This window comes from Magallana gigas, chromosome 8 (genome assembly GCF_963853765.1).
Source record: "Magallana gigas chromosome 8, xbMagGiga1.1, whole genome shotgun sequence".
Classification (NCBI taxonomy): domain Eukaryota; kingdom Metazoa; phylum Mollusca; class Bivalvia; order Ostreida; family Ostreidae; genus Magallana; species Magallana gigas.
This window is the reverse complement of record NC_088860.1, coordinates 142,111-207,500: the sequence shown is the minus strand read 5'-3', so window position 1 is coordinate 207,500 and position 65,390 is coordinate 142,111. Positions and strand designations below refer to the sequence as shown.

Here is a 65,390-nt window from a genome sequence, read left to right as displayed (position 1 = left end):
CCCGCGTTTAATCTGTGTTAAACCCGGGCATACTCTTGGTTAAACCCAGCGTATACCCTGGGTTTTACCCGGGTGTACCCTGGATTAAACCATGGTAAAGGCCGAGTTATATTTAGGTTTACCCCGGAATATACCCTAGACTATACTCGGGTTTAACCCAAGGTTGATCTTTGAGAATAGAGTTTAATATATATTTTTGTTAAAAAATTAATTAATTGAGATATAATGCCGGGTAATTATTTCTTATCATCATCTAAGTTGAAAATTAGATATTATAAAAAAAAAAGCTTTTCTCATTACGAGTGTCTAAACACGTCATATTTTTTAAAAATTTTAGATGGATATGGAAGATACGGAACAAACTTTTTCTGAAACGGTGTTGGAGAATTTCAACCTAGCCAAGGCGTACAATTCTGTATCTGAAACACCACAACTCTTTTTAAGAAGGGATGATCGGATTTTTGGAAGATGTCTGACAGTCGATGAAGTAGAAAGAGAAGTATGGTTGAGATATTCCTTTGACATTGATGGATGCGTTGTGGAGTTTAAATCTTTGGCCGCAATAAGAATGCCCGTGAGACATATCACACTGTTTCCAAATGATAATGCAAGTCTACGGAACGTTAGAGGCTTTTTGAAAAAGCACGTCAGATTAACAGAATACAGTAAAAGCGAACTTATGACCTTCTCAAACAGCTTAGGGTTCCAGCTATTTTATGAAAGAGGGTGGGAATGTTGGATAGCTTTAATTCCTATGCACCAGATGCATTCAGTTGCATTATCCATTCAGCAAGTGAGACAACAAGCCCTCGCCACATTTCTTCAGCTGAGAGAGAATTTTAAAAATACACTAATGGCTCTTGCTTTGCGTGGAGAGGCTAGAAGAACTCTCGAAAAGAATGACATAAATGACGTTCGAAAAATGTTCATTTTACCTGACGATTGTTATGCAATACTCGATGCTTTGCAAGCATCTTTAAACCAACTGACCCAAACTGGACTTTTGAGACCAATCATATTTTGCTTCCGCTTTGGTGAAAAAATGACCTGTGGATTATCATTGTCAGATTTTAATACCCAATTTACATTGCGTACAACTATCCATGTTGCTGCAAACATACTGTCAGACTCTGAAGAAGTTGATCTTCTTTGGTCTACTGCGGGATTGCAACAAATCATCGGCCACAGAGGAACACTTTGTACATGCTTATCATTCAAAGACTGTGCCAACTATCAGAGCAATCTAGATGGAAGACCAATGGATATCAAAACTTGTTTGCGGACGATTTGTCGTTTTCCACACGAGGTGCAGTTTGTTCAACTTTACGCTGACATTCCACATCGTCAACCCAATTGTCGATATCATCCAGTGTCGGGTTGCATTGTTGGAGGTATGTGTTTCCCACGATCGACAGCAGAGGCATTCCTACGCGACGCTGATCATTATATATCTACATTGCAAAGCAACTGGACATTACTAAGGAGAAGTACATGTAGGATTGAATTTGTTGTTTCGCAGGATTCAGTTGCTGACCATATAAATGCTATGGATTTTATTAATTTAACCAATCTAGAAGTACTTTTAGAAACTGTACCTCTGTTGGTGCCTTTTCCTTTGCATATTCTAACATGCATTCGACATTTGGGTTTATGGATTTGCAAGGAACTTAAAGAATTATTGAACGAGTATAAAAAAACAGGAAATGTGCGTGCCACCTGGCAATCCTATCAGTTGGAACTAGCCTCCGAAAAACTTTTGTGGGGAAAGCCACTTTGTGGAAGGAGTACATCTTACTCTATCAATCTAGGACCAGGAGCTCTTGGTCCCAGTAGAAGTTCAACTGACCACTATGGATTTCTATCTTTAGAAGTGTACTCAACCTGTATGCAAAACGAATATAGCATTCCCCCACAAGAAATATGGACAACATCTGAGGTCATATCTAAGATGATAAAACGGTCAGTGGGATTGCACGATCACTTGGATGGCAGCTATGGAGTCATTGGTCGACATTTGGTTGTTGCCTTACTACATGACCTGCACGAAACTGGCAAGGCTGCCAGTTACGTTCTTTTTGAAGATTTCTTACGAGAGATAAAATCTTGCAAGACAACATTTAAGACAGTCGGTGCTGTAACAATTAGATCGCTGGTCAAACTGTTAACAACAAACAGAAGAACAAATTCCCAAATGGTTTTCCCCAGCTTGTACCTGCTCTTGGATAAAAGTAATATATCAGTGGCAGAAGTCATAAAAGCTGGTATTCTTGAACTTGACCTTAAACATTTTCCAGCTGTTACAACATATGACAGGCATGGGAATATGACACTGACTTGGTCATTTAATGATAAATTCTGGACGGTTGTATATGACAAACGTTCTACAGATATCACAGAAAACACACTTGTCACAATATCAGATTTAGTAAGAGGTGAATTGGAAAAACGGGGGCTAATATACCCAAGTAAGATTAAGAAAACCCCAAAGATTCTTCCTTGGTTAACAATGTGCCTTCGAAGGCTCCAGAAAGAAAATATGGATATGGAACAATTAGTAATAACAATGACGTATATCAGCTGTATTGCACTTTTGATGCAGGGCCAATATGTCGAATATGACAGGTTAGCTTTACTGACGATCGACCTACCGGTAGATAAAAACAAACTGATCGCCTTGGAGATTTTGTCAAAGTTGCAATTGGCCAGCTTTAGATTTCGCAATTTGCAGTTAAATCGCTTGCACTTCACCATCCCACATAAACTTGAAATGTTGACAGGTGCAGAAAAGAAAAGTACGAAGAAGGGAGAAACAAAGCAATCAGAAGAGGTTACTACCAATGACAATAAAGTCGAAGAACTCCCCCCAAAATACGTCGATCATGACAGTGCTGACGATGACCCTATTCTATTTGATAAAGACATCGGACATCGAAGAACTTCCACTTGCTTCCCGATTTCTACATCCTTGAAAGCTCCCTGGTCAGCCCAAGAGTTGGAATTCCTGCATGCTCAAAGGTTGGCAGAAGTTACCATTCGTGAAAAATACGAACGCTTTAAATTACAGTGTTTAAGATCAAATATTCCTTTCCGTACATTTCGGGCTTTTGAAACAAAACTACAAAGACTTTCAAATAAGTAAATATATGCTGCAAGAAGCATAATTTAATTGCATTTACATTTAACAGTTATGTGAGTTATAAGTCATGTTTGATTATAAGCAGGATATTGTTGATTTCGGAATTTCTACATCGGCAATCACTAAAGCAAATAAATTTTGTCTAAGTTTATTTTTGTCTGAGTATTTAATTTGGAAGTAAATGTGAAAAAAGTAATCTTTGACTTTTATTTCTTTATCAAACATTTAACAGGGAGTTTGTGAAATTTAGAACATTTTTTTTAACTTCTTAAATAGTTTCCGTCGAGTCTATTTTTTGATAATGTATTGTGTAGAGAATGGAAGTACTTAAGAATAAAAAAATGTTTAGATGGCTAAAAGTTTCTTGTGAATCAACCTAATGAACTAAGAACTTCAATTAAATACTGAGAAAGGTTTTTTTTTCTTCAAGGTCATGATTTCACAAAGTCTCCATTTATGTTGAATAAGAAAATTGAAAATGTTTTGAATTTTTTTTTATCATAGTGTATAATTATTAATGGTTTAAGTTCGCAGACAGATCTTTGTCCGCAAACATAGCGTACTAAATAAATCACGCACAAAAAAGTATGAATGAACTATTTCACTTCTTTTTGAACTGTTTTATAATTTAAAACGGCAAGATAATCTTTTACCATAACTTGCAATTACAGGACAAAGTAACACTAATATTTGGCAGTTGCAAATGCTTACTCGAACGTTGAGCTTATGGATTGATGATACACAAGCCGTGTTAACTAGTCTTTCCCATCACTCAGAGCGCCTGCTAACGTTAACACAGAAAGCACAGTCATTGTTTCCTTGTCACTCCTTCAGTGCAGACGGTGATTTTCTTAGGAGAGGTAAGCAATTCATTAAATGAAAGTAATCAGTATACCTAATGATAAAGAATGTTTAGAATGCAAAATTAATTTCTTGTTTGTCTAAAGGAAGTTCAAATAAAAAAATAATAATATTAAACCATTCTACAATTTTAGAATATGTACAGACTTCCATAGATAAGATTAAAATGACTCAATCAAACACAATTGGTTTTGTTCTTATAAAACAAAATATTTTGTCACATACGTTTATTTTAATTATTTTACGATGTTTCTGTGTATTACAGATTCCTCACTTGTCTTGAATTAAATAGCAGTATGGAGAATGACTGGCTATCCGAAGGTAATTTTTATAACATAGATATTGAAACATTGTTTAATATAGCAAGCATATTACAACTTTATATGCATGTTTATGAATCATATTTGATAGATGAAAACGATCCAAAGTATGAAGCCTTAAGAGAATTTGTCCTTGAGACTCTCGGGAAGTTCAGTCGTAAAATAAGAGAAGTTGGTATTAAGCTTGAAAACCTTGAAAAAAAATTGGACTCAGGAACAGAATGTGCCAAGTTCGAAGCTGATTTGGACCAGATTCATAAGAAAATTGATAAAGAGGTGAAGCCTGAATTTGAAAACGCACTTTCCTTCCAAATTAGTCAAGTGAACTCGAGAATAGACGAGTTAGAAATGGCTCTAGTAAATCCTAAAAAGAGAAAAATGATAGACAATGAAGAATTTGAAGAAGAGGAAACAGAAGCTAAGATCGCGACATCTGTGGAAGAATTAAATGAAAACATAAGAAAAGAAGTCGCGGAAGTGTTCAAGAGAATCGAAAGGAGCTACCGCAAAGAACAGGAAAAAGTTTCGAAGTTACAGCTAGCGTACATTCATTACTGGCTGGGATTGCAGGAAACCATTTCTCCAAGTAAGTATAATATACTCCATGTATAGCAACGGGGAAACGTTTATAGTTAAATTAAGATAAAAGAATGAATGCCAGTTTCATTTATTCGTAATGCTTATGCTTTGAGATAGAATGAGAACTCAAAAAGTGTTGTTTTGTTACAATAGCAAAAATGGTAGACATCCAAAATTTGATAAAAGATGGTGTGGAGGATCGCATATGGAGCGAGGGATGGAAGCCAGACGTTCGCGGGGATTTCACCAACTATTTACAGGACAAAGTAAAGAAAATAGTCAAGAAGAAAAGAGCAATCAACGAAAGAACAAAGCTCCAGCAAGAGCTAGACAACTTGGTTGGGAATGATTTGCAATAAAAGTTTGCTTATGGTTTGTGTAAAAAGAAAAGCATCTGTTCACTAAGTATTGCTTATCATTTATGTTATCCTTTATGTAAACCTTTTGTTAGTGCAAATTTGCTAAAGTAATGAAAGGTAAAAGAAGCAGGAAGCTATATATTATATTAACATTATGTTGATGTAAGGAAAGTAACTTCATAAAATATATGTTGATGTCATTTTTGATAAGAGTAAAAAATGAGTATGTTTTAACAACAAATATGAAAACTAATAAACGAATGATCTTTAAAATAATTTGTTGGTTAGTTTTTCAACAGTCCGTACAGCGCAACATCAGTTATACATAGTGGATAAAACTTTATCCCTTTAAAAATCCAAGTTTAGGAAAGTTTAATGTATATTTAATTTCAACAGCCTCTGTACAACATTATCCCCGAATATCAAGGTCTGGGATTAGATTTTAGATGATAAACCCGGGATGACCCTAAAAATCAGGGTTAGCTCGGGGTTAGCCCTTAAACTTCCGGGTTGGGGAAGGGTTGGTGGATATTTCATGTGACCTACCTCTGTACAACATTATCCCCGAATATCAAGGTCTGGGATTAGATTTTAGATGATAAACCCGGGATGACCCTAAAAATCAGGGTTAGCTCGGGGTTAGCCCTTAAACTTCCGGGTTGGGGAAGGGTTGGTGGATATTTCATGTGACCTACCTCTGTACAACATTATCCCCGAATATCAAGGTCTGGGATTAGATTTTAGATGATAAACCCGGGATGACCCTAAAAATCAGGGTTAGCTCGGGGTTAGCCCTTAAACTTCCGGGTTGGGGAAGGGTTGGTGGATATTTCATGTGACCTACCTCTGTACAACATTATCCCCGAATATCAAGGTCTGGGATTAGATTTTAGATGATAAACCCGGGATGACCCTAAAAATCAGGGTTAGCTCGGGGTTAGCCCTTAAACTTCCGGGTTGGGGAAGGGTTGGTGGATATTTCATGTGACCTACCTCTGTACAACATTATCCCCGAATATCAAGGTCTGGGATTAGATTTTAGATGATAAACCCGGGATGACCCTAAAAATCAGGGTTAGCTCGGGGTTAGCCCTTAAACTTCCGGGTTGGGGAAGGGTTGGTGGATATTTCATGTGACCTACCTCTGTACAACATTATCCCCGAATATCAAGGTCTGGGATTAGATTTTAGATGATAAACCCGGGATGACCCTAAAAATCAGGGTTAGCTCGGGGTTAGCCCTTAAACTTCCGGGTTGGGGAAGGGTTGGTGGATATTTCATGTGACCTACCTCTGTACAACATTATCCCCGAATATCAAGGTCTGGGATTAGATTTTAGATGATAAACCCGGGATGACCCTAAAAATCAGGGTTAGCTCGGGGTTAGCCCTTAAACTTCCGGGTTGGGGAAGGGTTGGTGGATATTTCATGTGACCTACCTCTGTACAACATTATCCCCGAATATCAAGGTCTGGGATTAGATTTTAGATGATAAACCCGGGATGACCCTAAAAATCAGGGTTAGCTCGGGGTTAGCCCTTAAACTTCCGGGTTGGGGAAGGGTTGGTGGATATTTCATGTGACCTACCTCTGTACAACATTATCCCCGAATATCAAGGTCTGGGATTAGATTTTAGATGATAAACCCGGGATGACCCTAAAAATCAGGGTTAGCTCGGGGTTAGCCCTTAAACTTCCGGGTTGGGGAAGGGTTGGTGGATATTTCATGTGACCTACCTCTGTACAACATTATCCCCGAATATCAAGGTCTGGGATTAGATTTTAGATGATAAACCCGGGATGACCCTAAAAATCAGGGTTAGCTCGGGGTTAGCCCTTAAACTTCCGGGTTGGGGAAGGGTTGGTGGATATTTCATGTGACCTACCTCTGTACAACATTATCCCCGAATATCAAGGTCTGGGATTAGATTTTAGATGATAAACCCGGGATGACCCTAAAAATCAGGGTTAGCTCGGGGTTAGCCCTTAAACTTCCGGGTTGGGGAAGGGTTGGTGGATATTTCATGTGACCTACCTCTGTACAACATTATCCCCGAATATCAAGGTCTGGGATTAGATTTTAGATGATAAACCCGGGATGACCCTAAAAATCAGGGTTAGCTCGGGGTTAGCCCTTAAACTTCCGGGTTGGGGAAGGGTTGGTGGATATTTCATGTGACCTACCTCTGTACAACATTATCCCCGAATATCAAGGTCTGGGATTAGATTTTAGATGATAAACCCGGGATGACCCTAAAAATCAGGGTTAGCTCGGGGTTAGCCCTTAAACTTCCGGGTTGGGGAAGGGTTGGTGGATATTTCATGTGACCTACCTCTGTACAACATTATCCCCGAATATCAAGGTCTGGGATTAGATTTTAGATGATAAACCCGGGATGACCCTAAAAATCAGGGTTAGCTCGGGGTTAGCCCTTAAACTTCCGGGTTGGGGAAGGGTTGGTGGATATTTCATGTGACCTACCTCTGTACAACATTATCCCCGAATATCAAGGTCTGGGATTAGATTTTAGATGATAAACCCGGGATGACCCTAAAAATCAGGGTTAGCTCGGGGTTAGCCCTTAAACTTCCGGGTTGGGGAAGGGTTGGTGGATATTTCATGTGACCTACCTCTGTACAACATTATCCCCGAATATCAAGGTCTGGGATTAGATTTTAGATGATAAACCCGGGATGACCCTAAAAATCAGGGTTAGCTCGGGGTTAGCCCTTAAACTTCCGGGTTGGGGAAGGGTTGGTGGATATTTCATGTGACCTACCTCTGTACAACATTATCCCCGAATATCAAGGTCTGGGATTAGATTTTAGATGATAAACCCGGGATGACCCTAAAAATCAGGGTTAGCTCGGGGTTAGCCCTTAAACTTCCGGGTTGGGGAAGGGTTGGTGGATATTTCATGTGACCTACCTCTGTACAACATTATCCCCGAATATCAAGGTCTGGGATTAGATTTTAGATGATAAACCCGGGATGACCCTAAAAATCAGGGTTAGCTCGGGGTTAGCCCTTAAACTTCCGGGTTGGGGAAGGGTTGGTGGATATTTCATGTGACCTACCTCTGTACAACATTATCCCCGAATATCAAGGTCTGGGATTAGATTTTAGATGATAAACCCGGGATGACCCTAAAAATCAGGGTTAGCTCGGGGTTAGCCCTTAAACTTCCGGGTTGGGGAAGGGTTGGTGGATATTTCATGTGACCTACCTCTGTACAACATTATCCCCGAATATCAAGGTCTGGGATTAGATTTTAGATGATAAACCCGGGATGACCCTAAAAATCAGGGTTAGCTCGGGGTTAGCCCTTAAACTTCCGGGTTGGGGAAGGGTTGGTGGATATTTCATGTGACCTACCTCTGTACAACATTATCCCCGAATATCAAGGTCTGGGATTAGATTTTAGATGATAAACCCGGGATGACCCTAAAAATCAGGGTTAGCTCGGGGTTAGCCCTTAAACTTCCGGGTTGGGGAAGGGTTGGTGGATATTTCATGTGACCTACCTCTGTACAACATTATCCCCGAATATCAAGGTCTGGGATTAGATTTTAGATGATAAACCCGGGATGACCCTAAAAATCAGGGTTAGCTCGGGGTTAGCCCTTAAACTTCCGGGTTGGGGAAGGGTTGGTGGATATTTCATGTGACCTACCTCTGTACAACATTATCCCCGAATATCAAGGTCTGGGATTAGATTTTAGATGATAAACCCGGGATGACCCTAAAAATCAGGGTTAGCTCGGGGTTAGCCCTTAAACTTCCGGGTTGGGGAAGGGTTGGTGGATATTTCATGTGACCTACCTCTGTACAACATTATCCCCGAATATCAAGGTCTGGGATTAGATTTTAGATGATAAACCCGGGATGACCCTAAAAATCAGGGTTAGCTCGGGGTTAGCCCTTAAACTTCCGGGTTGGGGAAGGGTTGGTGGATATTTCATGTGACCTACCTCTGTACAACATTATCCCCGAATATCAAGGTCTGGGATTAGATTTTAGATGATAAACCCGGGATGACCCTAAAAATCAGGGTTAGCTCGGGGTTAGCCCTTAAACTTCCGGGTTGGGGAAGGGTTGGTGGATATTTCATGTGACCTACCTCTGTACAACATTATCCCCGAATATCAAGGTCTGGGATTAGATTTTAGATGATAAACCCGGGATGACCCTAAAAATCAGGGTTAGCTCGGGGTTAGCCCTTAAACTTCCGGGTTGGGGAAGGGTTGGTGGATATTTCATGTGACCTACCTCTGTACAACATTATCCCCGAATATCAAGGTCTGGGATTAGATTTTAGATGATAAACCCGGGATGACCCTAAAAATCAGGGTTAGCTCGGGGTTAGCCCTTAAACTTCCGGGTTGGGGAAGGGTTGGTGGATATTTCATGTGACCTACCTCTGTACAACATTATCCCCGAATATCAAGGTCTGGGATTAGATTTTAGATGATAAACCCGGGATGACCCTAAAAATCAGGGTTAGCTCGGGGTTAGCCCTTAAACTTCCGGGTTGGGGAAGGGTTGGTGGATATTTCATGTGACCTACCTCTGTACAACATTATCCCCGAATATCAAGGTCTGGGATTAGATTTTAGATGATAAACCCGGGATGACCCTAAAAATCAGGGTTAGCTCGGGGTTAGCCCTTAAACTTCCGGGTTGGGGAAGGGTTGGTGGATATTTCATGTGACCTACCTCTGTACAACATTATCCCCGAATATCAAGGTCTGGGATTAGATTTTAGATGATAAACCCGGGATGACCCTAAAAATCAGGGTTAGCTCGGGGTTAGCCCTTAAACTTCCGGGTTGGGGAAGGGTTGGTGGATATTTCATGTGACCTACCTCTGTACAACATTATCCCCGAATATCAAGGTCTGGGATTAGATTTTAGATGATAAACCCGGGATGACCCTAAAAATCAGGGTTAGCTCGGGGTTAGCCCTTAAACTTCCGGGTTGGGGAAGGGTTGGTGGATATTTCATGTGACCTACCTCTGTACAACATTATCCCCGAATATCAAGGTCTGGGATTAGATTTTAGATGATAAACCCGGGATGACCCTAAAAATCAGGGTTAGCTCGGGGTTAGCCCTTAAACTTCCGGGTTGGGGAAGGGTTGGTGGATATTTCATGTGACCTACCTCTGTACAACATTATCCCCGAATATCAAGGTCTGGGATTAGATTTTAGATGATAAACCCGGGATGACCCTAAAAATCAGGGTTAGCTCGGGGTTAGCCCTTAAACTTCCGGGTTGGGGAAGGGTTGGTGGATATTTCATGTGACCTACCTCTGTACAACATTATCCCCGAATATCAAGGTCTGGGATTAGATTTTAGATGATAAACCCGGGATGACCCTAAAAATCAGGGTTAGCTCGGGGTTAGCCCTTAAACTTCCGGGTTGGGGAAGGGTTGGTGGATATTTCATGTGACCTACCTCTGTACAACATTATCCCCGAATATCAAGGTCTGGGATTAGATTTTAGATGATAAACCCGGGATGACCCTAAAAATCAGGGTTAGCTCGGGGTTAGCCCTTAAACTTCCGCGTTGGGGAAGGGTTGGTGGATATTTCATGTGACCTACCTCTGTACAACATTATCCCCGAATATCAAGGTCTGGGATTAGATTTTACCTGATAAACCCGGGATGACCCTAAAAATCAGGGTTAGCTCGGGGTTAGGGTTAGGGTTAGGGTTAGGGTTAGGGTTAGGGTTAGGGTTAGGGTTAGGGTTAGGGTTGGGTTAGGGTTAGGGTTAGGGTTAGGGGTTAGGGTTAGGGTTAGGGTTAGGGTTAGGGTTAGGGTTAGGGTTGGGGTTAGGGTTAGGGTTAGGGTTAGGGTTAGGGTATAGGCACTTTGACGAGATGCGTGTGCGGGAATGCGGGACTCCGCCTATTAATCCACGTGACTGTCAATCATTTCTTTCTCTAAATATCTGATGATTTGGTGTTTATCATTCTTTTGATTGTGTCTTTGTTGGATTATATGGGTTTTTCACTTGTTAAAGGTAACTGCATTTTTTAATATCATTATTTAATTGCTCATTATCCTGCATTCTAATGTTAAGTAGCAATAGATATGAAATTTTATAAACATAGTAGTTATTCCTGGTAGTAATTGATAGACTATTGAATTGATCTATAGTTTACAATTAAATTTCAATTGTAGCAAGATATTCATCAAATGTAGTGAATGATTGATATTAATGAAACTTTTTGATATACTTAATTAAGATAATTACGTTAAAAACTTTGGCTCATTAAACTTAAGGTCTAACATTGTTTTACTCTGTGTTGAACCCGTGTATACACTGGGATCAACTAGGGTATACCCTGAGTTTACCCTGGGTATACCCCGGGTATACCCTGGGTTTACCCCGGGTATACCCTGGGTTTACCCCGGGTATACCCTGGGTTTACCCCGGGTATACCCTTGGTGTACCCAGGGTATACCCTGGGTTAAACCCGGGTATTCCCTGGGTTTAACCCGGGTATACCCTGGGTTTATCCCGGGTTTAACCCGGGTATACCCTGGGTTTACCCCGGGTATACCCTGGGTTAAACCCGGGTATACGATGGGTTAAACCCGGGTATACCCTGGGTTAAACCTGGGTATACTCTAGGTTAAACCCGCGTTTAATCTGTGTTAAACCCGGGCATACTCTTGGTTAAACCCAGCGTATACCCTGGGTTTTACCCGGGTGTACCCTGGATTAAACCATGGTAAAGGCCGAGTTATATTTAGGTTTACCCCGGAATATACCCTAGACTATACTCGGGTTTAACCCAAGGTTGATCTTTGAGAATAGAGTTTAATATATATTTTTGTTAAAAAATTAATTAATTGAGATATAATGCCGGGTAATTATTTCTTATCATCATCTAAGTTGAAAATTAGATATTATAAAAAAAAAAGCTTTTCTCATTACGAGTGTCTAAACACGTCATATTTTTTAAAAATTTTAGATGGATATGGAAGATACGGAACAAACTTTTTCTGAAACGGTGTTGGAGAATTTCAACCTAGCCAAGGCGTACAATTCTGTATCTGAAACACCACAACTCTTTTTAAGAAGGGATGATCGGATTTTTGGAAGATGTCTGACAGTCGATGAAGTAGAAAGAGAAGTATGGTTGAGATATTCCTTTGACATTGATGGATGCGTTGTGGAGTTTAAATCTTTGGCCGCAATAAGAATGCCCGTGAGACATATCACACTGTTTCCAAATGATAATGCAAGTCTACGGAACGTTAGAGGCTTTTTGAAAAAGCACGTCAGATTAACAGAATACAGTAAAAGCGAACTTATGACCTTCTCAAACAGCTTAGGGTTCCAGCTATTTTATGAAAGAGGGTGGGAATGTTGGATAGCTTTAATTCCTATGCACCAGATGCATTCAGTTGCATTATCCATTCAGCAAGTGAGACAACAAGCCCTCGCCACATTTCTTCAGCTGAGAGAGAATTTTAAAAATACACTAATGGCTCTTGCTTTGCGTGGAGAGGCTAGAAGAACTCTCGAAAAGAATGACATAAATGACGTTCGAAAAATGTTCATTTTACCTGACGATTGTTATGCAATACTCGATGCTTTGCAAGCATCTTTAAACCAACTGACCCAAACTGGACTTTTGAGACCAATCATATTTTGCTTCCGCTTTGGTGAAAAAATGACCTGTGGATTATCATTGTCAGATTTTAATACCCAATTTACATTGCGTACAACTATCCATGTTGCTGCAAACATACTGTCAGACTCTGAAGAAGTTGATCTTCTTTGGTCTACTGCGGGATTGCAACAAATCATCGGCCACAGAGGAACACTTTGTACATGCTTATCATTCAAAGACTGTGCCAACTATCAGAGCAATCTAGATGGAAGACCAATGGATATCAAAACTTGTTTGCGGACGATTTGTCGTTTTCCACACGAGGTGCAGTTTGTTCAACTTTACGCTGACATTCCACATCGTCAACCCAATTGTCGATATCATCCAGTGTCGGGTTGCATTGTTGGAGGTATGTGTTTCCCACGATCGACAGCAGAGGCATTCCTACGCGACGCTGATCATTATATATCTACATTGCAAAGCAACTGGACATTACTAAGGAGAAGTACATGTAGGATTGAATTTGTTGTTTCGCAGGATTCAGTTGCTGACCATATAAATGCTATGGATTTTATTAATTTAACCAATCTAGAAGTACTTTTAGAAACTGTACCTCTGTTGGTGCCTTTTCCTTTGCATATTCTAACATGCATTCGACATTTGGGTTTATGGATTTGCAAGGAACTTAAAGAATTATTGAACGAGTATAAAAAAACAGGAAATGTGCGTGCCACCTGGCAATCCTATCAGTTGGAACTAGCCTCCGAAAAACTTTTGTGGGGAAAGCCACTTTGTGGAAGGAGTACATCTTACTCTATCAATCTAGGACCAGGAGCTCTTGGTCCCAGTAGAAGTTCAACTGACCACTATGGATTTCTATCTTTAGAAGTGTACTCAACCTGTATGCAAAACGAATATAGCATTCCCCCACAAGAAATATGGACAACATCTGAGGTCATATCTAAGATGATAAAACGGTCAGTGGGATTGCACGATCACTTGGATGGCAGCTATGGAGTCATTGGTCGACATTTGGTTGTTGCCTTACTACATGACCTGCACGAAACTGGCAAGGCTGCCAGTTACGTTCTTTTTGAAGATTTCTTACGAGAGATAAAATCTTGCAAGACAACATTTAATACAGTCGGTGCTGTAACAATTAGATCGCTGGTCAAACTGTTAACAACAAACAGAAGAACAAATTCCCAAATGGTTTTCCCCAGCTTGTACCTGCTCTTGGATAAAAGTAATATATCAGTGGCAGAAGTCATAAAAGCTGGTATTCTTGAACTTGACCTTAAACATTTTCCAGCTGTTACAACATATGACAGGCATGGGAATATGACACTGACTTGGTCATTTAATGATAAATTCTGGACGGTTGTATATGACAAACGTTCTACAGATATCACAGAAAACACACTTGTCACAATATCAGATTTAGTAAGAGGTGAATTGGAAAAACGGGGGCTAATATACCCAAGTAAGATTAAGAAAACCCCAAAGATTCTTCCTTGGTTAACAATGTGCCTTCGAAGGCTCCAGAAAGAAAATATGGATATGGAACAATTAGTAATAACAATGACGTATATCAGCTGTATTGCACTTTTGATGCAGGGCCAATATGTCGAATATGACAGGTTAGCTTTACTGACGATCGACCTACCGGTAGATAAAAACAAACTGATCGCCTTGGAGATTTTGTCAAAGTTGCAATTGGCCAGCTTTAGATTTCGCAATTTGCAGTTAAATCGCTTGCACTTCACCATCCCACATAAACTTGAAATGTTGACAGGTGCAGAAAAGAAAAGTACGAAGAAGGGAGAAACAAAGCAATCAGAAGAGGTTACTACCAATGACAATAAAGTCGAAGAACTCCCCCCAAAATACGTCGATCATGACAGTGCTGACGATGACCCTATTCTATTTGATAAAGACATCGGACATCGAAGAACTTCCACTTGCTTCCCGATTTCTACATCCTTGAAAGCTCCCTGGTCAGCCCAAGAGTTGGAATTCCTGCATGCTCAAAGGTTGGCAGAAGTTACCATTCGTGAAAAATACGAACGCTTTAAATTACAGTGTTTAAGATCAAATATTCCTTTCCGTACATTTCGGGCTTTTGAAACAAAACTACAAAGACTTTCAAATAAGTAAATATATGCTGCAAGAAGCATAATTTAATTGCATTTACATTTAACAGTTATGTGAGTTATAAGTCATGTTTGATTATAAGCAGGATATTGTTGATTTCGGAATTTCTACATCGGCAATCACTAAAGCAAATAAATTTTGTCTAAGTTTATTTTTGTCTGAGTATTTAATTTGGAAGTAAATGTGAAAAAAGTAATCTTTGACTTTTATTTCTTTATCAAACATTTAACAGGGAGTTTGTGAAATTTAGAACATTTTTTTTAACTTCTTAAATAGTTTCCGTCGAGTCTATTTTTTGATAATGTATTGTGTAGAGAATGGAAGTACTTAAGAATAAAAAATTGTTTAGATGGCTAAAAGTTTCTTGTGAATCAACCTAATGAACTAAGAACTTCAATTAAATACTGAGAAAGGTTTTTTTTTCTTCAAGGTCATGATTTCACAAAGTCTCCATTTATGTTGAATAAGAAAATTGAAAATGTTTTGAATTTTTTTTTATCATAGTGTATAATTATTAATGGTTTAAGTTCGCAGACAGATCTTTGTCCGCAAACATAGCGTACTAAATAAATCACGCACAAAAAAGTATGAATGAACTATTTCACTTCTTTTTGAACTGTTTTATAATTTAAAACGGCAAGATAATCTTTTACCATAACTTGCAATTACAGGACAAAGTAACACTAATATTTGGCAGTTGCAAATGCTTACTCGAACGTTGAGCTTATGGATTGATGATACACAAGCCGTGTTAACTAGTCTTTCCCATCACTCAGAGCGCCTGCTAACGTTAACACAGAAAGCACAGTCATTGTTTCCTTGTCACTCCTTCAGTGCAGACGGTGATTTTCTTAGGAGAGGTAAGCAATTCATTAAATGAAAGTAATCAGTATACCTAATGATAAAGAATGTTTAGAATGCAAAATTAATTTCTTGTTTGTCTAAAGGAAGTTCAAATAAAAAAATAATAATATTAAACCATTCTACAATTTTAGAATATGTACAGACTTCCATAGATAAGATTAAAATGACTCAATCAAACACAATTGGTTTTGTTCTTATAAAACAAAATATTTTGTCACATACGTTTATTTTAATTATTTTACGATGTTTCTGTGTATTACAGATTCCTCACTTGTCTTGAATTAAATAGCAGTATGGAGAATGACTGGCTATCCGAAGGTAATTTTTATAACATAGATATTGAAACATTGTTTAATATAGCAAGCATATTACAACTTTATATGCATGTTTATGAATCATATTTGATAGATGAAAACGATCCAAAGTATGAAGCCTTAAGAGAATTTGTCCTTGAGACTCTCGGGAAGTTCAGTCGTAAAATAAGAGAAGTTGGTATTAAGCTTGAAAACCTTGAAAAAAAATTGGACTCAGGAACAGAATGTGCCAAGTTCGAAGCTGATTTGGACCAGATTCATAAGAAAATTGATAAAGAGGTGAAGCCTGAATTTGAAAACGCACTTTCCTTCCAAATTAGTCAAGTGAACTCGAGAATAGACGAGTTAGAAATGGCTCTAGTAAATCCTAAAAAGAGAAAAATGATAGACAATGAAGAATTTGAAGAAGAGGAAACAGAAGCTAAGATCGCGACATCTGTGGAAGAATTAAATGAAAACATAAGAAAAGAAGTCGCGGAAGTGTTCAAGAGAATCGAAAGGAGCTACCGCAAAGAACAGGAAAAAGTTTCGAAGTTACAGCTAGCGTACATTCATTACTGGCTGGGATTGCAGGAAACCATTTCTCCAAGTAAGTATAATATACTCCATGTATAGCAACGGGGAAACGTTTATAGTTAAATTAAGATAAAAGAATGAATGCCAGTTTCATTTATTCGTAATGCTTATGCTTTGAGATAGAATGAGAACTCAAAAAGTGTTGTTTTGTTACAATAGCAAAAATGGTAGACATCCAAAATTTGATAAAAGATGGTGTGGAGGATCGCATATGGAGCGAGGGATGGAAGCCAGACGTTCGCGGGGATTTCACCAACTATTTACAGGACAAAGTAAAGAAAATAGTCAAGAAGAAAAGAGCAATCAACGAAAGAACAAAGCTCCAGCAAGAGCTAGACAACTTGGTTGGGAATGATTTGCAATAAAAGTTTGCTTATGGTTTGTGTAAAAAGAAAAGCATCTGTTCACTAAGTATTGCTTATCATTTATGTTATCCTTTATGTAAACCTTTTGTTAGTGCAAATTTGCTAAAGTAATGAAAGGTAAAAGAAGCAGGAAGCTATATATTATATTAACATTATGTTGATGTAAGGAAAGTAACTTCATAAAATATATGTTGATGTCATTTTTGATAAGAGTAAAAAATGAGTATGTTTTAACAACAAATATGAAAACTAATAAACGAATGATCTTTAAAATAATTTGTTGGTTAGTTTTTCAACAGTCCGTACAGCGCAACATCAGTTATACATAGTGGATAAAACTTTATCCCTTTAAAAATCCAAGTTTAGGAAAGTTTAATGTATATTTAATTTCAACAGCCTCTGTACAACATTATCCCCGAATATCAAGGTCTGGGATTAGATTTTAGATGATAAACCCGGGATGACCCTAAAAATCAGGGTTAGCTCGGGGTTAGCCCTTAAACTTCCGGGTTGGGGAAGGGTTGGTGGATATTTCATGTGACCTACCTCTGTACAACATTATCCCCGAATATCAAGGTCTGGGATTAGATTTTAGATGATAAACCCGGGATGACCCTAAAAATCAGGGTTAGCTCGGGGTTAGCCCTTAAACTTCCGGGTTGGGGAAGGGTTGGTGGATATTTCATGTGACCTACCTCTGTACAACATTATCCCCGAATATCAAGGTCTGGGATTAGATTTTAGATGATAAACCCGGGATGACCCTAAAAATCAGGGTTAGCTCGGGGTTAGCCCTTAAACTTCCGGGTTGGGGAAGGGTTGGTGGATATTTCATGTGACCTACCTCTGTACAACATTATCCCCGAATATCAAGGTCTGGGATTAGATTTTAGATGATAAACCCGGGATGACCCTAAAAATCAGGGTTAGCTCGGGGTTAGCCCTTAAACTTCCGGGTTGGGGAAGGGTTGGTGGATATTTCATGTGACCTACCTCTGTACAACATTATCCCCGAATATCAAGGTCTGGGATTAGATTTTAGATGATAAACCCGGGATGACCCTAAAAATCAGGGTTAGCTCGGGGTTAGCCCTTAAACTTCCGGGTTGGGGAAGGGTTGGTGGATATTTCATGTGACCTACCTCTGTACAACATTATCCCCGAATATCAAGGTCTGGGATTAGATTTTAGATGATAAACCCGGGATGACCCTAAAAATCAGGGTTAGCTCGGGGTTAGCCCTTAAACTTCCGGGTTGGGGAAGGGTTGGTGGATATTTCATGTGACCTACCTCTGTACAACATTATCCCCGAATATCAAGGTCTGGGATTAGATTTTAGATGATAAACCCGGGATGACCCTAAAAATCAGGGTTAGCTCGGGGTTAGCCCTTAAACTTCCGGGTTGGGGAAGGGTTGGTGGATATTTCATGTGACCTACCTCTGTACAACATTATCCCCGAATATCAAGGTCTGGGATTAGATTTTAGATGATAAACCCGGGATGACCCTAAAAATCAGGGTTAGCTCGGGGTTAGCCCTTAAACTTCCGGGTTGGGGAAGGGTTGGTGGATATTTCATGTGACCTACCTCTGTACAACATTATCCCCGAATATCAAGGTCTGGGATTAGATTTTAGATGATAAACCCGGGATGACCCTAAAAATCAGGGTTAGCTCGGGGTTAGCCCTTAAACTTCCGGGTTGGGGAAGGGTTGGTGGATATTTCATGTGACCTACCTCTGTACAACATTATCCCCGAATATCAAGGTCTGGGATTAGATTTTAGATGATAAACCCGGGATGACCCTAAAAATCAGGGTTAGCTCGGGGTTAGCCCTTAAACTTCCGCGTTGGGGAAGGGTTGGTGGATATTTCATGTGACCTACCTCTGTACAACATTATCCCCGAATATCAAGGTCTGGGATTAGATTTTACCTGATAAACCCGGGATGACCCTAAAAATCAGGGTTAGCTCGGGGTTAGGGTTAGGGTTAGGGTTAGGGTTAGGGTTAGGGTTAGGGTTAGGGTTAGGGTTAGGGTTAGGGTTGGGTTAGGGTATAGGCACTTTGACGAGATGCGTGTGCGGGAATGCGGGACTCCGCCTATTAATCCACGTGACTGTCAATCATTTCTTTCTCTAAATATCTGATGATTTGGTGTTTATCATTCTTTTGATTGTGTCTTTGTTGGATTATATGGGTTTTTCACTTGTTAAAGGTAACTGCATTTTTTAATATCATTATTTAATTGCTCATTATCCTGCATTCTAATGTTAAGTAGCAATAGATATGAAATTTTATAAACATAGTAGTTATTCCTGGTAGTAATTGATAGACTATTGAATTGATCTATAGTTTACAATTAAATTTCAATTGTAGCAAGATATTCATCAAATGTAGTGAATGATTGATATTAATGAAACTTTTTGATATACTTAATTAAGATAATTACGTTAAAAACTTTGGCTCATTAAACTTAAGGTCTAACATTGTTTTACTCTGTGTTGAACCCGTGTATACACTGGGATCAACTAGGGTATACCCTGAGTTTACCCTGGGTATACCCCGGGTATACCCTGGGTTTACCCCGGGTATACCCTGGGTTTACCCCGGGTATACCCTGGGTTTACCCCGGGTATACCCTTGGTGTACCCAGGGTATACCCTGGGTTAAACCCGGGTATTCCCTGGGTTTAACCCGGGTATACCCTGGGTTTATCCCGGGTTTAACCCGGGTATACCCTGGGTTTACCCCGGGTATACCCTGGGTTAAACCCGGGTATACGATGGGTTAAACCCGGGTATACCCTGGGTTAAACCTGGGTATACTCTAGGTTAAACCCGCGTTTAATCTGTGTTAAACCCGGGCATACTCTTGGTTAAACCCAGCGTATACCCTGGGTTTTACCCGGGTGTACCCTGGATTAAACCATGGTAAAGGCCGAGTTATATTTAGGTTTACCCCGGAATATACCCTAGACTATACTCGGGTTTAACCCAAGGTTGATCTTTGAGAATAGAGTTTAATATATATTTTTGTTAAAAAATTAATTAATTGAGATATAATGCCGGGTAATTATTTCTTATCATCATCTAAGTTGAAAATTAGATATTATAAAAAAAAAAGCTTTTCTCATTACGAGTGTCTAAACACGTCATATTTTTTAAAAATTTTAGATGGATATGGAAGATACGGAACAAACTTTTTCTGAAACGGTGTTGGAGAATTTCAACCTAGCCAAGGCGTACAATTCTGTATCTGAAACACCACAACTCTTTTTAAGAAGGGATGATCGGATTTTTGGAAGATGTCTGACAGTCGATGAAGTAGAAAGAGAAGTATGGTTGAGATATTCCTTTGACATTGATGGATGCGTTGTGGAGTTTAAATCTTTGGCCGCAATAAGAATGCCCGTGAGACATATCACACTGTTTCCAAATGATAATGCAAGTCTACGGAACGTTAGAGGCTTTTTGAAAAAGCACGTCAGATTAACAGAATACAGTAAAAGCGAACTTATGACCTTCTCAAACAGCTTAGGGTTCCAGCTATTTTATGAAAGAGGGTGGGAATGTTGGATAGCTTTAATTCCTATGCACCAGATGCATTCAGTTGCATTATCCATTCAGCAAGTGAGACAACAAGCCCTCGCCACATTTCTTCAGCTGAGAGAGAATTTTAAAAATACACTAATGGCTCTTGCTTTGCGTGGAGAGGCTAGAAGAACTCTCGAAAAGAATGACATAAATGACGTTCGAAAAATGTTCATTTTACCTGACGATTGTTATGCAATACTCGATGCTTTGCAAGCATCTTTAAACCAACTGACCCAAACTGGACTTTTGAGACCAATCATATTTTGCTTCCGCTTTGGTGAAAAAATGACCTGTGGATTATCATTGTCAGATTTTAATACCCAATTTACATTGCGTACAACTATCCATGTTGCTGCAAACATACTGTCAGACTCTGAAGAAGTTGATCTTCTTTGGTCTACTGCGGGATTGCAACAAATCATCGGCCACAGAGGAACACTTTGTACATGCTTATCATTCAAAGACTGTGCCAACTATCAGAGCAATCTAGATGGAAGACCAATGGATATCAAAACTTGTTTGCGGACGATTTGTCGTTTTCCACACGAGGTGCAGTTTGTTCAACTTTACGCTGACATTCCACATCGTCAACCCAATTGTCGATATCATCCAGTGTCGGGTTGCATTGTTGGAGGTATGTGTTTCCCACGATCGACAGCAGAGGCATTCCTACGCGACGCTGATCATTATATATCTACATTGCAAAGCAACTGGACATTACTAAGGAGAAGTACATGTAGGATTGAATTTGTTGTTTCGCAGGATTCAGTTGCTGACCATATAAATGCTATGGATTTTATTAATTTAACCAATCTAGAAGTACTTTTAGAAACTGTACCTCTGTTGGTGCCTTTTCCTTTGCATATTCTAACATGCATTCGACATTTGGGTTTATGGATTTGCAAGGAACTTAAAGAATTATTGAACGAGTATAAAAAAACAGGAAATGTGCGTGCCACCTGGCAATCCTATCAGTTGGAACTAGCCTCCGAAAAACTTTTGTGGGGAAAGCCACTTTGTGGAAGGAGTACATCTTACTCTATCAATCTAGGACCAGGAGCTCTTGGTCCCAGTAGAAGTTCAACTGACCACTATGGATTTCTATCTTTAGAAGTGTACTCAACCTGTATGCAAAACGAATATAGCATTCCCCCACAAGAAATATGGACAACATCTGAGGTCATATCTAAGATGATAAAACGGTCAGTGGGATTGCACGATCACTTGGATGGCAGCTATGGAGTCATTGGTCGACATTTGGTTGTTGCCTTACTACATGACCTGCACGAAACTGGCAAGGCTGCCAGTTACGTTCTTTTTGAAGATTTCTTACGAGAGATAAAATCTTGCAAGACAACATTTAAGACAGTCGGTGCTGTAACAATTAGATCGCTGGTCAAACTGTTAACAACAAACAGAAGAACAAATTCCCAAATGGTTTTCCCCAGCTTGTACCTGCTCTTGGATAAAAGTAATATATCAGTGGCAGAAGTCATAAAAGCTGGTATTCTTGAACTTGACCTTAAACATTTTCCAGCTGTTACAACATATGACAGGCATGGGAATATGACACTGACTTGGTCATTTAATGATAAATTCTGGACGGTTGTATATGACAAACGTTCTACAGATATCACAGAAAACACACTTGTCACAATATCAGATTTAGTAAGAGGTGAATTGGAAAAACGGGGGCTAATATACCCAAGTAAGATTAAGAAAACCCCAAAGATTCTTCCTTGGTTAACAATGTGCCTTCGAAGGCTCCAGAAAGAAAATATGGATATGGAACAATTAGTAATAACAATGACGTATATCAGCTGTATTGCACTTTTGATGCAGGGCCAATATGTCGAATATGACAGGTTAGCTTTACTGACGATCGACCTACCGGTAGATAAAAACAAACTGATCGCCTTGGAGATTTTGTCAAAGTTGCAATTGGCCAGCTTTAGATTTCGCAATTTGCAGTTAAATCGCTTGCACTTCACCATCCCACATAAACTTGAAATGTTGACAGGTGCAGAAAAGAAAAGTACGAAGAAGGGAGAAACAAAGCAATCAGAAGAGGTTACTACCAATGACAATAAAGTCGAAGAACTCCCCCCAAAATACGTCGATCATGACAGTGCTGACGATGACCCTATTCTATTTGATAAAGACATCGGACATCGAAGAACTTCCACTTGCTTCCCGATTTCTACATCCTTGAAAGCTCCCTGGTCAGCCCAAGAGTTGGAATTCCTGCATGCTCAAAGGTTGGCAGAAGTTACCATTCGTGAAAAATACGAACGCTTTAAATTACAGTGTTTAAGATCAAATATTCCTTTCCGTACATTTCGGGCTTTTGAAACAAAACTACAAAGACTTTCAAATAAGTAAATATATGCTGCAAGAAGCATAATTTAATTGCATTTACATTTAACAGTTATGTGAGTTATAAGTCATGTTTGATTATAAGCAGGATATTGTTGATTTCGGAATTTCTACATCGGCAATCACTAAAGCAAATAAATTTTGTCTAAGTTTATTTTTGTCTGAGTATTTAATTTGGAAGTAAATGTGAAAAAAGTAATCTTTGACTTTTATTTCTTTATCAAACATTTAACAGGGAGTTTGTGAAATTTAGAACATTTTTTTTAACTTCTTAAATAGTTTCCGTCGAGTCTATTTTTTGATAATGTATTGTGTAGAGAATGGAAGTACTTAAGAATAAAAAATTGTTTAGATGGCTAAAAGTTTCTTGTGAATCAACCTAATGAACTAAGAACTTCAATTAAATACTGAGAAAGGTTTTTTTTTCTTCAAGGTCATGATTTCACAAAGTCTCCATTTATGTTGAATAAGAAAATTGAAAATGTTTTGAATTTTTTTTTATCATAGTGTATAATTATTAATGGTTTAAGTTCGCAGACAGATCTTTGTCCGCAAACATAGCGTACTAAATAAATCACGCACAAAAAAGTATGAATGAACTATTTCACTTCTTTTTGAACTGTTTTATAATTTAAAACGGCAAGATAATCTTTTACCATAACTTGCAATTACAGGACAAAGTAACACTAATATTTGGCAGTTGCAAATGCTTACTCGAACGTTGAGCTTATGGATTGATGATACACAAGCCGTGTTAACTAGTCTTTCCCATCACTCAGAGCGCCTGCTAACGTTAACACAGAAAGCACAGTCATTGTTTCCTTGTCACTCCTTCAGTGCAGACGGTGATTTTCTTAGGAGAGGTAAGCAATTCATTAAATGAAAGTAATCAGTATACCTAATGATAAAGAATGTTTAGAATGCAAAATTAATTTCTTGTTTGTCTAAAGGAAGTTCAAATAAAAAAATAATAATATTAAACCATTCTACAATTTTAGAATATGTACAGACTTCCATAGATAAGATTAAAATGACTCAATCAAACACAATTGGTTTTGTTCTTATAAAACAAAATATTTTGTCACATACGTTTATTTTAATTATTTTACGATGTTTCTGTGTATTACAGATTCCTCACTTGTCTTGAATTAAATAGCAGTATGGAGAATGACTGGCTATCCGAAGGTAATTTTTATAACATAGATATTGAAACATTGTTTAATATAGCAAGCATATTACAACTTTATATGCATGTTTATGAATCATATTTGATAGATGAAAACGATCCAAAGTATGAAGCCTTAAGAGAATTTGTCCTTGAGACTCTCGGGAAGTTCAGTCGTAAAATAAGAGAAGTTGGTATTAAGCTTGAAAACCTTGAAAAAAAATTGGACTCAGGAACAGAATGTGCCAAGTTCGAAGCTGATTTGGACCAGATTCATAAGAAAATTGATAAAGAGGTGAAGCCTGAATTTGAAAACGCACTTTCCTTCCAAATTAGTCAAGTGAACTCGAGAATAGACGAGTTAGAAATGGCTCTAGTAAATCCTAAAAAGAGAAAAATGATAGACAATGAAGAATTTGAAGAAGAGGAAACAGAAGCTAAGATCGCGACATCTGTGGAAGAATTAAATGAAAACATAAGAAAAGAAGTCGCGGAAGTGTTCAAGAGAATCGAAAGGAGCTACCGCAAAGAACAGGAAAAAGTTTCGAAGTTACAGCTAGCGTACATTCATTACTGGCTGGGATTGCAGGAAACCATTTCTCCAAGTAAGTATAATATACTCCATGTATAGCAACGGGGAAACGTTTATAGTTAAATTAAGATAAAAGAATGAATGCCAGTTTCATTTATTCGTAATGCTTATGCTTTGAGATAGAATGAGAACTCAAAAAGTGTTGTTTTGTTACAATAGCAAAAATGGTAGACATCCAAAATTTGATAAAAGATGGTGTGGAGGATCGCATATGGAGCGAGGGATGGAAGCCAGACGTTCGCGGGGATTTCACCAACTATTTACAGGACAAAGTAAAGAAAATAGTCAAGAAGAAAAGAGCAATCAACGAAAGAACAAAGCTCCAGCAAGAGCTAGACAACTTGGTTGGGAATGATTTGCAATAAAAGTTTGCTTATGGTTTGTGTAAAAAGAAAAGCATCTGTTCACTAAGTATTGCTTATCATTTATGTTATCCTTTATGTAAACCTTTTGTTAGTGCAAATTTGCTAAAGTAATGAAAGGTAAAAGAAGCAGGAAGCTATATATTATATTAACATTATGTTGATGTAAGGAAAGTAACTTCATAAAATATATGTTGATGTCATTTTTGATAAGAGTAAAAAATGAGTATGTTTTAACAACAAATATGAAAACTAATAAACGAATGATCTTTAAAATAATTTGTTGGTTAGTTTTTCAACAGTCCGTACAGCGCAACATCAGTTATACATAGTGGATAAAACTTTATCCCTTTAAAAATCCAAGTTTAGGAAAGTTTAATGTATATTTAATTTCAACAGCCTCTGTACAACATTATCCCCGAATATCAAGGTCTGGGATTAGATTTTAGATGATAAACCCGGGATGACCCTAAAAATCAGGGTTAGCTCGGGGTTAGCCCTTAAACTTCCGGGTTGGGGAAGGGTTGGTGGATATTTCATGTGACCTACCTCTGTACAACATTATCCCCGAATATCAAGGTCTGGGATTAGATTTTAGATGATAAACCCGGGATGACCCTAAAAATCAGGGTTAGCTCGGGGTTAGCCCTTAAACTTCCGGGTTGGGGAAGGGTTGGTGGATATTTCATGTGACCTACCTCTGTACAACATTATCCCCGAATATCAAGGTCTGGGATTAGATTTTAGATGATAAACCCGGGATGACCCTAAAAATCAGGGTTAGCTCGGGGTTAGCCCTTAAACTTCCGGGTTGGGGAAGGGTTGGTGGATATTTCATGTGACCTACCTCTGTACAACATTATCCCCGAATATCAAGGTCTGGGATTAGATTTTAGATGATAAACCCGGGATGACCCTAAAAATCAGGGTTAGCTCGGGGTTAGCCCTTAAACTTCCGGGTTGGGGAAGGGTTGGTGGATATTTCATGTGACCTACCTCTGTACAACATTATCCCCGAATATCAAGGTCTGGGATTAGATTTTAGATGATAAACCCGGGATGACCCTAAAAATCAGGGTTAGCTCGGGGTTAGCCCTTAAACTTCCGGGTTGGGGAAGGGTTGGTGGATATTTCATGTGACCTACCTCTGTACAACATTATCCCCGAATATCAAGGTCTGGGATTAGATTTTAGATGATAAACCCGGGATGACCCTAAAAATCAGGGTTAGCTCGGGGTTAGCCCTTAAACTTCCGGGTTGGGGAAGGGTTGGTGGATATTTCATGTGACCTACCTCTGTACAACATTATCCCCGAATATCAAGGTCTGGGATTAGATTTTAGATGATAAACCCGGGATGACCCTAAAAATCAGGGTTAGCTCGGGGTTAGCCCTTAAACTTCCGGGTTGGGGAAGGGTTGGTGGATATTTCATGTGACCTACCTCTGTACAACATTATCCCCGAATATCAAGGTCTGGGATTAGATTTTAGATGATAAACCCGGGATGACCCTAAAAATCAGGGTTAGCTCGGGGTTAGCCCTTAAACTTCCGGGTTGGGGAAGGGTTGGTGGATATTTCATGTGACCTACCTCTGTACAACATTATCCCCGAATATCAAGGTCTGGGATTAGATTTTAGATGATAAACCCGGGATGACCCTAAAAATCAGGGTTAGCTCGGGGTTAGCCCTTAAACTTCCGGGTTGGGGAAGGGTTGGTGGATATTTCATGTGACCTACCTCTGTACAACATTATCCCCGAATATCAAGGTCTGGGATTAGATTTTAGATGATAAACCCGGGATGACCCTAAAAATCAGGGTTAGCTCGGGGTTAGCCCTTAAACTTCCGGGTTGGGGAAGGGTTGGTGGATATTTCATGTGACCTACCTCTGTACAACATTATCCCCGAATATCAAGGTCTGGGATTAGATTTTAGATGATAAACCCGGGATGACCCTAAAAATCAGGGTTAGCTCGGGGTTAGCCCTTAAACTTCCGGGTTGGGGAAGGGTTGGTGGATATTTCATGTGACCTACCTCTGTACAACATTATCCCCGAATATCAAGGTCTGGGATTAGATTTTAGATGATAAACCCGGGATGACCCTAAAAATCAGGGTTAGCTCGGGGTTAGCCCTTAAACTTCCGGGTTGGGGAAGGGTTGGTGGATATTTCATGTGACCTACCTCTGTACAACATTATCCCCGAATATCAAGGTCTGGGATTAGATTTTAGATGATAAACCCGGGATGACCCTAAAAATCAGGGTTAGCTCGGGGTTAGCCCTTAAACTTCCGGGTTGGGGAAGGGTTGGTGGATATTTCATGTGACCTACCTCTGTACAACATTATCCCCGAATATCAAGGTCTGGGATTAGATTTTAGATGATAAACCCGGGATGACCCTAAAAATCAGGGTTAGCTCGGGGTTAGCCCTTAAACTTCCGGGTTGGGGAAGGGTTGGTGGATATTTCATGTGACCTACCTCTGTACAACATTATCCCCGAATATCAAGGTCTGGGATTAGATTTTAGATGATAAACCCGGGATGACCCTAAAAATCAGGGTTAGCTCGGGGTTAGCCCTTAAACTTCCGGGTTGGGGAAGGGTTGGTGGATATTTCATGTGACCTACCTCTGTACAACATTATCCCCGAATATCAAGGTCTGGGATTAGATTTTAGATGATAAACCCGGGATGACCCTAAAAATCAGGGTTAGCTCGGGGTTAGCCCTTAAACTTCCGGGTTGGGGAAGGGTTGGTGGATATTTCATGTGACCTACCTCTGTACAACATTATCCCCGAATATCAAGGTCTGGGATTAGATTTTAGATGATAAACCCGGGATGACCCTAAAAATCAGGGTTAGCTCGGGGTTAGCCCTTAAACTTCCGGGTTGGGGAAGGGTTGGTGGATATTTCATGTGACCTACCTCTGTACAACATTATCCCCGAATATCAAGGTCTGGGATTAGATTTTAGATGATAAACCCGGGATGACCCTAAAAATCAGGGTTAGCTCGGGGTTAGCCCTTAAACTTCCGGGTTGGGGAAGGGTTGGTGGATATTTCATGTGACCTACCTCTGTACAACATTATCCCCGAATATCAAGGTCTGGGATTAGATTTTAGATGATAAACCCGGGATGACCCTAAAAATCAGGGTTAGCTCGGGGTTAGCCCTTAAACTTCCGGGTTGGGGAAGGGTTGGTGGATATTTCATGTGACCTACCTCTGTACAACATTATCCCCGAATATCAAGGTCTGGGATTAGATTTTAGATGATAAACCCGGGATGACCCTAAAAATCAGGGTTAGCTCGGGGTTAGCCCTTAAACTTCCGGGTTGGGGAAGGGTTGGTGGATATTTCATGTGACCTACCTCTGTACAACATTATCCCCGAATATCAAGGTCTGGGATTAGATTTTAGATGATAAACCCGGGATGACCCTAAAAATCAGGGTTAGCTCGGGGTTAGCCCTTAAACTTCCGCGTTGGGGAAGGGTTGGTGGATATTTCATGTGACCTACCTCTGTACAACATTATCCCCGAATATCAAGGTCTGGGATTAGATTTTACCTGATAAACCCGGGATGACCCTAAAAATCAGGGTTAGCTCGGGGTTAGCCCTTAAACTTCCGGGTTGGGGAAGGGTTGGTGGATATTTCATGTGACCTACCTCTGTACAACATTATCCCCGAATATCAAGGTCTGGGATTAGATTTTAGATGATAAACCCGGGATGACCCTAAAAATCAGGGTTAGCTCGGGGTTAGCCCTTAAACTTCCGGGTTGGGGAAGGGTTGGTGGATATTTCATGTGACCTACCTCTGTACAACATTATCCCCGAATATCAAGGTCTGGGATTAGATTTTAGATGATAAACCCGGGATGACCCTAAAAATCAGGGTTAGCTCGGGGTTAGCCCTTAAACTTCCGGGTTGGGGAAGGGTTGGTGGATATTTCATGTGACCTACCTCTGTACAACATTATCCCCGAATATCAAGGTCTGGGATTAGATTTTAGATGATAAACCCGGGATGACCCTAAAAATCAGGGTTAGCTCGGGGTTAGCCCTTAAACTTCCGGGTTGGGGAAGGGTTGGTGGATATTTCATGTGACCTACCTCTGTACAACATTATCCCCGAATATCAAGGTCTGGGATTAGATTTTAGATGATAAACCCGGGATGACCCTAAAAATCAGGGTTAGCTCGGGGTTAGCCCTTAAACTTCCGGGTTGGGGAAGGGTTGGTGGATATTTCATGTGACCTACCTCTGTACAACATTATCCCCGAATATCAAGGTCTGGGATTAGATTTTAGATGATAAACCCGGGATGACCCTAAAAATCAGGGTTAGCTCGGGGTTAGCCCTTAAACTTCCGGGTTGGGGAAGGGTTGGTGGATATTTCATGTGACCTACCTCTGTACAACATTATCCCCGAATATCAAGGTCTGGGATTAGATTTTAGATGATAAACCCGGGATGACCCTAAAAATCAGGGTTAGCTCGGGGTTAGCCCTTAAACTTCCGGGTTGGGGAAGGGTTGGTGGATATTTCATGTGACCTACCTCTGTACAACATTATCCCCGAATATCAAGGTCTGGGATTAGATTTTAGATGATAAACCCGGGATGACCCTAAAAATCAGGGTTAGCTCGGGGTTAGCCCTTAAACTTCCGGGTTGGGGAAGGGTTGGTGGATATTTCATGTGACCTACCTCTGTACAACATTATCCCCGAATATCAAGGTCTGGGATTAGATTTTAGATGATAAACCCGGGATGACCCTAAAAATCAGGGTTAGCTCGGGGTTAGCCCTTAAACTTCCGGGTTGGGGAAGGGTTGGTGGATATTTCATGTGACCTACCTCTGTACAACATTATCCCCGAATATCAAGGTCTGGGATTAGATTTTAGATGATAAACCCGGGATGACCCTAAAAATCAGGGTTAGCTCGGGGTTAGCCCTTAAACTTCCGGGTTGGGGAAGGGTTGGTGGATATTTCATGTGACCTACCTCTGTACAACATTATCCCCGAATATCAAGGTCTGGGATTAGATTTTAGATGATAAACCCGGGATGACCCTAAAAATCAGGGTTAGCTCGGGGTTAGCCCTTAAACTTCCGGGTTGGGGAAGGGTTGGTGGATATTTCATGTGACCTACCTCTGTACAACATTATCCCCGAATATCAAGGTCTGGGATTAGATTTTAGATGATAAACCCGGGATGACCCTAAAAATCAGGGTTAGCTCGGGGTTAGCCCTTAAACTTCCGCGTTGGGGAAGGGTTGGTGGATATTTCATGTGACCTACCTCTGTACAACATTATCCCCGAATATCAAGGTCTGGGATTAGATTTTACCTGATAAACCCGGGATGACCCTAAAAATCAGGGTTAGCTCGGGGTTAGGGTTAGGGTTAGGGTTAGGGTTAGGGTTAGGGTTAGGGTTAGGGTTAGGGTTAGGGTTAGGGTTAGGGTTAGGGTTAGGGTTAGGGTTGGGTTAGGGTTAGGGTTAGGGTTAGGGTTAGGGTTAGGGTTAGGGTTAGGGTTAGGGTTAGGGTTAGGGTTAGGGTTAGGGTTAGGGTTAGGGTTAGGGTTAGGGTTAGGGTTAGGGTTAGGGTTAGGGGTTAGGGTTAGGGTTAGGGTTAGGGTTAGGGTTAGGGTTAGGGTTAGGGTTAGGGTTAGGGTTAGGGTTAGGGTTAGGGTTAGGGTTAGGGTTAGGGTTAGGGTTAGGGTTAGGGTTAGGGTTAGGGTTAGGGTTAGGGTTAGGGTTAGGGTTAGGGTTAGGGTATAGGCACTTTGACGAGATGCGTGTGCGGGAATGCGGGACTCCGCCTATTAATCCACGTGACTGTCAATCATTTCTTTCTCTAAATATCTGATGATTTGGTGTTTATCATTCTTTTGATTGTGTCTTTGTTGGATTATATGGGTTTTTCACTTGTTAAAGGTAACTGCATTTTTTAATATCATTATTTAATTGCTCATTATCCTGCATTCTAATGTTAAGTAGCAATAGATATGAAATTTTATAAACATAGTAGTTATTCCTGGTAGTAATTGATAGACTATTGAATTGATCTATAGTTTACAATTAAATTTCAATTGTAGCAAGATATTCATCAAATGTAGTGAATGATTGATATTAATGAAACTTTTTGATATACTTAATTAAGATAATTACGTTAAAAACTTTGGCTCATTAAACTTAAGGTCTAACATTGTTTTACTCTGTGTTGAACCCGTGTATACACTGGGATCAACTAGGGTATACCCTGAGTTTACCCTGGGTATACCCCGGGTATACCCTGGGTTTACCCCGGGTATACCCTGGGTTTACCCCGGGTATACCCTGGGTTTACCCCGGGTATACCCTTGGTGTACCCAGGGTATACCCTGGGTTAAACCCGGGTATTCCCTGGGTTTAACCCGGGTATACCCTGGGTTTATCCCGGGTTTAACCCGGGTATACCCTGGGTTTACCCCGGGTATACCCTGGGTTAAACCCGGGTATACGATGGGTTAAACCCGGGTATACCCTGGGTTAAACCTGGGTATACTCTAGGTTAAACCCGCGTTTAATCTGTGTTAAACCCGGGCATACTCTTGGTTAAACCCAGCGTATACCCTGGGTTTTACCCGGGTGTACCCTGGATTAAACCATGGTAAAGGCCGAGTTATATTTAGGTTTACCCCGGAATATACCCTAGACTATACTCGGGTTTAACCCAAGGTTGATCTTTGAGAATAGAGTTTAATATATATTTTTGTTAAAAAATTAATTAATTGAGATATAATGCCGGGTAATTATTTCTTATCATCATCTAAGTTGAAAATTAGATATTATAAAAAAAAAAGCTTTTCTCATTACGAGTGTCTAAACACGTCATATTTTTTAAAAATTTTAGATGGATATGGAAGATACGGAACAAACTTTTTCTGAAACGGTGTTGGAGAATTTCAACCTAGCCAAGGCGTACAATTCTGTATCTGAAACACCACAACTCTTTTTAAGAAGGGATGATCGGATTTTTGGAAGATGTCTGACAGTCGATGAAGTAGAAAGAGAAGTATGGTTGAGATATTCCTTTGACATTGATGGATGCGTTGTGGAGTTTAAATCTTTGGCCGCAATAAGAATGCCCGTGAGACATATCACACTGTTTCCAAATGATAATGCAAGTCTACGGAACGTTAGAGGCTTTTTGAAAAAGCACGTCAGATTAACAGAATACAGTAAAAGCGAACTTATGACCTTCTCAAACAGCTTAGGGTTCCAGCTATTTTATGAAAGAGGGTGGGAATGTTGGATAGCTTTAATTCCTATGCACCAGATGCATTCAGTTGCATTATCCATTCAGCAAGTGAGACAACAAGCCCTCGCCACATTTCTTCAGCTGAGAGAGAATTTTAAAAATACACTAATGGCTCTTGCTTTGCGTGGAGAGGCTAGAAGAACTCTCGAAAAGAATGACATAAATGACGTTCGAAAAATGTTCATTTTACCTGACGATTGTTATGCAATACTCGATGCTTTGCAAGCATCTTTAAACCAACTGACCCAAACTGGACTTTTGAGACCAATCATATTTTGCTTCCGCTTTGGTGAAAAAATGACCTGTGGATTATCATTGTCAGATTTTAATACCCAATTTACATTGCGTATATCCATGTTGCTGCAAACATACTGTCAGACTCTGAAGAAGTTGATCTTCTTTGGTCTACTGCGGGATTGCAACAAATCATCGGCCACAGAGGAACACTTTGTACATGCTTATCATTCAAAGACTGTGCCAACTATCAGAGCAATCTAGATGGAAGACCAATGGATATCAAAACTTGTTTGCGGACGATTTGTCGTTTTCCAAACGAGGTGCAGTTTGTTCAACTTTACGCTGACATTCCACATCGTCAACCCAATTGTCGATATCATCCAGTGTCGGGTTGCATTGTTGGAGGTATGTGTTTCCCACGATCGACAGCAGAGGCATTCCTACGCGACGCTGATCATTATATATCTACATTGCAAAGCAACTGGACATTACTAAGGAGAAGTACATGTAGGATTGAATTTGTTGTTTCGCAGGATTCAGTTGCTGACCATATAAATGCTATCGATTTTATTAATTTAACCAATCTAGAAGTACTTTTAGAAACTGTACCTCTGTTGGTGCCTTTTCCTTTGCATATTCTAACATGCATTCGACATTTGGGTTTATGGATTTGCAAGGAACTTAAAGAATTATTGAACGAGTATAAAAAAACAGGAAATGTGCGTGCCACCTGGCAATCCTATCAGTTGGAACTAGCCTCCGAAAAACTTTTGTGGGGAAAGCCACTTTGTGGAAGGAGTACATCTTACTCTATCAATCTAGGACCAGGAGCTCTTGGTCCCAGTAGAAGTTCAACTGACCACTATGGATTTCTATCTTTAGAAGTGTACTCAACCTGTATGCAAAACGAATATAGCATTCCCCCACAAGAAATATGGACAACATCTGAGGTCATATCTAAGATGATAAAACGGTCAGTGGGATTGCACGATCACTTGGATGGCAGCTATGGAGTCATTGGTCGACATTTGGTTGTTGCCTTACTACATGACCTGCACGAAACTGGCAAGGCTGCCAGTTACGTTCTTTTTGAAGATTTCCTACGAGAGATAAAATCTTGCAAGACAACATTTAAGACAGTCGGTGCTGTAACAATTAGATCGCTGGTCAAACTGTTAACAACAAACAGAAGAACAAATTCCCAAATGGTTTTCCCCAGCTTGTACCTGCTCTTGGATAAAAGTAATATATCAGTGGCAGAAGTCATAAAAGCTGGTATTCTTGAACTTGACCTTAAACATTTTCCAGCTGTTACAGCATATGACAGGCATGGGAATATGACACTGACTTGGTCATTTAATGATAAATTCTGGACGGTTGTATATGACAAACGTTCTACAGATATCACAGAAAACACACTTGTCACAATATCAGATTTAGTAAGAGGTGAATTGGAAAAACGGGGGCTAATATACCCAAGTAAGATTAAGAAAACCCCAAAGATTCTTCCTTGGTTAACAATGTGCCTTCGAAGGCTCCAGAAAGAAAATATGGATATGGAACAATTAGTAATAACAATGACGTATATCAGCTGTATTGCACTTTTGATGCAGGGCCAATATGTCGAATATGACAGGTTAGCTTTACTGACGATCGACCTACCGGTAGATAAAAACAAACTGATCGCCTTGGAGATTTTGTCAAAGTTGCAATTGGCCAGCTTTAGATTTCGCAATTTGCAGTTAAATCGCTTGCACTTCACCATCCCACATAAACTTGAAATGTTGACAGGTGCAGAAAAGAAAAGTACGAAGAAGGGAGAAACAAAGCAATCAGAAGAGGTTACTACCAATGACAATAAAGTCGAAGAACTCCCCCCAAAATACGTCGATCATGACAATGCTGACGATGACCCTATTCTATTTGATAAAGACATCGGACATCGAAGAACTTCCACTTGCTTCCCGATTTCTACATCCTTGAAAGCTCCCTGGTCAGCCCAAGAGTTGGAATTCCTGCATGCTCAAAGGTTGGCAGAAGTTACCATTCGTGAAAAATACGAACGCTTTAAATTACAGTGTTTAAGATCAAATATTCCTTTCCGTACATTTCGGGCTTTTGAAACAAAACTACAAAGACTTTCAAATAAGTAAATATATGCTGCAAGAAGCATAATTTAATTGCATTTACATTTAACAGTTATGTGAGTTATAAGTCATGTTTGATTATAAGCAGGATATTGTTGATTTCGGAATTTCTACATCGGCAATCACCAAAGCAAATAAATTTTGTCTAAGTTTATTTTTGTCTGAGTATTTAATTTGGAAGTAAATGTGAAAAAAGTAATCTTTGACTTTTATTTCTTTATCAAACATTTATCAGGGAGTTTGTGAAATTTAGAACATTTTTTTTAACTTCTTAAATAGTTTCCGTCGAGTCTATTTTTTGATAATGTATTGTGTAGAGAATGGAAGTACTTAAGAATAAAAAATTGTTTAGATGGCTAAAAGTTTCTTGTGAATCAATCTAATGAACTAAGAACTTCAATTAAATACTGAGAAAGGGTTTTTTTTCTTCAAGGTCATGATTTCACAAAGTCTCCATTTATGTTGAATAAGAAAAATTGAAAATGTTTTGAATTTTTTTTTATCATAGTGTATAATTTATTAATGGTTTAAGTTCGCAGACAGATCTTTGTCCGCAAACATAGCGTACTAAATAAATCACGCACAAAAAAGTATGAATGAACTATTTCACTTCTTTTTTAACTGTTTTATAATTTAAAACGGCAAGATAATCTTTTACCATAACTTGCAATTACAGGACAAAGTAAACTCTAATATTTGGCATTTGCAAATGCTTACTCGAACGTTGAGCTTATGGATTGATGATACACAAGCCGTGTTAACTAGTCTTTCCCATCACTCAGAGCGCCTGCTAACGTTAACACAGAAAGCACAGTCATTGTTTCCTTGTCACTCCTTCAGTGCAGACGGTGATTTTCTTAGGAGAGGTAAGCAATTCATTAATTGAAAGTCATCAGTATACCTAATGATAAAGAATGTTTAGAATGCAAAATTAATTTCTTGTTTGTCTAAAGGAAGTTCAAATAAAAAAATAATAATATTAAATCATTCTACAATTTTAGAATATGTACAGACTTCCATAGATAAGATTAAAATGACTCAATCAAACACAATTGGTTTTGTTCTTATAAAACAAAATATTTTGTCACATACGTTTATTTTAATTATTTTACGATGTTCCTGTGCATTACAGATTCCTCACTTGTCTTGAATTAAATAGCAGTATGGAGAACGACTGGCTATCCGAAGGTAATTTTTATAACATAGATATTGAAACATTGTTTAATATAGCAAGCATATTACAACTTTACATGCATGTTTTTGAATCATATTTGATAGATGAAAACGATCCAAAGTATGAAGCCTTAAGAGAATTTGTCCTTGAGACTCTCGGGAAGTTCAGTCGTAAAATAAGAGAAGTTGGTATTAAGCTTGAAAACCTTGAAAAAAAATTGGACTCAGGAACAGAATGTGCCAAGTTCGAAGCTGATTTGGACCAGATTCATAAGAAAATTGATAAAGAGGTGAAGCCTGAATTTGAAAACGCACTTTCCTTCCAAATTAGTCAAGTGAACTCGAGAATAGACGAGTTAGAAATGGCTCTAGTAAATCCTAAAAAAAGAAAAATGATAGACAATGAAGAATTTGAAGAAGAGGAAACAGAAGCTAAGATCGCGACATCTGTGGAAGAATTAAATGAAAACATAAGAAAAGAAGTCGCGGAAGTGTTCAAGAGCATCGAAAGGAGCTACCGCAAAGAACAGGAAAAAGTTTCGAAGTTACAGCTAGCGTACATTCATTACTGGCTGGGATTGCAGGAAACCATTTCTCCAAGTAAGTATAATATACTCCATGTATAGCAACGGGGAAACGTTTATAGTTAAATTAAGATAAAAGAATGAATGCCAGTTTCATTTATTCGTAATGCTTATGCTTTGAGATAGAATGAGAACTCAAAAAGTGTTGTTTTGTTACAATAGCAAAAATGGTAGACATCCAAAATTTGATAAAAGATGGTGTGGAGGATCGCATATGGAGCGAGGGATGGAAGCCAGACGTTCGCGGGGATTTCACCAACTATTTACAGGACAAAGTAAAGAAAATAGTCAAGAAGAAAAGAGCAATCAACGAAAGAACAAAGCTCCAGCAAGAGCTAAACAACTTGGTTGGGAATGATTTGCAATAAAAGTTTGCTTATGGTTTGTGTAAAAAGAAAAGCATCTGTTCACTAAGTATTGCTTATCATTTATGTTATCCTTTATGTAAACCTTTTGTTAGTGCAAATTTGCTAAAGTAATGAAAGGTAAAAGAAGCAGGAAGCTATATATTATATTAACATTATGTTGATGTAAGGAAAGTAACTTCATAAAATATATGTTGATGTCATTTTTGATAAGAGTAAAAAATGAGTATGTTTTAACAACAAATATGAAAACTAATAAACGAATGAACGATGAAAATAATTTGTTGGTTAGTTTTTCAACAGTCCGCCCAGCGCAACATCAGTTATACATAGTGGATAAAACTTTATCCCTTTAAAAATCCAAGTTTGGGAAAGTTTAATGTATATTTAAATTCAACAGCCTCTGTACAACATTATCCCCGAATATCAAGGTCTGGGATTAGATTTTAGATGATAAACCCGGGATGACCCTAAAAATCAGGGTTAGCTCGGGGTTAGCCCTTAAACTTCCGGGTTGGGGAAGGGTTGGTGGATATTTCATGTGACCTACCTCTGTACAACATTATCCCCGAATATCAAGGTCTGGGATTAGATTTTAGATGATAAACCCGGGATGACCCTAAAAATCAGGGTTAGCTCGGGGTTAGCCCTTAAACTTCCGGGTTGGGGAAGGGTTGGTGGATATTTCATGTGACCTACCTCTGTACAACATTATCCCCGAATATCAAGGTCTGGGATTAGATTTTAGATGATAAACCCGGGATGACCCTAAAAATCAGGGTTAGCTCGGGGTTAGCCCTTAAACTTCCGGGTTGGGGAAGGGTTGGTGGATATTTCATGTGACCTACCTCTGTACAACATTATCCCCGAATATCAAGGTCTGGGATTAGATTTTAGATGATAAACCCGGGATGACCCTAAAAATCAGGGTTAGCTCGGGGTTAGCCCTTAAACTTCCGGGTTGGGGAAGGGTTGGTGGATATTTCATGTGACCTACCTCTGTACAACATTATCCCCGAATATCAAGGTCTGGGATTAGATTTTAGATGATAAACCCGGGATGACCCTAAAAATCAGGGTTAGCTCGGGGTTAGCCCTTAAACTTCCGGGTTGGGGAAGGGTTGGTGGATATTTCATGTGACCTACCTCTGTACAACATTATCCCCGAATATCAAGGTCTGGGATTAGATTTTAGATGATAAACCCGGGATGACCCTAAAAATCAGGGTTAGCTCGGGGTTAGCCCTTAAACTTCCGGGTTGGGGAAGGGTTGGTGGATATTTCATGTGACCTACCTCTGTACAACATTATCCCCGAATATCAAGGTCTGGGATTAGATTTTAGATGATAAACCCGGGATGACCCTAAAAATCAGGGTTAGCTCGGGGTTAGCCCTTAAACTTCCGGGTTGGGGAAGGGTTGGTGGATATTTCATGTGACCTACCTCTGTACAACATTATCCCCGAATATCAAGGTCTGGGATTAGATTTTAGATGATAAACCCGGGATGACCCTAAAAATCAGGGTTAGCTCGGGGTTAGCCCTTAAACTTCCGGGTTGGGGAAGGGTTGGTGGATATTTCATGTGACCTACCTCTGTACAACATTATCCCCGAATATCAAGGTCTGGGATTAGATTTTAGATGATAAACCCGGGATGACCCTAAAAATCAGGGTTAGCTCGGGGTTAGCCCTTAAACTTCCGGGTTGGGGAAGGGTTGGTGGATATTTCATGTGACCTACCTCTGTACAACATTATCCCCGAATATCAAGGTCTGGGATTAGATTTTAGATGATAAACCCGGGATGACCCTAAAAATCAGGGTTAGCTCGGGGTTAGCCCTTAAACTTCCGGGTTGGGGAAGGGTTGGTGGATATTTCATGTGACCTACCTCTGTACAACATTATCCCCGAATATCAAGGTCTGGGATTAGATTTTAGATGATAAACCCGGGATGACCCTAAAAATCAGGGTTAGCTCGGGGTTAGCCCTTAAACTTCCGGGTTGGGGAAGGGTTGGTGGATATTTCATGTGACCTACCTCTGTACAACATTATCCCCGAATATCAAGGTCTGGGATTAGATTTTAGATGATAAACCCGGGATGACCCTAAAAATCAGGGTTAGCTCGGGGTTAGCCCTTAAACTTCCGGGTTGGGGAAGGGTTGGTGGATATTTCATGTGACCTACCTCTGTACAACATTATCCCCGAATATCAAGGTCTAGGATTAGATTTTAGATGATAAACCCGGGATGACCCTAAAAATCAGGGTTAGCTCGGGGTTAGCCCTTAAACTTCCGGGTTGGGGAAGGGTTGGTGGATATTTCATGTGACCTACCTCTGTACAACATTATCCCCGAATATCAAGGTCTGGGATTAGATTTTAGATGATAAACCCGGGATGACCCTAAAAATCAGGGTTAGCTCGGGGTTAGCCCTTAAACTTCCGGGTTGGGGAAGGGTTGGTGGATATTTCATGTGACCTACCTCTGTACAACATTATCCCCGAATATCAAGGTCTGGGATTAGATTTTAGATGATAAACCCGGGATGACCCTAAAAATCAGGGTTAGCTCGGGGTTAGCCCTTAAACTTCCGGGTTGGGGAAGGGTTGGTGGATATTTCATGTGACCTACCTCTGTACAACATTATCCCCGAATATCAAGGTCTGGGATTAGATTTTAGATGATAAACCCGGGATGACCCTAAAAATCAGGGTTAGCTCGGGGTTAGCCCTTAAACTTCCGGGTTGGGGAAGGGTTGGTGGATATTTCATGTGACCTACCTCTGTACAACATTATCCCCGAATATCAAGGTCTGGGATTAGATTTTAGATGATAAACCCGGGATGACCCTAAAAATCAGGGTTAGCTCGGGGTTAGCCCTTAAACTTCCGGGTTGGGGAAGGGTTGGTGGATATTTCATGTGACCTACCTCTGTACAACATTATCCCCGAATATCAAGGTCTGGGATTAGATTTTAGATGATAAACCCGGGATGACCCTAAAAATCAGGGTTAGCTCGGGGTTAGCCCTTAAACTTCCGGGTTGGGGAAGGGTTGGTGGATATTTCATGTGACCTACCTCTGTACAACATTATCCCCGAATATCAAGGTCTGGGATTAGATTTTAGATGATAAACCCGGGATGACCCTAAAAATCAGGGTTAGCTCGGGGTTAGCCCTTAAACTTCCGGGTTGGGGAAGGGTTGGTGGATATTTCATGTGACCTACCTCTGTACAACATGTTCCCCGAATATCAAGGTCTAGGATTAGATTTTAGATGATAAACCCGGGATGACCCTAAAAATCAGGGTTAGCTCGGGGTTAGCCCTTAAACTTCCGGGTTGGGGAAGGGTTGGTGGATATTTCATGTGACCTACCTCTGTACAACATTATCCCCGAATATCAAGGTCTGGGATTAGATTTTAGATGATAAACCCGGGATGACCCTAAAAATCAGGGTTAGCTCGGGGTTAGCCCTTAAACTTCCGGGTTGGGGAAGGGTTGGTGGATATTTCATGTGATCTACCTCTGTACAACATTATCCCCGAATATCAAGGTCTGGGATTAGATTTTAGATGATAAACCCGGGATGACCCTAAAAATCAGGGTTAGCTCGGGGTTAGCCCTTAAACTTCCGGGTTGGGGAAGGGTTGGTGGATATTTCATGTGACCTACCTCTGTACAACATTATCCCCGAATATCAAGGTCTGGGATTAGATTTTAGATGATAAACCCGGGATGACCCTAAAAATCAGGGTTAGCTCGGGGTTAGCCCTTAAACTTCCGGGTTGGGGAAGGGTTGGTGGATATTTCATGTGACCTACCTCTGTACAACATTATCCCCGAATATCAAGGTCTGGGATTAGATTTTAGATGATAAACCCGGGATGACCCTAAAAATCAGGGTTAGCTCGGGGTTAGCCCTTAAACTTCCGGGTTGGGGAAGGGTTGGTGGATATTTCATGTGACCTACCTCTGTACGATTGGGTTAGGGTTAGGGTTAGGGTTAGGGTTAGGGTTAGGGTATAGGCACTTTGACGAGATGCGTGTGCGGGAATGCGGGACTCCGCCTATTAATCCACGTGACTGTCAGGGTTAGGGTTAGGGTTAGGGTTAGGGTTAGGGTTAGGGTTAGGGGTGAGGGTTAGGGTTAGGGTTAGGGTTAGGGTTAGGGTTAGGGGTTAGGGTTAGGGTTAGGGTTAGGGTTAGGGTTAGGGGTTAGGGTTAGGGTTAGGGTTAGGGTTAGGGTTAGGGTATAGGCACTTTGACGAGATGCGTGTGCGGGAATGCGGGACTCCGCCTATTAATCCACGTGACTGTCAATCATTTCTTTCTATAAATATCTGATGATTTGGTGTTTTATCATTCTTTTGATTGTGACTTTGTTGGATTATATGGGTTTTTCACTTGTTAAAGGTAACTGCATTTTTTAATATCATTATTTAATTGCACATTATCCTGCATTCTAATGTTAAGTAGCAATAGATATGAAATTTTATAAACATAGTAGTTATTCCTGGTAGTAATTGATAGACTATTGAATTGATCTATAGTTTACAATTAAATTTCAATTGTAGCAAGATATTCATCAAATGTAGTGAATGATTGATATTAATGAAACTTTTTGATATACTTAATTAAGATAATTACGTTAAAAACTTTGGCTCATTAAACTTAAGGTCTAACATTGTTTTACTCTGTGTTGAACCCGTGTATACACTGGGATCAACTAGGGTATACCCTGAGTTTACCCTGGGTATACCCCGGGTATACCCTGGGTTTATCCCGGGTATACCCTGGGTTAAACCCGGGTATACCCTTGGTGTACCCAGGGTATACCCTGGGTTAAACCCGGGTATATACTGGGTTTAACCCGGGTATACCCTGAGTTTATCCCGGGTTTAACCCGGGTATACCCTGGGTTTATCCCGGGTATACCCTGGGTTAAACCCGGGTATACCCTGGGTTAAACCCGGGTATAACCTGGGTTAAACCCGGGTATACCCTGGGTTAAACCTGGGTATACTCTAGGTTAAACCCGCGTTTAATCTGTGCTAAACCCGGGCAAACTCTTGGTTAAACCCAGCGTATACCCTGGGTTTTACCCGGGTGTACCCTGGATTAAACCATGGTAAAGGCCGAGTTATATTTAGGTTTACCCCGGAATATACCCTAGACTATACTCGGGTTTAACCCAAGGTTGATCTTTGAGAATAGAGTTTAATATATATTTTTGTTAAAAAATTAATTAATTGAGATATAATGCCGGGTAATTATTTCTTATCATCATCTAAGTTGAAAATTAGATATTATAAAAAAAAAAAAAGCTTTTCTCATTACGAGTGTCTAAACACGTCATATTTTTTAAAAATTTTAGATGGATATGGAAGATACGGAACAAACTTTTTCTGAAACGGTGTTGGAGAATTTCAACCTAGCCAAGGCGTACAATTCTGTATCTGAAACACCACAACTCTTTTTAAGAAGGGATGATCGGATTTTTGGAAGATGTCTGACAGTCGATGAAGTAGAAAGAGAAGTATGGTTGAGATATTCCTTTGACATTGATGGATGCGTTGTGGAGTTTAAATCTTTGGCCGCAATAAGAATGCCCGTGAGACATATCACACTGTTTCCAAATGATAATGCAAGTCTACGGAACGTTAGAGGCTTTTTGAAAAAGCACGTCAGATTAACAGAATACAGTAAAAGCGAACTTATGACCTTCTCAAACAGCTTAGGGTTCCAGCTATTTTATGAAAGAGGGTGGGAATGTTGGATAGCTTTAATTCCTATGCACCAGATGCATTCAGTTGCATTATCCATTCAGCAAGTGAGACAACAAGCCCTCGCCACATTTCTTCAGCTGAGAGAGAATTTTAAAAATACACTAATGGCTCTTGCTTTGCGTGGAGAGGCTAGAAGAACTCTCGAAAAGAATGACATAAATGACGTTCGAAAAATGTTCATTTTACCTGACGATTGTTATGCAATACTCGATGCTTTGCAAGCATCTTTAAACCAACTGACCCAAACTGGACTTTTGAGACCAATCATATTTTGCTTCCGCTTTGGTGAAAAAATGACCTGTGGATTATCATTGTCAGATTTTAATACCCAATTTACATTGCGTACAACTATCCATGTTGCTGCAAACATACTGTCAGACTCTGAAGAAGTTGATCTTCTTTGGTCTACTGCGGGATTGCAACAAATCATCGGCCACAGAGGAACACTTTGTACATGCTTATCATTCAAAGACTGTGCCAACTATCAGAGCAATCTAGATGGAAGACCAATGGATATCAAAACTTGTTTGCGGACGATTTGTCGTTTTCCACACGAGGTGCAGTTTGTTCAACTTTACGCTGACATTCCACATCGTCAACCCAATTGTCGATATCATCCAGTGTCGGGTTGCATTGTTGGAGGTATGTGTTTCCCACGATCGACAGCAGAGGCATTCCTACGCGACGCTGATCATTATATATCTACATTGCAAAGCAACTGGACATTACTAAGGAGAAGTACATGTAGGATTGAATTTGTTGTTTCGCAGGATTCAGTTGCTGACCATATAAATGCTATGGATTTTATTAATTTAACCAATCTAGAAGTACTTTTAGAAACTGTACCTCTGTTGGTGCCTTTTCCTTTGCATATTCTAACATGCATTCGACATTTGGGTTTATGGATTTGCAAGGAACTTAAAGAATTATTGAACGAGTATAAAAAAAACAGGAAATGTGCGTGCCACCTGGCAATCCTATCAGTTGGAACTAGCCTCCGAAAAACTTTTGTGGGGAAAGCCACTTTGTGGAAGGAGTACATCTTACTCTATCAATCTAGGACCAGGAGCTCTTTGTCCCAGTAGAAGTTCAACTGACCACTATGGATTTCTATCTTTAGAAGTGTACTCAACCTGTATGCAAAACGAATATAGCATTCCCCCACAAGAAATATGGACAACATCTGAGGTCATATCTAAGATGATAAAACGGTCAGTGGGATTGCACGATCACTTGGATGGCAGCTATGGAGTCATTGGTCGACATTTGGTTGTTGCCTTACTACATGACCTGCACGAAACTGGCAAGGCTGCCAGTTACGTTCTTTTTGAAGATTTCCTACGAGAGATAAAATCTTGCAAGACAACATTTAAGACAGTCGGTGCTGTAACAATTAGATCGCTGGTCAAACTGTTAACAACAAACAGAAGAACAAATTCCCAAATGGTTTTCCCCAGCTTGTACCTGCTCTTGGATAAAAGTAATATATCAGTGGCAGAAGTCATAAAAGCTGGTATTCTTGAACTTGACCTTAAACATTTTCCAGCTGTTACAACATATGACAGGCATGGGAATATGACACTGACTTGGTCATTTAATGATAAATTCTGGACGGTTGTATATGACAAACGTTCTACAGATATCACAGAAAACACACTTGTCACAATATCAGATTTAGTAAGAGGTGAATTGGAAAAACGGGGGCTAATATACCCAAGTAAGATTAAGAAAACCCCAAAGATTCTTCCTTGGTTAACAATGTGCCTTCGAAGGCTCCAGAAAGAAAATATGGATATGGAACAATTAGTAATAACAATGACGTATATCAGCTGTATTGCACTTTTGATGCAGGGCCAATATGTCGAATATGACAGGTTAGCTTTACTGACGATCGACCTACCGGTAGATAAAAACAAACTGATCGCCTTGGAGATTTTGTCAAAGTTGCAATTGGCCAGCTTTAGATTTCGCAATTTGCAGTTAAATCGCTTGCACTTCACCATCCCACATAAACTTGAAATGTTGACAGGAGCAGAAAAGAAAAGTACGAAGAAGGGAGAAACAAAGCAATCAGAAGAGGTTATTACCAATGACAATAAAGTCGAAGAACTCCCCCCAAAATACGTCGATCATGACAATGCTGACGATGACCCTATTCTATTTGATAAAGACATCGGACATCGAAGAACTTCCACTTGCTTCCCGATTTCTACATCCGTGAAAGCTCCCTGGTCAGCCCAAGAGTTGGAATTCCTGCATGCTCAAAGGTTGGCAGAAGTTACCATTCGTGAAAAATACGAACGCTTTAAATTACAGTGTTTAAGATCAAATATTCCTTTCCGTACATTTCGGGCTTTTGAAACAAAACTACAAAGACTTTCAAATAAGTAAATATATGCTGCAAGAAGCATAATTTAATTGCATTTACATTTAACAGTTATGTGAGTTATAAGTCATGTTTGATTATAAGCAGGATATTGTTGATTTCGGAATTTCTACATCGGCAATCACTAAAGCAAATAAATTTTGTCTAAGTTTATTTTTGTCTGAGTATTTAATTTGGAAGTAAATGTGAAAAAAGTAATCTTTGACTTTTATTTCTTTATCAAACATTTATCAGGGAGTTTGTGAAATTTAGAACATTTTTTTTAACTTCTTAAATAGTTTCCGTCGAGTCTATTTTTTGATAATGTATTGTGTAGAGAATGGAAGTACTTAAGAATAAAAAATTGTTTAGATGGCTAAAAGTTTCTTGTGAATCAACCTAATGAACTAAGAACTTCAATTAAATACTGAGAAAGGGTTTTTTTTCTTCAAGGTCATGATTTCACAAAGTCTCCATTTATGTTGAATAAGAAAATTGAAAATGTTTTGAATTTTTTTTTATCATAGTGTATAATTTATTAATGGTTTAAGTTCGCAGACAGATCTTTGTCCGCAAACATAGCGTACTAAATAAATCACGCACAAAAAAGTATGAATGAACTATTTCACTTCTTTTTGAACTGTTTTATAATTTAAAACGGCAAGATAATCTTTTACCATAACTTGCAATTACAGGACAAAGTAAACTCTAATATTTGGCAGTTGCAAATGCTTACTCGAACGTTGAGCTTATGGATTGATGATACACAAGCCGTGTTAACTAGTCTTTCCCATCACTCAGAGCGCCTGCTAACGTTAACACAGAAAGCACAGTCATTGTTTCATTGTCACTCCTTCAGTGCAGACGGTGATTTTCTTAGGAGAGGTAAGCAATTCATTAATTGAAAGTCATCAGTATACCTAATGATAAAGAATGTTTAGAATGCAAAATTAATTTCTTGTTTGTCTAAAGGAAGTTCAAATAAAAAAAACAATAATATTAAATCATTCTACAATTTTAGAATATGTACAGACTTCCATAGATAAGATTAAAATGACTCAATCAAACACAATTGGTTTTGTTCTTATAAAACAAAATATTTTGTCACATACGTTTATTTTAATTATTTTACGATGTTCCTGTGCATTACAGATTCCTCACTTGTCTTGAATTAAATAGCAGTATGGAGAATGACTGGCTATCCGAAGGTAATTTTTATAACATAGATATTGAAACATTGTTTAATATAGCAAGCATATTACAACTTTACATGCATGTTTTTGAATCATATTTGATAGATGAAAACGATCCAAAGTATGAAGCCTTAAGAGAATTTGTCCTTGAGACTCTCGGGAAGTTCAGTGGTAAAATAAGAGAAGTTGGTATTAAGCTTGAAAACCTTGAAAAAAAATTGGACTCAGGAACAGAATGTGCCAAGTTCGAAGCTGATTTGGACCAGATTCATAAGAAAATTGATAAAGAGGTGAAGCCTGAATTTGAAAACGCACTTTCCTTCCAAATTAGTCAAGTGAACTCGAGAATAGACGAGTTAGAAATGGCTCTAGTAAATCCTAAAAAAAGAAAAATGATAGACAATGAAGAATTTGAAGAAGAGGAAACAGAAGCTAAGATCGCGACATCTGTGGAAGAATTAAATGAAAACATAAGAAAAGAAGTCGCGGAAGTGTTCAAGAGCATCGAAAGGAGCTACCGCAAAGAACAGGAAAAAGTTTCGAAGTTACAGCTAGCGTACATTCATTACTGGCTGGGATTGCAGGAAACCATTTCTCCAAGTAAGTATAATATACTCCATGTATAGCAACGGGGAAACGTTTATAGTTAAATTAAGATAAAAGAATGAATGCCAGTTTCATTTATTCGTAATGCTTATGCTTTGAGATAGAATGAGAACTCAAAAAGTGTTGTTTTGTTACAATAGCAAAAATGGTAGACATCCAAAATTTGATAAAAGATGGTGTGGAGGATCGCATATGGAGCGAGGGATGGAAGCCAGACGTTCGCGGGGATTTCACCAACTATTTACAGGACAAAGTAAAGAAAATAGTCAAGAAGAAAAGAGCAATCAACGAAAGAACAAAGCTCCAGCAAGAGCTAGACAACTTGGTTGGGAATGATTTGCAATAAAAGTTTGCTTATGGTTTGTGTAAAAAGAAAAGCATCTGTTCACTAAGTATTGCTTATCATTTATGTTATCCTTTATGTAAACCTTTTGTTAGTGCAAATTTGCTAAAGTAATGAAAGGTAAAAGAAGCAGGAAGCTATATATTATATTAACATTATGTTGATGTAAGGAAAGTAACTTCATAAAATATATGTTGATGTCATTTTTGATAAGAGTAAAAAATGAGTATGTTTTAACAACAAATATGAAAACTAATAAACGAATGAACGATGAAAATAATTTGTTGGTTAGTTTTTCAACAGTCCGCCCAGCGCAACATCAGTTATACATAGTGGATAAAACTTTATCCCTTTAAAAATCCAAGTTTGGGAAAGTTTAATGTATATTTAAATTCAACAGCCTCTGTACAACATTATCCCCGAATATCAAGGTCTGGGATTAGATTTTAGATGATAAACCCGGGATGACCCTAAAAATCAGGGTTAGCTCGGGGTTAGCCCTTAAACTTCCGGGTTGGGGAAGGGTTGGTGGATATTTCATGTGACCTACCTCTGTACAACATTATCCCCGAATATCAAGGTCTGGGATTAGATTTTAGATGATAAACCCGGGATGACCCTAAAAATCAGGGTTAGCTCGGGGTTAGCCCTTAAACTTCCGGGTTGGGGAAGGGTTGGTGGATATTTCATGTGACCTACCTCTGTACAACATTATCCCCGAATATCAAGGTCTGGGATTAGATTTTAGATGATAAACCCGGGATGACCCTAAAAATCAGGGTTAGCTCGGGGTTAGCCCTTAAACTTCCGGGTTGGGGAAGGGTTGGTGGATATTTCATGTGACCTACCTCTGTACAACATTATCCCGGAATATCAAGGTCTGGGATTAGATTTTAGATGATAAACCCGGGATGACCCTAAAAATCAGGGTTAGCTCGGGGTTAGCCCTTAAACTTCCGGGTTGGGGAAGGGTTGGTGGATATTTCATGTGACCTACCTCTGTACAACATTATCCCCGAATATCAAGGTCTGGGATTAGATTTTAGATGATAAACCCGGGATGACCCTAAAAATCAGGGTTAGCTCGGGGTTAGCCCTTAAACTTCCGGGTTGGGGAAGGGTTGGTGGATATTTCATGTGACCTACCTCTGTACAACATTATCCCCGAATATCAAGGTCTAGGATTAGATTTTAGATGATAAACCCGGGATGACCCTAAAAATCAGGGTTAGCTCGGGGTTAGCCCTTAAACTTCCGGGTTGGGGAAGGGTTGGTGGATATTTCATGTGACCTACCTCTGTACAACATTATCCCCGAATATCAAGGTCTGGGATTAGATTTTAGATGATAAACCCGGGATGACCCTAAAAATCAGGGTTAGCTCGGGGTTAGCCCTTAAACTTCCGGGTTGGGGAAGGGTTGGTGGATATTTCATGTGACCTACCTCTGTACAACATTATCCCCGAATATCAAGGTCTGGGATTAGATTTTAGATGATAAACCCGGGATGACCCTAAAAATCAGGGTTAGCTCGGGGTTAGCCCTTAAACTTCCGGGTTGGGGAAGGGTTGGTGGATATTTCATGTGACCTACCTCTGTACAACATTATCCCGGAATATCAAGGTCTGGGATTAGATTTTAGATGATAAACCCGGGATGACCCTAAAAATCAGGGTTAGCTCGGGGTTAGCCCTTAAACTTCCGGGTTGGGGAAGGGTTGGTGGATATTTCATGTGACCTACCTCTGTACAACATTATCCCCGAATATCAAGGTCTGGGATTAGATTTTAGATGATAAACCCGGGATGACCCTAAAAATCAGGGTTAGCTCGGGGTTAGCCCTTAAACTTCCGGGTTGGGGAAGGGTTGGTGGATATTTCATGTGACCTACCTCTGTACAACATTATCCCCGAATATCAAGGTCTGGGATTAGATTTTAGATGATAAACCCGGGATGACCCTAAAAATCAGGGTTAGCTCGGGGTTAGCCCTTAAACTTCCGGGTTGGGGAAGGGTTGGTGGATATTTCATGTGACCTACCTCTGTACAACATTATCCCCGAATATCAAGGTCTGGGATTAGATTTTAGATGATAAACCCGGGATGACCCTAAAAATCAGGGTTAGCTCGGGGTTAGCCCTTAAACTTCCGGGTTGGGGAAGGGTTGGTGGATATTTCATGTGACCTACCTCTGTACAACATTATCCCCGAATATCAAGGTCTGGGATTAGATTTTAGATGATAAACCCGGGATGACCCTAAAAATCAGGGTTAGCTCGGGGTTAGCCCTTAAACTTCCGGGTTGGGGAAGGGTTGGTGGATATTTCATGTGACCTACCTCTGTACAACATTATCCCCGAATATCAAGGTCTGGGATTAGATTTTAGATGATAAACCCGGGATGACCCTAAAAATCAGGGTTAGCTCGGGGTTAGCCCTTAAACTTCCGGGTTGGGGAAGGGTTGGTGGATATTTCATCTGACCTACCTCTGTACAACATTATCCCCGAATATCAAGGTCTGGGATTAGATTTTAGATGATAAATCCGGGATGACCCTAAAAATCAGGGTTAGCTCGGGGTTAGCCCTTAAACTTCCGGGTTGGGGAAGGGTTGGTGGATATTTCATGTGACCTACCTCTGTACGATTGGGTTAGGGTTAGGGTTAGGGTTAGGGTATAGGCACTTTGACGAGATGCGTGTGCGGGGGTTAGGGTTAGGGTTAGGGTTAGGGTTAGGGGTTAGAGGGTTAGGGTTAGGGTTAGGGTTAGGGTTAGGGTTAGGGTTAGGGTTAGGGTTAGGGTTAGGGTTAGGGTTAGGGGTTAGGGTTAGGGTTAGGGTTAGGGTTAGGGTTAGGGTTAGGGTTAGGGTTAGGGTTAGGGTTAGGGTAAAGGCATATTTACGAAATCATTTGCTGTATCAACTCGTCAATGTCACCGAATTGTCACGTGGTCTTTGAAGGGCGGAGTTAAAGGTGGATTGATATATATATAGTGATTGTTGTTTAGGTTAAATTTCTTTAGCAGCCATTTTACCTTACATTTAAACCTGAAACCATAAACTTGATGTTGAACCCTGCATGGGGGTTAAGTTTTGAACTTATACTTCAGTAGAAGCTCTTTTAAGACGAAAATAAAAATCATTTAATGTTCCGGTTTGCATTAAAATTTACAGAAATCAATTAGGCCTACATATTGCAAATCAATTTCAACAAGAGTCCCCCCTCTAACTATTGATAATCATTAACAATCATTTCATGAATATTAACAACACTTATAAGCCTTCAAGTAGAGCAACTCTCAATTTTACAAAAAACAATTTGACGGGTACTTTTTCCCCCCGAAACTGTCCCTTGCTACCAAAAGGTTCTTCGATTTCAACTGATTGTCTATGATTAAGATTACTGTAATATAAGCAATATATTCCAAAAGATTTAGAAGGTTTCCTTGTTGATTAACCATACTGATAATTTAACGAGAAACAGAAAGTCATGGGCTCATTCATTGGGGTGGAACTTTTAAACAAAAGCATTTATCATTTAACTAATGCTGTCTATTTCTTTGTATTGATGTAATAAAAGATAAACTGGGATGTGAAGGTAAATTCCAAAAGCTTGGTGATTAACCATACTGATAATTAAATGAGAAACAGAAAATCATGGGTTCCTTCATTGGGGTGGAATTTTTAAACAAAAGCATTTATCATTTAACTAATGCTGTTTATTTCTTTGTATTGATGTAATAAAAGATAGATTAGGCTGCAAATATTAAAACAAAGAGACTTAGTAGGTTTCCTATGTGATTAAATTGTACTGACATTTCAACGCGAAGCCGAAAACCATGGGTTCCCTCATGGAGGTTTAAATTCAAGTTAAAAGCACATTTCTTTGAAATCTTACTGATTATTTCTTTGTATTGATGTTGAAAAGATACAAAAAAGGTGCCAGAATAGATTCCAAAAGATTTAGGAGTTTTCCTTGGTGATTAACCATACTGATAATTTAATGAGAAACAGATAATCATGGGTTCTGTCATTGGGGTGGAATTTTTTAACAAAAGCATTTATCATTTAACTTATGCTGTTTTATTTCTTTGTATTGATGTTATAAAAGATAAGTTAGGCTGCAAATATTAACACAAAAAGACTAAGTAGGTGTCCTGTGTGATTAACTGTACTGACATTTCAACGCGAAGCCAAAAACCATGGGTTCCTTCATGGAGGTTTAAATTCAAGTTAAAAGCACTTTTCTTTTAAATTTTACTGGTTATTTCCTTGTATTGATGTAATAAAAGTTAAAAAAGGGTGCCAGGATAAATTCAAAAAGATTTAGGAGTTTTTCTTAGTGACTCACTATACTAATTTTCTCTGTATGAACTGAAAATTATGAGCTCTTTTCTGGGCTGCAATTTCTGAATAAAATGATTTCTCACTTAATTAATGCTGATTTTCCCTTGTATTCATTTAATAACAGGTAATTTAGGGTGCACATATTAATCAAAGCAGGTTTAGGGTTAGGGTTAGGGTTGGGTTGGGGTTAGGTTTAGGGTTAGGGTTGGGTTGGGGTTAGGGTTAGGTTTAGGTTAAGGGTTAGGGTTAGGTTTAGGGTAAGTGTTTCGGTTAAATTGAAGTAGGGTAAAGGCATATTTACGAAATCATTTGCTGTATCAACTCGTCAATGTCACCGAATTGTCACGTGGTCTTTGAAGGGCGGAGTTAAAGGTGGATTGATATATATATAGTGATTGTTGTTTAGGTTAAATTTCTTTAGCAGCCATTTTACCTTACATTTAAACCTGAAACCATAAACTTGATGTTGAACCCTGCATGGGGGTTAAGTTTTGAACTTATACTTCAGTAGAAGCTCTTTTAAGACGAAAATAAAAATCATTTAATGTTCCGGTTTGCATTAAAATTTACAGAAATCAATTAGGCCTACATATTGCAAATCAATTTCAACAAGAGTCCCCCCTCTAACTATTGATAATCATTAACAATCATTTCATGAATATTAACAACACTTATAAGCCTTCAAGTAGAGCAACTCTCAATTTTACAAAAAACAATTTGACGGGTACTTTTTCCCCCCGAAACTGTCCCTTGCTACCAAAAGGTTCTTCGATTTCAACTGATTGTCTATGATTAAGATTACTGTAATATAAGCAATATATTCCAAAAGATTTAGAAGGTTTCCTTGTTGATTAACCATACTGATAATTTAACGAGAAACAGAAAGTCATGGGCTCATTCATTGGGGTGGAACTTTTAAACAAAAGCATTTATCATTTAACTAATGCTGTCTATTTCTTTGTATTGATGTAATAAAAGATAAACTGGGATGTGAAGGTAAATTCCAAAAGCTTGGTGATTAACCATACTGATAATTAAATGAGAAACAGAAAATCATGGGTTCCTTCATTGGGGTGGAATTTTTAAACAAAAGCATTTATCATTTAACTAATGCTGTTTATTTCTTTGTATTGATGTAATAAAAGATAGATTAGGCTGCAAATATTAAAACAAAGAGACTTAGTAGGTTTCCTATGTGATTAAATTGTACTGACATTTCAACGCGAAGCCGAAAACCATGGGTTCCCTCATGGAGGTTTAAATTCAAGTTAAAAGCACATTTCTTTGAAATCTTACTGATTATTTCTTTGTATTGATGTTGAAAAGATACAAAAAAGGTGCCAGAATAGATTCCAAAAGATTTAGGAGTTTTCCTTGGTGATTAACCATACTGATAATTTAATGAGAAACAGATAATCATGGGTTCTGTCATTGGGGTGGAATTTTTTAACAAAAGCATTTATCATTTAACTTATGCTGTTTTATTTCTTTGTATTGATGTTATAAAAGATAAGTTAGGCTGCAAATATTAACACAAAAAGACTAAGTAGGTGTCCTGTGTGATTAACTGTACTGACATTTCAACGCGAAGCCAAAAACCATGGGTTCCTTCATGGAGGTTTAAATTCAAGTTAAAAGCACTTTTCTTTTAAATTTTACTGGTTATTTCCTTGTATTGATGTAATAAAAGTTAAAAAAGGGTGCCAGGATAAATTCAAAAAGATTTAGGAGTTTTTCTTAGTGACTCACTATACTAATTTTCTCTGTATGAACTGAAAATTATGAGCTCTTTTCTGGGCTGCAATTTCTGAATAAAATGATTTCTCACTTAATTAATGCTGATTTTCCCTTGTATTCATTTAATAACAGGTAATTTAGGGTGCACATATTAATCAAAGCAGGTTTAGGGTTAGGGTTAGGGTTGGGTTGGGGTTAGGTTTAGGGTTAGGGTTGGGTTGGGGTTAGGGTTAGGTTTAGGTTAAGGGTTAGGGTTAGGTTTAGGGTAAGTGTTTCGGTTAAATTGAAGTAGGGTAAAGGCATATTTACGGGAATGTATGGGTTAGGGTTAGGGTTAGGGTTAGGGTTAGGGTTAGGGTTAGGGTTAGGGTTAGGGTTTGGGTTAGGGTTAGGGTTAGGGTTAGGGTTAGGGTAGGGTTAGGGTTAGGGTTAGGGTTAGGGTTAGGGTTAGGGTTAGGGGTTAGGGTTAGGGTTAGGGTTAGGGTTAGGGTTAGGGTTGGGTTGGGGTTAGGGTTAGGGTTAGGGTTAGGGTTAGGGTTAGGGTTAGGGTTAGGGTAAAGGCATATTTACGAAATCATTTGCTGTATCAACTCGTCAATGTCACCGAATTGTCACGTGGTCTGTGAAGGGCGGAGTTGAAGCTGGATTGATACATATATATAGTGATTGCTGTTTAGGTTAAATTTCTTTACCAGCCATTTTACCTCACATTTAAACCTGAAACCATAAACTTGTTGTTGAACCCTGTATGGGGGTTAAGTTTTGAACTTATACTTCAGTAGAAGCTCTTTTAAGACGAAACAAAATTCATTTAATGTTCCGGTTTGCATTAAAATTTACAAATATCAATTATTGTAAATGACGAAATGAACTCTTCTTAAAACTCCCACAATAGATGTTAAGCTGTAATGTTTGATGTAAAAGGTTAAGGTTAAAAGATGAACCTTAAATGTCTTATTGAGTTTTCTAGGTATTAGTAAAATTGTGTAAAGTCAACACAACAGACATAACCGCAAGTTTCCAATTTTACTTCTGATTCCCAGGAACCTAACATTAGGGGCCTACATATTGCAAATCAATTTCAACAAGAGTACCCCCTCTAACTAATGATAATCATTAAAAATCATTTCATTAATATTAACAACACATATAAGCCTTCAAGTATAGCAACTCTCAATTTTTACAAACATTTTGACGTGTACTTTTTTCCCCCAAACTGTCCCTTGCTGCCAAAAGGTTCTTCGATTTCAACTGATTGTCTATGATTAAGATTACTGTAATATAAGCAATATATTCCAAAAGATTTAGAAGGTTTCCTTGCTGATTAACCATACTGATAATTTAACGAGAAACAGAAAGTCATGGGCTCCTTCATTGGGGTGGCACTTTTAAACAAAAGCATTTATCATTTAACTAATGCTGTCTATTTCTTTGTATTGATGTAATAAAAGATGAATTGGGATGTGAGGGTAAATTCCAAAAGATTTAGAATGTTTTCTTTGTGATTAACAATACTGATAATTAAATGAGAAACAGAAAATCATGGGTTCTGTCATTGGGGTGGAATTTTTAAACAAAAGCATTTATCATTTAACTAATGCTGTTTATTTCTTTGTATTGGTGTAATAAAAGATAGATTAGGCTGCAAATATTAACACAAAAAGACTTAGTAGGTTTCCTATGTGATTAAATTGTACTGACATTTCAACGCGAAGCTGAAAACCATGGGTTCCCTCATGGAGGTTTAAATTCAAATTAAAAGCACTTTTCTTTTACATTTTACTGGTTATTTTCTTGTATTGATGTAATGAAAGATAAAAAAGGGTGCCAGGAAAAATTCAAAAAAGATTTAGGAGTTTTTCTTGGTGATTAACCATACTGATAATTTAATGAGAAACAGAAAATCATGGGTTCTGTCATTGGGGTGGAATTTTTGAACAAAAGCATTTATCATTTAACTAATGCTGTTTATTTCTTTGTATTGATGTAATAAAAGATAGATTAGGCTGCAAATATTAACACAAAAAGACTTAGTAGGTTTCATATGTGATTAAGTTATACTGACATTTCAACGCGAAGCCGAAAACCATGGGTTCCCTCATGGAGGTTTAAATTCAAGTTAAAAGCACTTTTGTTTTACATTTTACTGGTTATTTCCTTCTATTGATGTAATAAAAGATAAAAAAGGGTGCCAGGAAAAATTCAAAAAAGATTTAGGAGTTTTTCTTGGTGATTAACCATACTGATAATTTAATGAGAAACAGAAAATCATGGGTTCTGTCATTGGGGTGGAATTTTTGAACAAAAGCATTTATCATTTAACTAATGCTGTTTATTTCTTTGGATTGATGTAATAAAAGATAGATTAGGCTGCAAATATTAACACAAAAAGACTAATTAGATGTCCTGTGTGATTAACTGTACTGACATTTCAAAACCATGGGTTCCCTCATTGAGATTTAAATTCAAGTTAAAAGCACTTTTCTTTTAAGTTTTACTGGTTATTTTCTTGTATTGATGTAATAAAAGATAAAAAAGGGTGCCAGGATAAATTCAAAAAAGATTTAGGTGTTTTTCTTAGTGACTCACTATATTAATTTTCTCTGTATGAACTGAAAATTATGAGCTCTTTTCCGAGCTTCAACTTCTGAATAAAATGATTTCTTACTTAATTAATTCTGATATTTCCCTTGTATTCATTTTATAACAGGTAGTTTAGGGTGCAAATATTAATCAAAGCAGGTTTAGGGTTAAGGTTAGGTTTAGGTTTGGGTTAAGGGTTAGGGTTAGGGTTAGGGTAAGTTTTTCGGTTAAATTGAAGTAGGGTAAAGGCATATTTACGAAATCATTTGCTGTATCAACTCGTCAATGTCACCGAATTGTCACGTGGTCTGTGAAGGGCGGAGTTGAAGCTGGATTGATACATATATATAGTGATTGCTGTTTAGGTTAAATTTCTTTACCAGCCATTTTACCTCACATTTAAACCTGAAACCATAAACTTGTTGTTGAACCCTGTATGGGGGTTAAGTTTTGAACTTATACTTCAGTAGAAGCTCTTTTAAGACGAAACAAAATTCATTTAATGTTCCGGTTTGCATTAAAATTTACAAATATCAATTATTGTAAATGACGAAATGAACTCTTCTTAAAACTCCCACAATAGATGTTAAGCTGTAATGTTTGATGTAAAAGGTTAAGGTTAAAAGATGAACCTTAAATGTCTTATTGAGTTTTCTAGGTATTAGTAAAATTGTGTAAAGTCAACACAACAGACATAACCGCAAGTTTCCAATTTTACTTCTGATTCCCAGGAACCTAACATTAGGGGCCTACATATTGCAAATCAATTTCAACAAGAGTACCCCCTCTAACTAATGATAATCATTAAAAATCATTTCATGAATATTAACAACACATATAAGCCTTCAAGTATAGCAACTCTCAATTTTTACAAACATTTTGACGTGTACTTTTTTCCCCCAAACTGTCCCTTGCTGCCAAAAGGTTCTTCGATTTCAACTGATTGTCTATGATTAAGATTACTGTAATATAAGCAATATATTCCAAAAGATTTAGAAGGTTTCCTTGCTGATTAACCATACTGATAATTTAACGAGAAACAGAAAGTCATGGGCTCCTTCATTGGGGTGGCACTTTTAAACAAAAGCATTTATCATTTAACTAATGCTGTCTATTTCTTTGTATTGATGTAATAAAAGATGAATTGGGATGTGAGGGTAAATTCCAAAAGATTTAGAATGTTTTCTTTGTGATTAACCATACTGATAATTAAATGAGAAACAGAAAATCATGGGTTCTGTCATTGGGGTGGAATTTTTAAACAAAAGCATTTATCATTTAACTAATGCTGTTTATTTCTTTGTATTGATGTAATAAAAGATAGATTAGGCTGCAAATATTAACACAAAAAGACTTAGTAGGTTTCCTATGTGATTAAATTGTACTGACATTTCAACGCGAAGCTGAAAACCATGGGTTCCCTCATGGAGGTTTAAATTCAAATTAAAAGCACTTTTCTTTTACATTTTACTGGTTATTTTCTTGTATTGATGTAATGAAAGATAAAAAAGGGTGCCAGGAAAAATTCAAAAAAGATTTAGGAGTTTTTCTTGGTGATTAACCATACTGATAATTTAATGAGAAACAGAAAATCATGGGTTCTGTCATTGGGTGGAATTTTTGAACAAAAGCATTTATCATTTAACTAATGCTGTTTATTTCTTTGTATTGATGTAATAAAAGATAGATTAGGCTGCAAATATTAACACAAAAAGACTTAGTAGGTTTCATATGTGATTAAGTTATACTGACATTTCAACGCGAAGCCGAAAACCATGGGTTCCCTCATGGAGGTTTAAATTCAAGTTAAAAGCACTTTTGTTTTACATTTTACTGGTTATTTCCTTCTATTGATGTAATAAAAGATAAAAAAGGGTGCCAGGAAAAATTCAAAAAAGATTTAGGAGTTTTTCTTGGTGATTAACCATACTGATAATTTAATGAGAAACAGAAAATCATGGGTTCTGTCATTGGGGTGGAATTTTTGAACAAAAGCATTTATCATTTAACTAATGCTGTTTATTTCTTTGTATTGATGTAATAAAAGATAGATTAGGCTGCAAACATTAACACAAAAAGACTAAGTAGGTGTCCTGTGTGATTAACTGTACTGACATTTCAACGCGAAGCTGAAAACCATGGGTTCCCTCATGGAGGTTTAAATTCAAGTTAAAAGCACTTTTGTTTTAAATTTTACTGGTTATTTTCTTGTATTGATGTAATAAAAGATAAAAAAGGGTGCCAGGAGAAATTTAAAAAAGATTTAGGAGATTTTCTTGGTGATTAACCATACTGATAATTTAATGAGAAACAGAAAATCATGGGTTCTGTCATTGGGTGGAATTTTTGAACAAAAGCATTTATCATTTAACTAATGCTGTTTATTTCTTTGTATTGATGTAATAAAAGATAGATTAGGCTGCAAATATTAACACAAAAAGACTTATTAGGTTTCCTATGTGATTAAGTTATACTGACATTTCAACGCGAAGCCGAAAACCATGGGTTCCCTCATGGAGGTTTAAATTCAAGTTAAAAGCACTTTTTTTTTAAATTTTACTGGTTATTTCCTTCTATTGATGTAATAAAAGATAAACAGGGTGCCAGGAAAAATTCAAAAAAGATTTAGGAGTTTTTCTTGGTGATTAACCATACTGATAATTTAATGAGAAACAGAAAATGATGGGTTCTGTCATTGGGGTGGAATTTTTGAACAAGAGCATTTATCATTTAACTAATGCTGTTTATTTCTTTGTATTGATGTAATAAAAGATAGATTAGGCTGCAAACATTAACACAAAAAGACTAAGTAGGTGTCCTGTGTGATTAACTGTACTGACATTTCAACGCGAAGCTGAAAACCATGGGTTCCATCATGGAGGTTTAAATTCAAGTTAAAAGCACTTTTGTTTTAAATTTTACTGGTTATTTTCTTGTATTGATGTAATAAAAGATAAAAAAGGGTGCCAAGATAAATTCAAACAAGATTTAGGAGTTTTACTTAGTGATTAACCATACTGATAATTTAATGAGAAACAGAAAATCATGGGTTCTGTCATTGGGGTGGAATTTTTTAACAAAAGCATTTATCATTTAACTAATGCTGTTTATTTCTTTGTTTTGATGTCATAAAAGATAGATTAGGCTGCAAATATTAACACGAAAAGACTTAGTAGGTTTCCTATGTGATTAAGTTATGCTGACATTTCAACGCGAAGCCGAAAACCATGGGTTCCCTCGTGGAGGTTGAAATTCAAATTAAAAGCACTTTTCTTTTACATTTTACTAGTTATTTTCTTGTATTGATGTAATAAAAGATAAAAAAGGGTGCCAGGAAAAATTCAAAAAAGATTTAGGAGTTTTTCTTGGTGATTAACCATACTGATAATTTAATGAGAAACAGAAAATCATGGGTTCTGTCATTGGGGTGGAATTTTTGAACAAAAGCATATATCATTTAACTAATGCTGTTTATTTCTTTGTATTGATGTAATAAAAGATAGATTAGGCTGCAAATATTAACACAAAAAGACTTAGTAGGTTTCCTATTTGATTAAATTGTACTGACATTTCAACGCGAAGCAGAAAACCATGGGTTCCCTAATGGAGGTTGAAATTCAAATTTAAAGCACTTTTGTTTTAAATTTTTACTGGTTATTTCCCTCTATTGATGTAATAAAAGATTAAAAATGGGTGCCAGGATAAATTCAAAAAAGATTTAGGTGTTTTTCTTAGTGACTCGCTATATTAATTTTCTCTGTTTGAACTGAAAATTATGAGCTCTTTTCTGAGCTTCAATTTCTGAATAAAATGATTTCTCACTTAATTAATCCTGATATTTCCCTTGTATTCATTTAATAACAGGTAATTTAGGGTGCAACTATTAATCAAAGCAGGGTTAGGGTAAGGGTTAGGTTAGGTTATGGGTTAGGGTAAAGGCATATTTACGAAATCATTTGCTGTATCCACTCGTCAAAGTCACCGAAATGTCACGTGGTATTTGAAGGGCGGAGTCAACGCTGGATTGATATTTATAGTGGTTGTTGTTTAGGTTGAATTTCTTTACCAGCCATTTTACCTTACATTTAAACCTCAGCGTGAAACCTGAAACAATAAACTTGTTTTTGAACCCTGTGTTGGGGTTAAGTTTTGAACTTATACCTCAGTAGAAGCTCTTTTAAGATGGTAAAGGATCATTAAATATTCTGGTTTGCATTAAGATTCACATAATTTATATATCAATTATTGTAATTGATGAAATAAACTCTTCTTAAAAACCATACGGTATATTTTAAGCTGTAATGTTTGAGGTAAAAGGTAAAGGTTAAAGGATTAACCTTATAGGTCTTATTGAGTTTCCTAAGTATTAGTAAGGTCGTGTAAAGTTGTGTAAAGTCAACACAACAGTCATAACTGCAAGTTACGCATTTTTACTTCTGATTCCCATGAACCTAACATTAGGGGCCTACATATTGCAAATCAATTTCAACAAGAGTCCCCCCTCTAACTAATGATAATCATTAAAATCATTTCATGAATGCTAGCAACACTTGTATGCCTTCAAGTACAGCAACTCTCAATTTTACAAAAAATATTGACGGGTACTTTTTTCCCCCGAAAGTATCCCTTGCTACCTCAAGGTTCTTCGATTTCAACTGACTGGCTATTAATAAGATTTCTGGAATATAAGATATGGTTCTTCAATGTCATGCACAACATATTAATGAACGATAAATACGGTAGCAAGTTTCAATGTAGATGGTCTTTGGGGGTTTCCTAATTTGCAATTAAAAAATAGAGGTGACATTTCACAAGAAAAGAATTTATCATTTAATTTATGCTGATTACTTCTTTGAATAGATGTCATAAAAAATAAATTAAGGTATGAGAATAAACTTAAAATGAGTTAGGAGATGTCCTAAGCGATTAACTATACCGACAATTTAACGATTATTAGAAAATTATGGGTTCTTTCTTGGAAGTGTAATTCTATAAGAAAGGATTTATCATTTAACTAAAGTTTTTCATTCTCTTTGTATTATTATAATAAAAGATGAATTAGGGTGTAAGGATGAATTTAAAAAAAAAGATTAAGAAGGTTTCCTAGGTGATATACTACATTGATTATCTACCGTTGAACAGAAAAAGATGGGTTCTGTCATGGGGGTGTAATTTTATAAGAAAAGTATTTTTCATCCAATTAAAACTGTTTATTTCTTTGTATTTGTATCATGAAAGATAATTTAGGATGTATTGGCGATTTAACGATAAGGGGGATAAAAAGGTGGTTTTTTTTTTACAATTAAAGGTTTTTTCTTTGACCTTTTGCTCTCTTTTTTTTCTTTGTATTGATGTAATAAGAGTTAAAATAGGGGTTGAGGATGAATTACAAAAGACAAAGGCGGTTTCCCATGTGATTAGCTATGCTTGTTATTTTTTATACTTTGTATCAATGCAAGGTTTTGCATTTTTATCGCCGTCTTGAATGCATCTTAGAATATACAAAGATTGGTATATTTCTTTTTAATAATTATAATTTACTTCCAGAAATAAAAATGGGTTAGGACAGCGTAATGGTTCGGCTAAGGTTAAGGTTTAAGCACTTTGACGTGATGCGAGGGCGGGAATACTGAACCCTGCATTTGAAACCCCGTGACTGTCAATCATTTCTTTGTCTGTTTATACCCTGGTGTAATTTCGATCCAAATGATTTTTTTGTCTGTATTGGGATGTTTTAAATGGATGTGTGCTGTGTTTCATGATTGAAGGTAAAATCTGTGGTTTTTGTTTTGTTTTGGTTTTTTTTCTTTTCTTTTTATTTGTTAAATATTCTTTACTGTTTTATAGAGGCACGATTTATCGAATTTTACACAAATGGAATGCTTTCTTTTGGAAACGATTGATTTCCTTAAGAGATAAAAGGTGAAACCAAATTATGGTGTGAATGGACAAGGCTTATGATTTCAGATTTAAGTGTTAAGTTTAAGATACGGTATGATGTTTAAGCTATAAATTTAATAGCTGATCAAGTGTCTGCTTGGTAAAACGTTAATACAAAAGAATCCAAGTTGTAGCATCCAGTGTTAGTTTAAGGTTTAAGTTTCAAGGTTAAAAGTTTCGTATACGATTTAAGGTTAGTCTAAGCGTTAGTTATAATTTTCTTGAGGGGGTTTACGCTCGACGTTTAGGTTAATTTCAAGAGGTAGTAGAGAAACAAAATAAGGTTATGGTTTAAGAGTTCTAGTTTAGAGTGTCATCTAATATATCTGTCTTATAACTAACTTTGACCGTATTTATATGTTAAATTGTGAATTCATAGATTAAGAATAAGTGTTTTTAATTGATTTCTTTTTTTCCAGATAATTGTTATGTGTGAAGATGGGGCTTTAATTTTAACTGGAGAGGAAAATACAGACTGCTTCTATGCGGACCTCGCCAGTCATAATTTTCAAATCGAATCGTTCTTGAAAGGCGAGTCAACCCTGCGAGTGAGAGATTGTAGAATTGGAAATGTAGCACAGGACATTTGGTTAACGTTTTCATGGGACATTGATGGAATAGTGGGAATTCTGGATAGATTTTCAAGCATTACCTCCTCCTTTTCGTATTTAAGTATTTTACTAAAAAAAGAAGGGAGTTTGATTGATTTGTACCCAATTTTGAAGAAACATTTACCTTTACATTTATACAGGTCCAAAAATTACCAATATCTGAAATGGACAAAGAGCTTCAAATTTACAGAAGGGAATGGTTTTGATTTCCACTTTGCTCTGTTGCCAAAACAAGGCTGTTTACATTTTCCTGAATTTAAAAGACATGGTTTTGAAAAATTCCTGTACGCTTTTTATGAAGATTTTAGAAAACAGTTTTCAAATACTTTAATGAATTTGGACAAAGCAAATTTGTCCAGAAATACAATTAAAAAGAATGTTATATCTGACATAAGAAAAATGCATGTTTTACCGGATGACCGAATTTTCATTTTGGAAATTCTCGACATAACTCTACAAAAGATGGACAGAATCGAAAACTTTTACCCCTGCATCATTGCATTTAAGTTTGGTGACAGGGATCATTCTAACCAAATAGAGGTATCAGCTTTTAATGCATCCACAGCTGATGTTAGCATCCATGCTGCATTGACAATTTCATCACCTATTTTGTCACAAAGTTTGTTTTGGTCGCGTTATGGTTTACAAGACATCGTTGGTGAAAGGGGAAATATCATCCCTACTTTTTCCTTACGTTCCTGTGCAAATTTTCAAAGCAATTTAGACGGAAAATGCATGGATATATCTCGAGGTCTTCGTGAAATATTACAACGGCCGGAATCCTTGAGATTTATACAATTTTACGCAGATTCCCCACATCTTTCTTCTTCTAGCATCCATCCCGTTTTTGGAGCAATATCATCTTGTGGTATTCTTGGTGAAAAGGTGCAACAAGCATTACACCATCGAGCAACAGAATATTTGAGAGTAGCTTCAGAAAATACAATGAAACTTGGTCGCATAAACATCAGATTGGAAGTTGTATGCATGGATTTTATGAGAACAGGTTATTATCGAGCCGATGACTTTATTTGTATCGAGTCTTTGAAGAACCTTATTTCCAGATATCCACTGATTGTTCCTTTTGATGACAGAGTTCAAAGAAAAGGAAAAACATTCACTGAACTCTTAAAATCGATTCCACAACACATAACCCTTACATTGAATGAACTGTTCAACCAGTATGAGCAAAAAGGTGGGTTTCTCTCAGTTTGGAAAACTTACCAGTATGAAGTAGCAAATGAAGTCTTCTGGAGAGGGAAACCTAATGCTGGAATGGACAATACATACGCAATAAATCTAGGTATCGGAGGTACATTTCCGAATCGCTCATTAACATGGGAAAGGGGTTTTTTGGCATTGGAAGACAGCACATCTTGTGCATTAAATGATATGTCTTTACCACCTCTTTTTTTCTGGCATTTGACAGAGTCAAGCAAGAGCAGAATATGCAGAATTTTTAATTTTTCTGATTTTATAGGTCAATCTAACAAAATTACCGGTACGAGAGCAATATTGATTTTGCTTCAAGATGTTTTGCATGATCCAAGTAGAAAAGCAGAATGTGACATATCACTACTTGCTGATTTGAGAGGAAGGAAAATGCCCACATGGGGAATACTTGTGGGTTCTATCAATGTTGACTGTTTATGCGAGAGAATAATGAAAAAACACGCGTACAAGACCCCTTACGTTTTTGGAAGAGTATTAGAAATGTTGGAAGAGAACAATATTGATATGAAAGAAGTATTGACAGCAGGTTTCCGTCAACTTAAACTTGTTTACTTTCCTGATATGCGAACAGTTGACAACAATAGAAATTCTCGTATGCATTGGTCAGGAAAAGCCGTTTTGAAACTGAATGACGATGCAAATCCCTCCATTAGCATAGAAGACACTGCAAAGAGGATGACACTAGATGTGATTTGGTTTCTTGAGGACAAACAGTTGGTATACAAATCAAAATTTGTAGAGTACATTCGAGACGGTGGTTTTGTTTTTCCTTGGATGTGCAACTTATTAGAAATACTTACCGATTGGAATTTGGAAAGCAATATTTTTGTAAGCATTTTGGGTTACTTATCTTGCATTGCCCTTATTCAAAATGGATGGTTTGTTCATTTTCAAAATCTTGAAGGACTTCATAACAGTCTAATATTAAGATTCCCAAACTTGATTCAACGTCTTCAGACTTCTCAGGTGTTATCCTTTTTCTCATTGTCAAAATTAAAACACAGTCAATTGAAGCGATTGCATGAATCGATACCAATAGGTCTTCGAGAGTTAAACTTTTATCGCAACTTGGATATGGAACATTATCCTACATTTTCAGATTGTGAGAACATTAACTCAGATGAAGAAAATGAAGACATTTCCATTGTAACCAGTTTTATTGAAGAAAAAATAGTGAAGACAAATAGAAAGCATATGCCTGGAGGTTTAAAGGCTCGGTGGTCGCCAACAGAAATGGAAATAATGGACCATATTGTTAGCATAAACTTCATTGATGCAAAAATTGCATATACAGAATACCTGCGCCAAACTGAGAGAAATTCTATTCCAGATCGTTCTTTCCTATCATTTAAACTGAAATTAATGAGAATAAAACAAAAAATAAATAAACCATAAATATTTGTTAGAATGTTATCTACTGTTTTTGTAAAGTATTGATTGGAACGCCAAGTATGTTTCTTTGCAAATGAAGATGAAAAATAGTAGGTCATTTTATGTTTTCCTTAAAATTGGTTCATGTTGATGCAAATGTTATGAAATGTTTTGACTTAATTTTTTT

At 38.0% G+C, this 65,390-nt stretch overlaps 1 protein-coding gene across 1 annotated transcript; it reads left to right on the top strand.

Moving 5' to 3' along the window:
* Positions 1-14,525: 14,525 nt before the first annotated feature.
* LOC117688652 (uncharacterized) lies at positions 14,526-47,386 on the top strand. The gene is made up of 18 exons (XM_066068885.1): positions 14,526-14,532; positions 14,688-14,925; positions 16,173-16,228; positions 16,319-16,813; positions 16,960-17,144; positions 21,668-22,469; positions 22,782-23,019; positions 24,267-24,322; positions 24,413-24,907; positions 25,054-25,238; positions 33,492-34,293; positions 34,606-34,843; positions 36,094-36,149; positions 36,240-36,734; positions 44,906-45,143; positions 46,394-46,449; positions 46,540-47,034; positions 47,181-47,386. Exons 1-18 carry the CDS (start codon positions 14,526-14,528, stop codon positions 47,384-47,386), a joined length of 5,343 nt encoding a protein of 1,780 aa, XP_065924957.1.
* The last annotated feature ends 18,004 nt before the right edge of the window (positions 47,387-65,390 follow it).

Coding starts and splice junctions, on each gene's coding strand:
- LOC117688652 (XM_066068885.1), top strand. Junction 25,239..33,491: donor AGCAAGAGCTAGACAACTTG/GTTGGGAATGAT, acceptor TGGATTTGCAAG/GAACTTAAAGAATTATTGAA. Junction 34,844..36,093: donor GAATTCCTGCATGCTCAAAG/GTTGGCAGAAGT, acceptor TGTGCATTACAG/ATTCCTCACTTGTCTTGAAT.